The sequence below is a fragment of the Aulonocara stuartgranti genome (assembly GCF_965226115.1).
Source record: "Aulonocara stuartgranti genome assembly, chromosome: 16".
In the NCBI taxonomy this organism is placed as follows: Eukaryota; Metazoa; Chordata; class Actinopteri; order Cichliformes; family Cichlidae; genus Aulonocara; species Aulonocara stuartgranti.
The window spans coordinates 33,240,421-33,291,632 of NC_138952.1; the positions used below are offsets into that span (position 1 = coordinate 33,240,421).

A 51,212-nucleotide genomic window follows, 5' to 3' on the forward strand; every position below is an offset into this window, starting at 1 on the left:
TTTTTATTTATTATTTATTTATTTATTTATTTATTTATTTTTAATTTATTTATATTTATTTTATTTTATTTTATTTTTATTTACTATAAGCTGTTCCTGACAATAAGACCGCCCCTCCCTGAGCCTGGCACTGCCAGTGGTTTCGTCCTGTTAAAAGGGAGTTTTTCCTTCCCACTGTCACCAAGTGCTTGCTCAGAGGTCAGTCATTTGATTGTTGGGATGTTCTATTTATTATTGAGGGCTCTTACAGCGTAAAGCACCTCGAGTTACTGTTGTTGTTGGCGTTATATAAATAAAATTGACTTGAATTCGGAGTGGTCTTGTCACACTGTTATCACAGAAATAACTGGATGTCCTGTAATACAAAACCAATGTGTGCATTTTCCCCCTTTTCTTTTACATTCCTATGTACTGAATAATTTATGTAAGCTAAGATGTTATCAAGTTCCAATAAATGGATAGTTAGAAAAGCTTAGATGTCATTTCAACAAACCCAATGCTGAAGAGGAACAATAAGCTGCTTTTTGAAGCCTCCTGAGTTACTGTGGATGTATGTTGAATCCTGTGATTGCTGTAGAAAGCTTACATGCTGTACTACAATGCGAGAAAGTTATGGCAACAGTAACTGAGGGTGACAATGGGGAATGCTTTTCATTCATTCTGTTCTCTCCCATGGATTTTTCTTATTTTTTTACACATCACTGGACTTAAATAAGCTTTTATATAATAAATGATGAGACACTTATACTGTGAAAGGGGCACAAAAGCTTCCACGCAGAAGGGAACAGCAGTCCGGTTAGTAAACATTAACAGCAAATTTGACAGGAGACAAAGTGGAAATTGAATGCATGGATACCCTCCATTGACTAAGGTCTCTTTGTGCTACTTTTCTCTCCTTCTCCTCCACGCCTTCAAAAGGTCACACAGTAGACTACAAAAAAAATCCCATTTGAACGTTTTGAACATGAGAAAGAGGAGTTTGTTACACCGATGCTCGTCCCACACAGGTTTCCCCTCGACACAAACTCACCACAGAGCATTTCAAACGAGCGAATGTCAGGCTGTGATTCAGGGATGTTGGACCGAGTCTACATAAGCCTGTTTGTGCGTCGCACAGACAGAGGAGCACAAACAGTAAAACCTCTGACAGTCTGCCACTGTCTGAACCTGTGATTCAGTTCAAAGAGCAGAGAGAGGTGTGCTAGACATGGAGGAGGCACAGTCCCACATTTCACCTCTCAAGGTGACAGCGTTTTGAAAACACGTCGGGTCTGTCATGCTTTTTGATTACATGTGGCGTGTGAGGTATTGCTGAGTAGTGCTTTTGTCACTGTCTTGATCTGTGTTTGATGCAGTTTTCCAGGAATCACTCTTTAAATTTCCCCATATGTATATTTTTCCACCATTTTTAATAATGTTCATTATAAGGCACGACACCACTGGGGAATATCACAGATACAGACAGCACTTGTCATATTTGTGTCTACCGGAAAAAGACTCTGCAACGCTAGCTTTCACTTCTGTCACTTCAAAAAATGAAAGTTGTAGCCATTAAAATCTAACACGTAGCTGATGTATTCACATTGTCATCTGAATGCTCCGCATTTAGTATTATCCTAAGTAGCTCAGTGTGTTTATGGCGCCATGTCTGCACAGCCTCTGCGTGCTGAGTTTTCCACAGTGGCGTCCTCATTTGGCGACAGTCGATTTAAAAAAATATCATTTTTTGTCACCGAGGGAGTGTGAGACTGATGAATTTTAAAAAGGCACCTTAATCACGCTTCCAACAGCAAAATTGCTTCCATATTACTTCTCAGGCCATTTGCTTTCTAATTATCTGTCCAGCATGAGTCCCTGCTTTACTCTATTTTCAATCAACAGCATGTTTGGGTTATTGGGTTTTTTTTATATAAACCAACAAGGCATGCAGTAGAGCAAGGTCACAAAACCAGAGTACAAGACACGGCCTTTTGTGCTTTTATACAGTTACATTTTTAATAAGGAGAGCTTGTTGTTGATATAAACTCTGTATACCTGAAATTTAAATAAGATAGCTCTACACTGAACATGAAATGAATGCAGACTGATGTGTGTGTGCACCATCTGTGCTGCTGTTTCTCTGTTTTTACCCCCACCCCCTCAATTCAATCAGCAGTTCAAAGCCCTGAAAATACAGATGTAGTTATCCCCGTGAATATGAGTTTTCTAAATGTACCTGTTAGACAAATTCCCACTTTTTGCTCCAAGGTCTAACAAGGCAATACAAAGAGATTCATATCAGTGTAGAAAGATATCCGTATGCACGTGTTGTAGAGGATCACATGGCATAAACTGCACTTCTGTAAGTATCCCATTGTTGAGACATTCACAAGCAGCAGACGTCACCATGTTTAGCTAATTTAACTCTTTCTGAGAACTGCATCAGGGGTTTTACATAAGTCGCTCATTTAAATAAGGCTTACAGTTTGCATTATTGAGGGCTTGGCCGCTTTGACTGACAACCGAATGCTGCCACATGTGGTTGTAGTCAGCGTATGTCTGCTAGGCCTGTATTACGGGGATATACACCTCTTAAACGTTGTGCTGTTAGTGCCGTTTGGTTTTTTTTTTTAAATCCTGTCCCATCAGTCTTGTAAGTACAATGTCCCGCCGTGCAGGTAATTACAGATGCACTTTGCTAGCCAAACCCGCTAAAGTTAGCTGACAGCATAGTACATGGTAGCAGGCAAAAGGCTAGAAGAAGATTTTCAAGAGAAGATTTTCAAACTCGTATCATATCATATGTTGTATAATTTTTAAGAAAGATAAGAATGCAAGTTAAGATCTCCGCCACTGGTGAATAAGCAGAAAAGCAGCTGTGAGCGATCAACATATGGCACAAAACTAAATCAAGTGAGAGAAAGTACACCGACAACAGTACATGGTAAATGTGTGGAGACTTTTGTGAATATGAAACATGTCGCAGACACATCGTGACTCTTTGACCATTTCTTGTGGCAAGCTTTTTTTCTCTCTCATTTTTTTAATTACCCTCTGGGCATCCTGCTGTCTCCAAAGCCTTTGAAATAGGTTTTAGATTGGCATTCGATCCGCTGCTCTCCTTCACTTTAGACACGTCTTTCTTCTTCTTCATGTCTTTCATGCAGAGCACCTTGGCCGCTGAAAGGGAGCATTGGAGAGCTGCACGGTTATTCGATGTGAAGGCACATGACATAAAGTGAGAGGATAGGAGAGAAGATTTAAAGGAAAAAAGGAAAGGAAACAAGGATGTAAAGAGACAAGGAGAGAACAGGAGAGACCGAGAAATGAAACAGAGAGAAGATTAAAGTGGACAGGAAAGAAGATGAAAAGAGAGGGGGGAAAGGAGGGAAGAGGAAATTCAAAGAGGACAGAAGAGGGGAGGATGAGCAAAGAAGGGTGACAAAGGGATGAGTGTACATAAAAGAGAAGAAGAAGAGACGATTGAGGGTAAAAGAAAAGAAGAAAAAGTGTGGTAGAAGAGACAAGGAGAGAGAGAAGGAACTAAGGTTAAACGAGGGGAGGAGAGGAAATAAGGATAGGGAAGGAGACAGCATAAAAGACAAGAGGAAACACGAGGACACATGGTGTGGAAATGAAAAAGGGAGAACATAAAAAACAAGGTGAGTGGGTAAAAAGGAAAAAAAGGGGGGAGGTAAATGTAAGAGAGGAAAAGGGAGGCAAGAAGGAGAAAGAAGAGAAAGCAAAAAAGGAGGAGAAAGTGAAGGAGGTGTAAAAGAAACGACTCCGAGAAGAAAGAAGAAGAAAAAGAGAGGACAGGAGGAGGATGAGAAGCCAGTCGTTCTTTACCCAGGGGGAGGCGCGGCGGGGGGTGGGGGGCTCCTCATCCCTCTCTCCTCCAACTGATCCTCCTTCTTCAAGGTCAACCACACGCATGCATACACACTCATGTACACACAAAACAGACGCATATACACACACACACAGACAGGCGGTTGGCAGACACGGTACACACCAAAATACACACACACACACACAAATGCATTTAGTCGAGCTCAAGTAGAAAAGACGCCTTCTGCCCGCTTTTTTCTCTCTGACTCTGTGTACCAACCAGCCAAATCTCAGTCAACCATCTGGAGATAAAAACATTCTTCCCATACACACACACACACTCGCAGAGACACAAATGCACACGCACACTGTGTGTTTATGATAATAGACCAAATGCCTCTATTGATTCTTTCTCTGTCTGTCTCTCTCCCTCTGTGGTTGCATGTAAAATCAGTTTTATGTCTCGCTCCATTCTCCTTCTTTAAAATATCTATTCCTCTCTACTTAGACAAAAAAGAAGAAACAAACATATGACTTCTCCGTATTAATACATCACCTGCTCCTCATGATCATTACATTTTGACTCGCAGGGATCTAAAATGCCGTGGCCAAAAATAAAATGCCTCCGAACCAAGAATGCAAAGAAAAGAAAAGATCTTGCCCGAGAGGTGAAAGTGAAGGCACGAAGTGTCGCTGAAACTCCAGCTGCTGTGAACCAGATGGGGTTTGAATTCACATGAAACAGGATTAAATGTGCCTGCTTAAAAGCACAGAGTGCTGAAGGAAAATGTCAGACATGGACGTTTTACCAGTATTAGATCGGTAATGGAAGGCTCACATGATTGCTCTTGTATTAGCTCCCTGCTGCTACCTGAAAGCATTGTTGTGATGTATTTGCAGCTTGACAGCTGTTAGTGAAACATAAATATAGTTTGTAATTTTGTGTGTGTGTTCTGCTGTGCACATTGTCAGTCCTCATTTTACTACAATCTTGTTTCATCTGTTTGATATTTTTTCTGCTGTGTTTGGCTTGGCTTTGCATCCCTGAGTCATCTTCATTGGTGAGGGGTAATTCTGCTGAGCCACCTCTTAGCTTCTGGCTACTGACTAGAGAGATTTTAGTGAAACTGTTTTTCCAACACAAATGCAAACCTTTAATTGTGGGACTACGTTTTCTCAGCATTGGTTATGTAAGAAAATGTTTAGTCTTGTAGTGGTGACTCTTGACCTTCTGGAGTAAAGGAGGAAGAAGTGTGAAGTCAAGAGTGAAATCTCGAGGAAGGTAAAGAAGTGAGCACCAATAGGGACAAGATATCACACAGAAAAGCCCTATAGGTGTGGTCAACGAGTGGTAAATGGAAACCAGTGGATAACGGCTACATGTAGATATGAGTAAGACACTGCTTCACTGCTACTTAGGAGACATTCTCTATGCATGTTAAATATCTAGGATAATAACATCACCTACATGCAACTCTAGATGCATGTTTCAAAACGCAGTTCTGTATTAGAAGCTGTGATGGTGATGGAGGGTGTTGGACTGCTTGTACGTTTCCACTCGTTTAAATCTGATCCCTGTTAGATTCCAGGTTTTCCTCCTTTGTAGAGCTGCAGTGTCCCAACATTCAATGCCAGGATTTTACAAATATATGTTTCAAGTCTCGAAAACAACATTTATCTTTTAATTAAAAGGCTGTTTTGTACCTAATTTTTTTTCTGTTTTACAAGGTCTATTTGACAAAGTCAGTGTTGATTTTTTTGCCACGACGATCCAGCAAAAATGGTTAAAAATCAGCAGAGCTGAAACCTCTAATGAGACATGGAGAACAGGCTGTAAAATATTCCTCCTCTCCTCTTTGGGTTAACCCCCACCCCCACCTCAGCACCTCCTCACCTCTTGTTCTTTTTTCCACCTCTTTATTTTAATATATATAACTGGCTGCAAATTCACTGCTGTTCATTACCCAGGCAGGGTCAAATCCCCAAACAATGTGTTTGGTGCCACAATAAAAAGGGTGTTTTTTACGGCGTGTAGCAGTAAAATGCTATTAAACAGATAAAACACCGGCAACGAGCATCAGGAGGATTATAAAAAGAATTGCCTTGATAAACTCTGCATATCTGCGCGGCGACACACCAGCAGCTCTCGTCTCTCCAGTCCTGGGTAGGACGAGCCAGAGACCGAGGAGCACATGGTCTCAGAATTTTCGCAGCTTTACAGTGCCACCATGTGGTAAGGTCGAAATACCAATTTTTGGTTCCGGGGAAGAGGAAAAAGAATGAAGGGAAAAAGAAAGAACCTTGGACTGCATAACCATTTTCACAAATGCACAGCAGCCCTGAAGTTCTCCAGGCATTGCCCAGCAGAGCTGTGCATGAGAACAAAGCTCATGAGAACAGAGCTTCATATCCATCTATATTGGTGTGGTTGGAGAGGGTTTGAGCAGTGAAGTGTGTAAATTATTCTTTTTCTTCTACCACTTCTTCTTTCTTTGCATTTTTCTCAAAGATTGGCATTGTCATAATTTGTGTGGCATTTTTAATCCCTCGCTTCCTCTGAATCTTTGCACCATTCATCGTCTACTCTAAACATCCATCCATCAGATTTCTGAGCCTCATATCCACATCGGGGTGGGAAGAGAGCTGGAGCTTATCACTGCTATTATTAGGAAAGTGGGGGGTTACACCTTGAACAAATCACCAGTTCATTGCAAGGCTAATACAGGGAGGCAGCTGCTCACATCCACACCACGAGCCAACTTGAATTCATTCATTTCCCTAACAGTCTCCTGTGCTGGGAAGAAAATGGAGCAGGCACTGGTAGAAAATGCAAAGTCCATAACAAAGGCTGACGAGGAGGTTTGAACCTAGAACATTGCTGGTAAAACAAAGTTCTAGGTTCCACCCTGTTTTCTCCCAAAATGAGGTCTCAACAAAAATCGACGACAACAACTCACTGAATGCATCTGTACAGATTCAAATTAGACACTATATATATATCTATATATCGATAACTAAAATCTAGCAATGGTTAAATGGGGGAAGGTTGAGGGTGGTACAGCGCTGTCAAGAAGATCCTGCGTTCAAATTCAGCTCCTTCTGGCAGGGATAGCTCAGTAGGTAACGTGGTGGCCCCATGATCGGAAGGTTGGGGGTTCGATTCCCCTGAACAGCTACCCTGAGGTACCCCTGAGCAAGGTACCGTCCCTTCACACTGCTCCCTGGGTGCCCAATGGCTGCCCACTGCTTCACTGAGTGAATGGGTTAAGGGCAGAGAGGAATTTCCCCATGGGGATCAATAAACTACACTTTCTTTCAGTGTGCAGTGTGCAAGTTCTCCACAGGTCTGGACACCCTGGCCAAAGACATCCATATTAGGTTAATTGGTGATTCTAAATGTGAGCGTGACAGATTGTGTTGGCCCTGCGATAGACTGGCGACCTGTCTAAGTGTACCTGACAGCTGGGATAAGCTTCTGAATTGAATAAACAGAAGAAGATGGATGGATTATTAAATAATAATTAAAACTCAGTACATCTGTCCATCACACTGCCACCTGGTGTCAGTTCACAAATCTACACCTCTCTTTATGAGAGTATTTTTCATGTCGCAACATCACCAAAGAATTTGACATATTGTCAAATTCTTTGACAATCAAATCAAATTTTAAACGTACTTTGTGCATATTGCACAAAGTACGTTTAAAATTTGATTATTTCTGACTGTCATGAGCCTTTTAATGATGACAGCTTGGACACTGATCATATCCACTTTATTTCTTCTACATTGAACATCACAACAATCTGTTACATCTGATTATGTAATGTCTGATATAGCCATATTTGTTCATTTCTACATATAGAATGTTTTTTGTTGCAAGATTTAAAAATCTAGCTGATATATTTTTGCTCATTCTTGGATGTGTGATACAGAATATTTTTTATCAGGATTTAATTATGTATGTATGTATGTTAAATTCTAACCCAGTGATTAGGTAGTAAAACTGGATCTGTGTCCTCTTGAGTCCCAGGCTGGAGTTCAGTCTCCTCATTAGCATATAAACGCCTGAGAGAAAATCTGCAAGTACTTCACATTAAGTTTGCAAAGTTCTCTCTCTCTCTCTTGTTTGCCTTTGGCTGATCTCTTGAAAACTTCTCACTTGAGATGGCTTACGTTTTCTAGCAGATTGAATGTCTGCGAAATCTATTCGTGCACATGCTCAGCTGGTCTTATGCTGCCCTCTTGTGGTTAGATTCTGAATGGCTACAGCAAGTTGGTCTTTTTCACAGCAAAAAGTTGGGTTGTCATAATTTGAAAATCATTACGTGTGCTAAAAGCTTTAACTTTTTCTTCATTTCATCAGAGGCTCTCAGTAAACCATTACAATGTACTTATTTCTGATTAATGTGAAAATGATGTACACTGTATCTCTTGTAGTGTGGTTACAAAGAAAGTGAAAGGTGATAAAATGCAGGGCATCTTCACCATCACTGTGAGTCAGACTGTGCTTTGGTGTCAGTAAGGATAAGCTTAATACTGTTTCTGCTGTAAAGTTTTTGCAAGAATTGTACTGACACTGACTTTAATTCCAGCTGTGTGCAAGAAGCAGCATTCATCTTTTGAATAAATCTATTCATGAAGAGTTTTCCTCTGGGACCTGCCTGAAACTTACTGCAAGAAACACCAGAACAACTAATGGATCTAAGTGTAATCCTCATGCTAAAAGTAGAAGAAAATGGAAGATAGATATATAGATAGAATTTTAAGGGCTTAAGTTAAAACTGCATATTTTCATTTTAAATGTTTTTCCTAATTTGTAGATCCCCAACGAATGAACGAGTGTACAGGCGTAGTTCAGTACATCAGACAGGCTCTTTAAGACAAACAGACTATCACAATGAGATGTTACAAAGTTGTAACTGGAGGCAGTAACTAGATAACTTGAAGAAACAAGACTTAATGTGCCCCAGGAAATATTCAGTAACACATAATTATATTACCATGTGGTAGTAAAAGCACAGACCTGTTACAGTCGAGCAGAGGTTTCATTAGTTTGAAAAGCAAGTTAAAATCCTTTTTAAAAAAATCCCCCGTGAAGTTAGATATTTAACCTTGTTATAATACATTTCTAATAATACAAGTTGTGATCTATAATCGCAGTACTTGATAAAAATTAATAAATATTTTTTTAAAAACCCCGCAGCTCCACTAAACTAACAAATCAATACAACTAACTGGGGGCCACTGGGAGAGGCAATCAAGGCTGAGGAGCGCCCAATGATGTATAAGTTTCAGATAAAACCACGGGGCTTCCAAATTAATTAGTTAACTGGACTGTGTTTGTATTAATACCGTTGAAAATATATATATTTTAAAAAAAACATAGAAAAAAAATAGAAAGTAGCTTGTCTGTCACTAATATTTTACAGAATTTCTGTTTCCTGCTTTGTCATATGTCTAATCCGGCTTTAGATGAACGCAGCGACCCTCACGTTTACAACACGCTTTTATGACCACCAGCTTTAGCTGACAGATTTTTATTGCTTTTGTTGTGTAATTATTGAATTGCAAATAAACCGCGTATTGTTTTTTTAGTTATTTTGCCAGACGTTTCATGGGGCACGAGGGTGTCGTTGCTATCCGTTCATTCTCGGCATTTTCCGGCATTTTCCGTCTGCACTTCGTTTATTTCCGGTCAGCGTCGCCATCTGCTTTCTCGTCCTTCTCCAATCTCCGTGTTGTTGTTCCCGGTGACGCGGCGGAGGTGTAGCCTGACGCGGGCTCTTACGTGTCGGCCAGAATAAAAGTGGAGCTCCGGAGGCCTGGGAGTGACGAAGGGAGACTGTATCGGTAAGGACGAAGCGGTGTCCGGGGCTCACAGGGACGGGACACTGCCGTAGAAAGTGTCGGTCTGGTCGGGTTCGGCCCGAAGCAAACAAAGAGATCATGGCGCCGCGGTGTGTTTGTAGCAGGATGGAGGGAGGGGAGTCTGCGGCTGTTTGGGAGAAACGGAGCAGATGTGTGGCTTTGCTAGTGAACCAGGATGGGCAGAGTGTTAAGACACAACAAACGGCGGTCGGACTTTAGCTTTGTTAATACGCTCACATGTAAATGATGCTGTAGCTGACTGAGCTTTCTGCGCAAAGATTTGCGCTGTTTCCCTCCCGTTAAAGGCGCACTGAAAACACTAGCTACGATATTTGCGTTTTTCTCCGTCACTTGAGAGACTTGATTGTTATTCTTTTATATGTACATGAATATGTACATTTACATGTATGATTGCATACCCATTTGTATCGACGCTCTTTCGTGGTTAGTGATTTTGCTCCGAGTTTGCGTCGATGTGCACACAGAAATGTGACATCGTAGGCCTCAGCGTTTGGTCGCCCGTTAAAAACATAACCCACGGGCCTGTGGATTTAACGCACATCGTGTGTCTGCGGTCTCATTACTTTTTTAAAAAAATTGCGGCACATCTCCTGGGATGTGATCGGTGTGCGTTGAGGGGGCGTTACCCGGCCATGTGGCGCTGCTGTCACACACGGAGCATCCGAGTGATTTTTGAAAAGCAGAGGGAGAAATGTGTAAAGCCAATCATGCAGCGGGGAGAAGCTACGCACTGTGTGAGATCACGGAGCTCAAAGAACAACACGTCCCAGATCAACACTCGCTGCATCGCCTGAAGTCAGGCGGGGATCACCTCTCCAAAGCTCCTTTATTAGAATCATAGTTAATGTGGGGCCTTTGGGTTAGGAGCAGCTAAGTTGAGTTTGAAGTGTGACCTCCTGATAATTGATCAGGATTTGTTAGGGAAGCCCAAGATGCCCTTCATGATCATTAACCATTTTTATTTTATTAAAGAAAAAAGAAGTTCAATAATTTTCCTTTCCAAAATAAAAGCATTTTGTGTGTGTTTGTTATTGAAGATGACGTGGGGCACGCCCATGTGTCCCCTTGGAATTACCCTGGATCACCTTTGTATGTGTTAATGAGTAGATTTGCATCTTCACAAAATAATTTCTATCCCATTGTTTGGGACATTTTTTTCTTTCATAAACATTTGCCCATGCAGACAATGGTGAAAACACAATTCAGATGCACAATATAGTGTCTAGTGCAGGGATGTCAAACATAAGGCCCAGGTGCTCGAATTAGCACGGCAAAAACTCCAACCCAGCCCCCTTAACAGCTTTGGAAAATGTGAAGAAAAGCAATGATTTAATTTTAAATGTAAAAGTATTAATGGAATTAAAATAACATAAACCCTGAACATAAAGATGTCAGTTTTGATTCATCTTCAACTAACTGCTCGGCTCCAAACTCACCTTCCTGGACGTGAGGACAAGGTCGAATTTTTTTGCTGTTAGATCCTGATCAACCCTGTCTTTATTTGGGGCTGAATTTCTCATATATGAACAGTGAAGTTACTGCTCTTGGCGTGACTCCTTTATACATGCGCACAGTTGTCTCACTTTAAAAACAGAATTATTCTGATGCTTCACATATGTTATAAACAGCTGAAATAACTGTCTTAGTACTTAATAATTACTCATTTAAATAACAGTAATGTGAAAAAACAGGAAATTCCTTCTTTTTTTTATTTTATTACAGGACAGTCTTGTTTGTGAGCCCCCAGAACTTTTTCTGTAATTTTACAGAAATAATTTAAGCCCAAAAAGTTGTGCACTTCTTTCAGTTACTACAGCAGTAATTCTCTGTCTTGTAGAAAGACTGTTGAAAGTGCACTGCTTTCACTTATATTTGATATATAAAATGTGCAGTTAGACTTGTTTATGTTTAACTGCATTTTTTTGTCTTCCCCGCGCAATTGGTTAATATTGTTAACTCCCTGAAAATGGCTTCAGCAGCAAAATTAAGATGTTGATCAAGCTCTGATAATGTGGTCTGAATTACACAAAGAAAATGAAATTGTTGATAATCTCTAAGAACAACCTAACCTGTGATTTGGTTATTTTTTTAAGCCTCTGTCACAGAATATGTCACTAGGGTGACCAGATGTTTCTCTGTTTTTATTCCTTATCCCTCGACCCACATCTTGAGACAGTGTCCCACATTTTCTAAAGGCTGATTTTTACTCTGTGTATATGAAGGAATGGCTTTTTTAAATTACAGTTGGAAGGAGGACGTTGGCCTGTCTGATGTCATACTCATCAGGGAAAGTCACACGTCAGCAAAAAGTCACACTCTTTGCAGATTTTGTTGAATATGATGGAAGCTACCATGAAGAAAATCAAGCGGCAATATGTCCTTAAAAAGAGTTTTTGTCTTTCTTTGCTAGTTATTTTTCAATTTCACAGAGAGGCAAAATACGGTGTGAAGCGACGATACGCGTGTCATAATTGGATAGGGCATGTCAGTCTGTGGATGCATTCAAACTGAAACCGAAAAACTGTTCCCAAACAGAAGAGCAGATGAGATAACGTGGAATAAAAGAGAATACAGGAGTGTAGAGATGATTTTCAGCCTCTTTTATCTTATTGCTCCTCACGGTTTTATTCATTGAGATTCGTAAGGCTATTGTGAATACTTTACCGTTTGACGTATGTCAACAATCCTGGCTGTGCTGTGATTTCAGCTGCATTTACATAATAACAGTAAGTGAAGTGATCACAAGTTTTCATCTGACAGGGTGCTCTGCTCTCTGTCACACTGAAACCTCTGCTCACTCTGAACAGAGCAGAGATAAAGTGTCGTGCCTGCGTCGGGAGAGTAAGGCCTTGTTGTGAAGCAGTGTTGTCTGTGGGTGTTTTCAGAGTAATGACATGGTAAAAACAACCTTTCCAGGGGAATGAATATTCAGTTATTTCCCAATGCATCCAGGTCATGTTTGTTATATGAATGTGTGCCAAGTGTTGTAGCAGATATGCGGTGTTACTTTTAGTCACTGAAACTATTTTTCCTGCAGTTTTCAGTTTTATTCTGATGTTGTTTTTACTAAAGCCAAAAATGTGAGCAAATAACAGACACAGCATTGTTATTTGGCACAAACTGATTGAGTTGTGCAGTCGGCTGAGTGTTTGACTTTTCCTCCAGTCAAACACTCAGCCGACTGAGTGGGCAAAGTTACGTGACAACACAGTAGTATGTTTGAAAGGGGATAGTACATAAAAGTATTAATGGAATTAAAATAATAAAAACCCTGATCAGAGGTTCTGAATGTCAGTTTTGATTCATCTTCAACTAACTGCTCAGCTCCAAACTCACCTTCCTGGACGTGAGGACACAGTCGGATTTTTTTGCTGTTAGATCCTGATCAATCCTGTCTTTGTTTGGGGCTGAATTTCTCATATATGAACAGTGAAGTTACTGCTCTGGGTTTGTTGGTATGTTATAAACAGCTGAACTAACTCAAAAACCTTTTTAACATTTTACTGTAAAGTTATATTTTACAATATTTACATTTGTAGTAATGTGAATAAGTTGAATGACAGAAACCTGCAGGGGAACCACTTAAAATGTATTGTGCTTAAATTTTAGGGAGAAAAGTCTTTTTTTTTTTAGATTAGCTCGGGAAATGTGAGACTGTGAAACCGACTGAAAGCAGACGCTACACTGAAAGCATGAGAGCTGAAAACCCTGTTGGCCTTTTCTGTTCTTGCTGCTGTTACCCAAAGCAGTCGTCTTTTGCTGAGCTGACAAACTCGTAGAGAAGCAGAAGAGTAGTAGCTTTGTGACGCCATTCTCTCAGAGGTATGCTGTGTTCATGCAGAATTATTTTAAGGTCTGACCTAGTAAGTAATTGCAGTTCTGCCTTTACAGAAAAGTGACCAGGGTTTACATTCAGACATGATGACGACAAATGCCTTCAGCTTATTGTAAAGCAGTGCGGGCTTTAAATACCAGAACATTGCACAGGTATAGAAGAAGCTCCAGGAGATTTTATTATTGATGATTAGCATCATAAAAGCCATATTTTTTTAAGAGAATGATAGTATGTTAAACCTCTTTACTCAGATGGCCAGTGGTTGACAACTGTTGTTATGTTTACTGTTATTGACTCCTTGGTGACTCATTCTGAGTCATCTAGTTTGGTGTTTTTATTTAAGTGGAAGTTTAAATTCAAACATATTCTAAGCTTCAGTCAGCTTCTGACACCTGGCGAGTCGTTTGCTGCAGCTCCCCAAAAGCTTCGTTTTAACACGTTCATTCAAATCTGTACCCAGGTTACAACATCAGGTTAGCCAATGAAGATGGAGTCAGCAGCAGAGGTTCAGCAGGGGGCAGAGACTGCTGTGACTGAGACGGAGAACCAGCAGATCACCCCGGCACAGATTGCTACTTTGGCGCAGGTATCAATCACGTGATGAAGATGATGTTGACACAATTTCCCCTACTTTCAGTGCCTTCAGTGCCCATCTTGAAGTGTGTTAAAATGCATGTGATAGCTCAGTCATATCACCTCTGAATTTAGGTGTCCATGGCAGCAGGACATGCTTCAGCAACAGGTCCCACAGTAACACTGGTACAGCTGCCCAACGGACAGACGGTTCAGGTCCACGGTGTGATCCAGGCTGCGCAGCCATCTGTAATCCAGTCCCCACAGGTCCAAGCCGTACAGGTGAAGCTTGAGCAGTACTGTCTTTTTATTCAGCCTTAGCACAAGATCATTAGCCATGAAGTGTTGATTAATGTCTTGTTCTTTTGATTGATGCTCCAGATCTCCACCATAGCAGAAAGCGAGGATTCGCAGGAGTCTGTAGACAGTGTGACCGACTCTCAGAAGCGCAGAGAGATTCTGTCACGGCGCCCCTCATACAGGTAATTAAGACATTCAAGACAGTGGTGTTATGCCACAGACGAGTCTAAAGCTTTGGGGGAAAACTGTCAGATGGCCACTAAACCATTTTCATTTGGCTCTGTAAATTTCAGGAATCGAGAAGTAGTTCCCAAAAGTTAAATTTCTTCTTGCTTGATAAAATTGATAAAATTGTGCATATTGGTTGCAATACAATCTGCTAATTTTAGTTTGTGTGTGGGGGGGGGGGATATTGGTGTGCCTACAGCATGGATATGGGCATTTCTTTTATTTGTATTCCCCCAAAAACGAGTGCAAAGTGCAAACTGCATCCCGGACAGAAACAACTCCATTACAGTGATAAAACCAAGCTCCTTGCAAGCATCTACAGAGTCAGTGTGCTAACGTTAACCTAGCCTAGAACCCAAAATGATGTTAAAACTGAATGAATGCAGACCCCAGTCCAGCAGCCAGATCCTGAACTTGAAGAGCTAACAAAGGCAGTGATGAGCAGTCAGGCTGCAGCCTCATTTTCTATTTGTTTCTAAAGTAGACTCACTGTGATGCCTTAAAGTCTCTTTGTGCTGATTTTCACCTTTGCTTTGTGCTGATTGCTTTGTTTTTATACCTAAATTCTAAATAAAAGGTCATATGTGTGTCCACATTAGGATTTGTGTTGGTGTGTGGCCTCAGATTTATATTGTTAAAGGTTTATTATGAGACAAATAAGTTAAATCCAAATGTAATGTAACAAGTAGTAGTAGTATACCAAATTATGTTTTCATGGGAGCAATTGTAATAATGTAATATTACTGCATTAATATTTACAGGAAGGATACAAATAAGCAGTGAAAGATGCTTTATGGAACAGAACACTGTTTGATGTTTAAAGAGAGAGTTTGCTTTCACTTTGGTAGCTGATGTCTATTTTTAGATTTCACAGGGCACTGGCTGTCTCGCTTGCCCTGACTTAACGCTCATGCTAAGGCTGATACATTATTTTATATGGATAACTAGGATTGACAGTAAATCCACTTCTGCGTGTCCTAACAGGAAAATTCTGAACGACCTTTCGTCTGATGCACCTGCTGTCCCTCGTATCGAGGAAGAAAAGGCCGAAGAAGACTCATCTGCTGCTGCCGCCACACCTGCAATCACCACTGTTACTGTCCCGACACCCATCTACCAGACCAGCAGCGGCCAATACAGTAAGTGACATTTGGTTCAGTAATTAAATTATGTTAAGTTATTTTAGTAATTAAAAGAATATAATTAGGAATTAAAATATAAAATATTTATAATAAATAAAGCAATTTAACCATCAACCTCACTACTTCATGTGAAGTCTTAAATGATCTCCCCAGTAATACAAAAACCTTGATTACTTAATATAAATGTAAACATATTGAGGGAGATCACACTAGGATTAAAATATGTTATGTTTTCAGTGCAGTTTAAAGCATTTTTAAATGACTTAAACTGGGTTAAGAAAGTAAAGGGCAGTTAATATTCCACATATTCATCACATCGAGGAAGACAATGAGTCTGACCTGTTTAGCTAATTGTTTTGTTTGTGGGGCAGTCCAAGAAATGTTTAACAGTTTGTGCAAGTTCATCACAGAAATACAGTTTGATGCTTCATGTTTGATTAAGCGCAAGACTCTAAAAGAAACAATAACAACTTCACAGCACATTCATCACAATGTTTTCTTTATGGGAAGACTGGGGAGCGAAGAACGATAAGAATGAAACAAATTTATAATGTGTTTTCTGTCCTTTTATTTTTCTCCCCTTTCATTTGTCCCTCAAATAGTTGCAATCACACAGGGTGGAGCCATTCAGTTGGCCAATAATGGCACAGATGGAGTACAGGGCCTTCAGACTCTGACTATGACCAATGCAGCAGCAGCCCAGCCTGGTGCCACCATACTGCAGTATGCACAGACCAGTGACGGCCAGCAGATACTGGTTCCCAGCAACCAGGTGGTGGTCCAAGGTAAGAGTGGCAGTCTATTATCCATGAGCACAGCCATTCTTCAAAGCATTCTTTTGTCTTTGGCAGCAAAGACAAAAACATTTGGATGTTCATCGTTAGTAAACAAGATAGTTAAACAATGAACTCGGTTCATTAAGAGGCCAAATTAAACATCTGCTTTCTGTCAAATTTTCCTGTTAGCTGCCTCAGGTGACGTTCAGGCCTATCAGATCCGAGCAGCCCCTGCCAGCACCATTGCTCCCGGGGTAGTCATGGCCTCGTCCCCTGCTCTTCCGACCCAGGGTGCCACTGAGGAGGTCACCAGAAAACGCGAGGTCCGCCTCATGAAGAACAGGTATAAAAAAGGAGGACTGTGTGTTTTTGTGTTTGTTTGTTTTGTAATGTCTTTGCAGTTTCTTCAAATACATTTCTACGGCTGCAAGCACCAGGAATCGCAGGGTATTCATAGCAAGTTAGTAGTGATTCATAGTAGTGAGTATGTTTCAGCCCAGAGTTTGGTACATTTGAGAAGTGTTCACATTGCAGGTAATAGAAAGGAGGCTAATGAGTACCCATCAAATCCAACATGCAGAAGGAAACAAAAACCCAAATTGTGTCTTATCCTTCTACAGAGAGGCGGCCCGTGAATGTCGCAGGAAGAAGAAGGAATATGTTAAATGTCTGGAGAACCGAGTGGCCGTTCTGGAGAACCAAAACAAGACACTAATTGAAGAACTTAAAGCCCTTAAAGACCTTTACTGCCATAAATCAGAGTAGTTGCACTCCTGAACACCACACTGGGCCAAGTAGCATTTCAATACCTTTCAAATGCTTTGACTGTTTCTGTCCACCTGGCCTTCCGGTTTGCCCTTGCCTGGTCTTTATCCCCACCCCCACAAAATGGCTCAATCCAGAAGACTGTTATTACAATAAATTTAAAAAACAAAAGTTGTGTACTGTTATCAAGGTCTGATGAGAAAAACTGCAAAAGTGCTAACTGATACTTCATAGGCAATTACAATACAGATCGCAATGACAAGCATATGACAGTGGTTAACATGCTGCTTTGTGTACGAGCCTGAGTTTTATTGTCATAGTTTTGGCTGATGCCCAGATCATTTAGTCTAATGTTGCTTCACAGAAGAAGAAGAAATCCTGATATCTGCTTGTTTTGTTTTCTGTTTGTTTTTTCTTTGAGTAAATGGTTCAACTTCCAGACCAACTTGAAGATGCAAATCATTCATAATGGTTTACTGAGGTACTAACTTTTACTATCTCTCTTCCAAGTTCAAGTTTGTTTTTTTGTTTTTTTTACTTGAATCAAGGTTCAGTTGTTGAAAAACAGTTTATTTTCTGGCCTCACTGGACTCCCGTAGAGTCCTGCATTTACTATGTAAGCAATAATGCCATCTTTAAGTTGGCCTTGGAGTGTCACTGTTGTAGCTGTCGCTTGCTGTTTAATTTGCCCAGTGGTTTTGGTTTAATATCTAACTGTAAGGCAAGAACTATTTTCACTGTGTCCTAATATGTGAGTCAATAGAAACTTGCCAAAAAAGGTTTTGTTGCAGTGGCGCAAGATCACATTGAAGGCAGTCAGCTTTGAAAATGTTTACTCGCCAAAACTTTGACAAGAACACAAAGCTTGTTTTAAAAAGAAGGGGGGGGGGGCATTGGTTGATTTGTTTTTTTATTTTATTTATATACATATAAAATTATCTTGTCAATTGATATTTTTCCAGCTGTACTTTTTTTTTTTTTACTTTCTGGAAAATAGCCAATATGTTGCTGTACCAGGCAAACCCAGTCAGTTGCAGTTAAAGGCTTTGAATGAAACATGAATTTCTACTTGATCCACTCGTTTATGTGAACCACGTTGTAAAGGGGACTCTACAGCTAATTAGGCACAAACAATCCTTTTTTGTCTTCTAAATATTTGTAATGATGCTACCAACTGCCAAAAAGGAAGAAAGTGGAGCTACGTAGGTGCAAGCAGAAAGTTGATTGCCGCAGTCGTATGTGTTATATAATGAAATGGTAATATTACAATTTTCTATTCAATGCTTTTTTTTCTCATGACGATTGTCGCTACTCCCGAAAGATCATTAGCACTGTTTTAAAGGCAGATTATTTTTGTTACAATCTAGACTAAGTTTTTATAGTTTTAGTAAAGATTCCTAGTAATTCTGGGAACATTTTACTCATTAGCTTAAGGAAAATTTTCAATTTTAGACATTAGGTATATTCATGGTTTAAATTATTAAAGTGTTGCATTTGCCAATGCACGCTCTTAATTTGGTGCGTAAAATGCTCTCACAACAAAATTTTAGAGGATTAAAAGAAGAAGGAAGCAAACCCAAGTAACACAAGCGACAAACTTTTGTTTTGTTTTGTTCTTTAATCTTATTTCCATTTTGCAGTGTCTGTTAAATGATGGTAAAATCTGAATTGTGACACCACAAGATTGCGGGTCATTTCTGGATATGTAGCAGATTGGATCCTTGGTGAACTCTACAGAAGATAACGGCTACAGTAACATGAGTTTAACTCTAATAACCCGTGAAGATGTACACTCCATTGAGAGGAGATCACTTTGTGGGACTGTGTGTGGTTTTTGAACAGATATGTGTATGTATTTGTGTGTTTATTTTTTTATATTACTGTACATAGACTCTACAGCATGTGTAGAACTCATGTATTTCTGTTTGTTTGATATGGAAAAAAATGTTCTTATGGCTTGTATGAAAATCAACTTTGCATATTTGTAACATATATCAGTGTATAATTGAAAGAAATGTATGTGTGTATTCATGTTATCCACCGGGCCTACCACCGTCATGGCAGCTAGTGTATGAGAAAAGGCCTTCAATGGAGATGTTATATTTTGGAGTGTTCTTTAGGATCAGTAGTGTTTGTAGACAAAAACAAGTCTGTTGAGAAGCATTTGGGGTCCACAAGATATATCAGCTTCACAATTTTGTCATTGGAAAACTTTATTAGGTTTCCTAAACATATCTTTTGTCTATGCTCATGGAATTTGAGAATATCTTTCCCATTGTTTAGGGTGACTTTCAAAATAAAATGTATTTCATAAGAAAGCAATATTTGTTTTAACAGAACATAGTGGGGAGTTTTAGCAGTGATACGATATGTATATCAACTGTTTCTGTTCAAACAAATGTTATATTATATTGTTGTGACATAAATTTGTTATGAAAATCATTCTAAATGAGCAGAACCTCCAGCAGGTCTAAGTTAAGAAATTAAAGCACAGTTTTTATTTTTTCTTATGTCAATTCAATCTTTCATTCATTTCAACCAGAACATTACTGCAATCCTCTCTAATGAAAAGTTTGAGGCATTTTTAGTAGGAAAGATGCTGACATGAAAACTTCAAAAGCTAGAAAGGGAAATTTAAAAAATGTCCTTCAGCCCACGGTTGTGATCTTTATACTCATCAACAAGTCGTTTGGTCCACTTATTAGCATTTGGGAAGCATTTGAAAGCTTTGTTCAGAGCTTTCAAATGCTTCCCGCTCTTCATCTACACATTTGCACAACAGAGTGCGGACTTTGATTTAAAGCAATCTGTAGAATTCGTAAAGTCATAAATAATGTTCTTGTACTGCACTCCAGGGGATGATGATGATAAAGTCTGATGATCGAGAAAACCATAAATGGGCTAAAAATCTGTATTTAGTAATAAATGCATGGTGAGTGCCAGGGCTCTAACAGTGTGTTCAGGGATTGGTAGCAGTGACAACTTTTAGATACCAGTGCCATTATGATGCGACAGAGAGGAAATGCAAGAAAGTCAACCCCTTTGTAATTCAAACTTTCAGTGGTGCTTATATTAAAAAAAAAAAAATCTAGTAATAACTTTCTTTTCTGTTGATTTGATATGGTGAGCTCAACTTTGTGATGTGATTACACAATATCTTTTAAACGATAATTGTTTTGATTTCTGTTTGTGTGCCAGAATAATTTGTAACAACGGGCCTCGTTTGTGCATGTAACAGAACGATATCCATGTGTGTAAAGGTGTGTATATATAAACAGGATTTCTAGAACAGTAATAATGACATTTTTTCTAACTTTTAATGTGATGAGTTTGTATATTGCCACTTTTGCAAGTTATCAATTGAAAATGCCATGTATCATACGGTACCTTGTATAGACGGGGTTGCCAGATGAAGAATTCAATACTGTTTGTTTAAACATTGTCAAATTATAAAACTATACCAGCCCATTATTTCAAAGTGCTGTTACTCTGGCATTATGTCACTCTTTTGTAAACACTTGCTATGTCACAATAAACTGATACTGAAGATTATATATCCTATTGTTAATTGTATTAATTGTATTGTGTGTATTTTCAATCTGCTTGACTGCGTTGTGTTTAGTGTTCTATTTCTAATAAAATGGTAGCATGTCAGTTTAATAATCATGATTATCCAAGTTTCAACATGTACGAGGACATCGAGAAAGGGGTGAGGTGTGAGCGTTTCAGTGTGGCAGTGGTGTTACATCAGTGATCAGCTCTGAGCCTTGTTTGCAGTGGTGTTTGACGGGTTGACAGATGAGGTCAGGGAGGAATATGATGTTTGCAGACGATACTGTGATCTATAGTGAGGGTGAGGAGCAGTTCAAAGAGTGCCTGGAGAGATGAAGGTGGAGGTATGCACTGGAGAGAAGAGGAACAAACGTCAGTACAAACAAGCCGGAATACGTGTGTGAATAAGAGATGAAAATGGCAATGTAAGAAGCAAAAGCAGTAAAGACGAATGAGTTGAAACGCCTGGGATCAAGTATTCAAAGCAACAGAAAATGTAGGGGTGGGGTGGGTAGAAGTCTCAAATCTATTCTAACATGCATTTAAACCCATGATACGTGACCATGAACACTAGGTATGTGTAAGCCAGTTTAAACACTAAGCAAAAAAAAAAAAAAAAGAAGGTTGTTTGCTATAAATTTAAGCTGATGGGTTTGGGGTAACTGTGGCTCAGGTGGTGGAGCAGGTTGTCTTTGGGATGTCAGTGGTTTGATCTCCTGGCTTACCGTATCAAACACACTGTAACTTAAACAATGGAAGTGGTTAGGGGAGAAAATCATTTGATGAAACAGCTGCAGTAAACAACTAATAGTAGCTAATTATCTATAGTCATGTGATCAGAACGCACATTGCCTGCATATTTTTCTCCCTCACAACACCAATGATCCCACACTTCTTTTCAGCATGTCTCAGTCCTTTGCATGTTTTGGTATCTGTCACTTCTGAAGCTGTTCCATCACGTTTTTGTCACTGCGAAACACTTCCATTGTTTTTCATGTGCTTTTGCAGTATTTTCTATTTGCATGTGCTTTCTTGATGTTCATTATGATTTTATTTATATAATCGCCTCAAGGCGCTTTATTTTGTAAGGTAACACCCTTTTAACAGGAAGAAACCTCTAGCAGAACCAGGCTCAGGGAGGGGCAGTCATCTGCTGGGTTCAGGTTCGGGTGAGGGGAGGAAGACAGTGTGTAGTGTGTTTGACCTCTCTGGGTCACCGTACTGGCTCTTCCTGTCCATGCGTCCACCCCGAGTTGCCTGTGACATATCTTTAGGGAGTGTGAGTATGTGTGTGAATGTTAGGCAGTGTTGGTCAAGTTACTTGAAAAAAGTAATCAGTAACTAATTACTGATTACTTCCCCAAAAAAGTAATCCCGTTACTTTACTGATTACTTATTTTCAAAAGTAATTAATTACTTAGTTACTTAGTTACTTTTTAAAAACACGATTTACAACCTGAAGAGGTGATAAAGTGATAGATCTGTCAGCCCAATTCTACTTTTTCTACATAATCCATCATACAAAATGTAATCAAATGGAAAAATCTCTTTTTTTAACTTGTTTTATCAGTTTTAATCTTTTAACTTTATGCATCAAGCAAAAATGTAATTATAGGCTATGCAACATTCTCTGACTGGAAGAAATTAGTTTAACATTTAAACCTATTTTCTGCACATTCCAGCACATAAAATAAAATATTTTTTGTGTTTACACTCAGTCTTTCAAATAGATGCAAGTAAAACACAGCAGAACATAAATAAAGTCAAAGACTCAGCGGTCCTGTTGCTCTATCTTCACCTATTAAGCAGCACCGCGGTAGGCGGAGGTTTACCCTGGTGCAGGTGTGCCACAGCGGTCAGTTGAAGAATCCGGGACTTTCTCTGTGAGTTTCCCATTACGTCGTTGCGCACTCGGTACTTGCTTGGAAGTTTAGGGGGTTTTTTTCGCTGTAAAAAGAAGTTTTCTTCCCACGCACGATGGACGCTAATGTTTTTGTCACTTTTTATGGAATCAAACTCAAAGTAAGGTCAGTACTTCCACGCTTTAAACGCTGCACGCTCATACTCTCTCCCACAATCGATATATGATCCATTGTTGATCCGCACACAGCTGTTGTCACTAACGGTGCACTCGCTTACGTCACTGTCGTGAGACATTCTCGCAAAAAATCACGGTTTTAGTAACGCAGTGTTCCTACGGGAAAGTAATGGTAATCTAATTACCGTTTTTGCAATAGTAATCCCTTACTTTACTTTAAAGTTACAAGTAACGCGTTACTGCCCATCTCTGGATATAAGTGCTTAAGTATAGATTTGGGAAAAGAAATACTGTATAACTGTGTGTAATTGGGTGAATGAGAATGAAAGGGTTTTGAGCACTTAAAACTGAGGAGAAAGATGCTTATAGGTACCAGTCCATTTCCCATTTATAAGTAAATTCAAGTATATTGGGTATTTACTTAAAAAGTAGTTGAAGTCTGCTGAAGTATGTTTTTTAGTCTCCAGCATGAACTTGCAAAAATAGGGTTGGATGACTGACATGGCTTTCTTTGTTTGTACTTAGAATTTCATGTTTACACATTAAAATATTCAACATACACACACATACTGCTGGCAGATTGACACTAGTGTATGATTTATGTCATTTGCTTATTTAATCATTGAGCAAAATTTTAATACAATCTGTGATTTCCCTGCTTCATCACATACAGCCAAGAGTGAGAAGGAAGAGGAGTCAGGAATCCTGTTTCTGAAACCAGAGAATGTGAATTTAAGTTCTGTCTGAGCTGCCACATTTTAATAAAAACTGTCTGACACTGGTTTTCAGTGGCCTGTAAGGAAATCTATCATCAGCTCACGGATTCATCTTTAAATATTTGTCAGGGCTTTGTGGGTTTTTTTTATCCCTAATTAATAATAATAATAATAATACATTTTATTTGAAAGCGCCTTTCAAAACACTCAAGGTCGCTGTACACAGTAGTAGTAGTAGTAGTAGTAGTAGTAGTAGTAGTAGTAAATCTTCCTCTCACTCTTAGGCTTCACATTTAATTAAACAGCCATTCTTATTTGTTTAATGAATTAAGATTTAACAAATGTAGCATGTTAAAAAAAATATACCACCTGACTTACAGTCCCTGCTTGCCTATCCAAATTTATTGCGTTGTTTGAATAACAAAAGATGCACTGAGTGACAGGTAGTGCAATAGAGGATGGGCTTCGGTTTTCACTGTCAAAAAAGGGTGTGGATCAGTGAAATAGGAGCGTTGTAATTACATTTCATGAGTTTAAATCTTCTTTGATAGACAGCCTTCACAACCAATTAGCAGGGTTTAAATGCTCGCCCATTGATTTATTAGCCAATAGTAATGCATGGAATTCCGAGGTGGGCGGGCTTACCACGTTCAGTGCCAAGGCTTGTCCGTTTGGGAGCTCCGGCAACAGATGGTGGCAGTGGCGTCTACCTACGGCACAAATCTGACAGGGAGGAGACTCAAATGGGGGTGTCCGGAATTGTGAATAGAGTTGGTTGTCTAACGATGGACCGGAAGAAGACTTTGTCAGTGCAACTCCATTGATAATTTCTTGGCTAGTCTTTTAGAATTTTATCCTTTTTTTCTTTGTTTTCCAAAGAAGGCCGCAAAAGCCTCGAACTGGATTTGTCGACACACTGGGCTCAGTTGCAAGAGGGCATCTCTGGGATTGCTCGGAAAGTCTCGTAAAATATGTCTGCTGGAATGTGACATTTTGAAGACGTAACACGGTCATTTTGAAGAGACTGTTTTATTTACTTGGTACCACAAAGTTGAATTGATGAGGAGCAGAGAAAAGTTAACGAACCGAGCTAACTAGTTAGCTAACATGCTATAATGCTAGTTGGCTACTTAGCATCGAAACTTTGGCATGTTGAATGAATGAATGGACCAGCTGCTTTAAACTAAGAGCGGCTTTTGTTAGGACGAGAATATATCGACTGTTACATACGCCCAGTCTGACTTTCCACTAAAAGGCAAAGCTTTTGGCTGTTTGGTCTCCGGCTGCTGCTCTACTTAGCCACAAATGGACAGGAATGCAGTTCCTGGGAATTGGTGGAGAGCAAAGATAATGTGCTTGTACTGAGTGCAGCCTGGTAATGTTTATGAGGCCGAGGGAGGCTAACCTCAGCTAGCTATATATATTTGCACTACTTGGATTTGGCTGCTATCGTGTGAAGCTTCCGCTCAGTTTGGAATGGGGAATACGGTGTCATGCTGCGTGTCTCCGGAGTCGAGCCCCAAACTGCCATCGAGACTGCCGGCAGAGCGGCTGGAGGAGTTCCAGACCAGCACCGAAGTGAGCGACGACACTGTGCCCTACCTGCAGCACATAAGCGACAGAGAGGTCCCTGATGGTAAGAGCCTGCCAGACATCCAGCACTTAACGATTCCTTTATAGCTTTAACCCCCGTTTCACTTTTCAGTATCTGGGCCTGTGAAACACTACACCCATATGTGTTTGTTTACAGGGAGGCTCATCCTAATCCACCCACTGGCACAGAGCAGAATGATCTTTGTGTGACTCCCAAGCACACACGCAAACTTTGATGACTGTATACAGGCTACATCATGTATGCACAAACTTCTGTTAATATTGACCCACGGGATGAATCGAAAGCGAAAGATCATCCAAGAACTAAGTAATAATAGTGTTTCACAACATGCACACACCACACCCACTTTGGTTATTGCCTAGTTACACCTTCTTTGTATTTATTACCATGCCAGTGGTAAAACTGGCCTTTTTAATTAGGACATTCTTGGCACCATTTATCCACTGCATTATATTGATCAAATTGGCATTACATACAAAAGTTAGACATCAAATGTGAAAACAAGCTTTTTGATATCTTGGTTACTTAGAATCAATTTCTGCAATCTACTGTGTGGGGAAACTTGAAAAGGTAAAAATAAAGAAACTGAGACACACACACACACACACAAAAACAAACCCAAATGGCAACTGTGTTTAGTATTTTCTTTTTTTGCATGACATTTTTATGTTCACGCATAAAATTTACATATTCCTTAGGAAATAACTTCATCTTAATGTGTCTTTAAGCAGGTAGTGGTTGAACACAATGTTACAGAATAAAAAGTACATATTAAGTGTTGTACCCCTCTTAGTTTTGATGCCCACACTGTAATTTCATGCTGTGGTACAGACCCCGATCAGGAAAGTATCTCAGATATTTCTGTGTGATGTAGAGCCAAGCTCAGTCCTTATGTCGCCACTCTTTATTGATTCCCCAGCTTGCACAGTTTATTCCATTTATGAGGTTATGGACAGTTGTGAGTGCAGTTTGTGAAACCAGCTGTTGGCAGGGTGAAAGTGGGAGGGGGGAAACAGGCCAGCAATCTGTCGTGCATTCCTTATGGTACTCCCTTAACAAATGCTTCTATCACCTAATCCCTTGTATTTTATGTAATGTGCCGTCTGCATGAATTTGGAGAAAATGGATTTCTAAGTTGTGGACGTCTATGAACCAGTGCCAGCAAATCAAACTAATGACACTTGTGCTCTGTTTAATGTCTAAGTTGTTTTGAAAACCAGAGGTTTTGTTTTAAATGTAGTGAAAAGTTTTAACATAGTGCTTGTGTCCTTGATAGTCTCTGTATTTGCACAGTAAATTGAAAAAGTAATTGGACAGTAATGCCGTTGCATTTGCTAATAGTACTCGGGCAAATTGGATTTAAGGAGTAAAGGTCATTGTAATTGTAATGCTTTAATTGAAATTTTGCACACAATCCACCTGTCAGGCAACACGATTACATTTAGTTCTTCTAAGTCAGATGTGTTGGAGGCTTTAAACCTCCAACACATAAGCACAAACAGGTTCCCAGTCTCTCTAATCTGTTCTGAGCTTCATGTCTTGTTTGTCTTTAAACAATTAAAAGACTGTCTTTATTACATTATTCTCCACTATTTATGATGATGATTTACATAAATACACTGTGTGATCTTATAAGTGTTTGATGGTTTTGTTAGCTCACAACTTTATGGTTTTTCTTTTCTTTCTTTATTAATGCAGAAACAGGAGCTAAATGCTTCACACCAGCCACTAATAATGAACATTTAAATGCTTTTCTTCCTTTTGTTGTATCAGAGCTGGCCTTGGAGTCTAATCCATCGGACCACGCCCGAGCAAGCACCATCTTCCTTAGCAAGTCCCAGACAGACGGTGAGCAATCATAACATGACACTCACACAGCAGTGATTCACACAAACTGTCTTCATCTAAATCCCAGTTAACAGAAAACATGCACACATCTTTTCACTTGAGCAAATGTTTGAAATTCAGTGGTCTTTAACCTGCCAGCTCCCCTAGTTGTGAGATGATCGGCTACACCCTCAGAGAACAGCACCGGTAACTGTTGGGTGAAATTACAACACTCTATCCTGGCTGAGACCTTAGTTATAGATCCTATTGTTATAGCTGCTGCTCTGCAGATACATAAGTGTCTTTTAAAAATTCATCACTTTCTTACTGTAGAGTTTAAGACTAAGATGTATCATTTAAAAAACCAAGTTGGCGATTACCGTATTTCCCGGACTACAAAGCGCACCTGAATATTAGCCGCACAAGCTGGCGGTGTCCTCCTCTCCATCATGCAGCAGTCCAGCCCTTCAAAATCCGTTGGTGATCGTGGATGTTTTCGCACTTTTCCACGCTGTCAGAATCCACCGGTGGAGTTGGGCATAACTTGCTTTTCGCAAGTTTATCGCCGCTCGTCATCCACGCCTCCCGCTGAATGCGTAGCGCTACTTTGAAGTTTGTTTTTCGCGCTACTTCGTACGGCACTACGTTGCCTGGCGGACGGACATGTGACTAACATACCACTCTTGAACCTCGATCCTTCCGCCAGGCAACGTAGTGCCGTACAACAGCGGAACAAACAAAACAAATCGTCTTACGATATCACAAAAATCATGGAAAATCCATAGAAAAGCCGCACCTGACTAAAAGCCACAGGGTTCAAAGCTTGTGCAAAAAGTAGCGGCTTATAGCCCGACAATTACGGTACTTGAAAGGGTCTCAGAAGATTTTTAGAATTTTATAAGGAAAATACAAAATAAATCACTTTTAATGGTTTGCTAACCTATGCATTATGAGTTATGTGTCCAAGACATAGTTGAATAAGTATATATGGTATTATATTTACAGAAAAATATCTAAACAAATGTAAATAAACTCTTCTAACTATAATTTATTTTACATGATTCTTGAGTGTGAAAAGGCTGTTAAGTGCTGTGGTATTACAATTAGTCTTCTGTGATTGATGCTGCTTTTAGTCTTTGTTGAACATTTTAATTCTTTTGCAGTACGAGACAAGAGGAAAAGCAACCACATAAACCATGTCAGTCATGTAAGTGTTTTGAAAATTTACATTAAATTTTTGCTTTTAATATTTAAAAAAAAAATCAATCACACTAAGCTTGGTTTTTAATATCCTAATGGTGACTTTAATATAACTAATTAAATGGAACTTATGAACTTAATTTATGGGCTATTAGCTTGTACATTTCATATTGTAGAGGGCTTCATTTGCGTTTATTGCCAGTGAATGAATCACTTTCAGCGAGGAAAACATTTAAACAAAGATGATCCACAAATATTGTTAAAACAAAACAATTATAACACAGAACTTTCAAAAAATTGGAAATGTAGGAAGCATGCGTGACCGTCTGTCCCCTGAACACCAGTTAATTGTGTGTTGTATTTTTTTGTTTTTTTAAATGTGTGAAGGTGTCCCCTGGTCCACTCTCAAAGAAATACAGCTCCTGTTCAACCATCTTCATAGACGACAGCACCGTCAGCCAGCCAAACCTCAAAAGCACAATCAAATGGTGAGAATGTCTCTCAGAAACACAAACACACAGGGCTGTGTTGTCCAAAGGTCCCTCCCTCAAAACAAAGTCCTGTTACATCAGAGCATAGTAATCCTGGAGTGTTAGAAAACAGATGCGTGACTAAAGCTCATGTTGTTTCCCCTCGTTTAGGACAATAATCTGTAGTGACATTAGTCCAGTGAATGTGGATCATTATATCAGGATTATCTGAGTGTGATTAAATGAAGCCTTCTCGCTGAATGTGTCAGATATTTTGTCACACTATAAGCTCTAATACACATGCACACACGATGCTAGTGTCACACTGAGGTTGTAGCTATTAAACTAATCGGGGGTTTTTCTTTCTCTTTCAGTGTCACTTTAGCAATATACTACCACATCAAAAACAGGTATGTGTAAATGTTGGATTTGATTACTATCGTGTAACTTTTGGCAGATTATTTTATTAAAACTAGTGTGCCTGTGAAGTATATTGACTGATGTATTGCTTGTGCTGTAGGGACTCGGACAGGTCACTGGACATCTTTGATGAGAAGTTGCACCCCTTGTCGGTGAGCATGTTAATGAAATTAACCAGCTCTCCAGCTCAATAATGGTGGTAGACTCACATCGTTCATGTTGATGTGAGTCAGTATGAAGACCCATCACATTTACATGTGTAGGCACTCTGCCCACCGGTCTTCTTTGGGCCACGTTTTTCTAGAAACTTCACAAGTTATTAAGAGTTGTGATGCATCACAAAAGGGATGTGAATCACTGTTTTAAAAAGAACCCATAATGAGGAAGAAAAACATCCTCTCTTGCGGTCTGCATTAATGACTTCCATTCAGTTGTAGATTTGCGATAAAGATGCAGAAGTGGTTTCTTTTCACTGCCTTACAGCGTGCTTTTGGCAGAGCTGAAGTTATCGTAGTGGAAAATAAAGAAATTTCACTGTTAAACTTATTCTACAGTTTCCATTAATAATGGATTTCAGCAGCTAAATGGTACAGCTTCTTTTTCACCAATCAATTTTCTATACTTAAGAATGTAATCATTGCATCATGCCTGACACATCCAGCTTTTTGTGGTGCGTTTCCACACAGCTTTTGGCTCCAGACTTTCAGATGAATTACTGAGCTACAAAAAAATAACCCCAAACAAACAAATGTGACCTGATTGTTGTTAGACCTTTGTTGCTTCTGTCAGACAAGTGTGTATTTTTCACCTCATGCAGAGAGAGCCGGTGCCTGATGACTACGCATATGTAGACCCAGAACACAAACTGATCTACCGCTTCGTCAGGACACTGTTCAGTGCTGCACAGCTGACTGCAGAATGTGCCATTGTCACTCTTGTAAGTGGTGTCTTGATTTATTTATCACATTTACAACAGTAATTGCATTGCACACTGCATATTTGATTTCACCCAGTGTGTTTATAATGTTTTAATTCTTTTTCCTTTTTTTATATTGTTTTTGATTTCTGTCTGGGTTTGTTTTTTGTTTTGTTTTGTTTTGTTTTTTTGGATGGAGCTCATGCCATGGTGTACTTCTACAGTATCAGAATTTAATCAAACACACAAAGATCACCAAGTGGATATTAATTCAAGTTGTGCTCAGCATCGTGTTTGTCTGTACTGAAGATAACCTGAGTGACATGAACACAGCTGTGGAGGTTTTTGTTGTTGAGTACTTTGATGTTGTATTAAATGGCCACCAGATGGCAGTGAACGCCTGCATTTATGCTGTTTTCCCAAATAGCAGAAATGACAGTTGATCGTCAGTATGAAGACAAAAGACACTCTTAAGTCAGAGCTGTCAGAGTAGGATTCTCGAATTTTTCTAGCTCAATCCCTATATTTACTTTCAGTTTATATCATCCTACAGGCTGGGTATTTTGGAAAGTAGTGTTTTGCTTATTTATTATTTTCAGCTGTTGCAAAAATGAAAACTCAGTATTCTGTTTTCAAAATGGCAAAAAAACAACAACACATCTTTGTAGTTTTGCAGTGGTGCTGTTGTGGCTGTTGGCTTGTCTCATAATCATTGTTATTAGAACAGAAATACAGTGTGGTTACATACTGTAAAAGTAGTCTGGAAGGTGCATATAGGGATTTTGCTCAGTACAGATACACACACAACCAGACTATTGTTCCTGACTAATTGTAGTGAACTAGCAAAGGAATTATTAAAACCTCTGAAGCTTTTAACATTCTTCGTCCTCAAGGTGTACCTGGAGCGCCTGCTGACCTACGCTGAGCTTGATATCTGCCCCGCCAACTGGAAGCGTATTGTCCTGGGAGCCATCTTACTGGCTTCTAAAGTCTGGGATGACCAAGCTGTGTGGAATGTCGACTACTGCCAGATCCTAAAAGACATCACTGTGGAGGACATGTAAGTTGTACAAGTGATCTGAAAAATGAGAACATGGTGACTGTAAAAGAACCACTGGATTTAGTAACCTGTTTCCTGTTAATATAGTCACATCCTTGGTGAAGTCTAATTTCTGTAGAGAAGATCAATCAACTTGTTCAGAAAATACATGTTAAAATAGTAATGTCAAATATTACCAAGAATGTAAAGCAGATTTAGTGCTTTAAGTACACATATCAAGGCAAATCTTACTCAAGGGTTTAGAATAACAACAATTCAAATGGAGTGAATTTATCAAGGAAATCCTTGTTTTGCTGGTGCTGACTGATCAAACAGCATACCGACTGTGGAACCAAACAGTCTTTTCATTCTGCTGTACTGGTATCTTGCAGGCCCGTGTGAAGCACCACGATCAGAGTGCATTCAGTCAAAACTAGTTTGCTAGCAGACATGCTAGAAATGAAATGTGGTAATAGCTGTTTCAAGCACTTGTAAGTGGAATGAAAAGCCAGAGAAGATGTGGGTAGAAGCTTGAATATGATGCACAATTTCAGAACATCGCTTCTGAAACATAATTGTGACATTTCACTTAAATTTGAAAGAAAGTGTTTGATAAATTCAGCTAGGAAGAAGAGCACCGTCCCCATTTAGCACCTCCTAAGGCCGTGGCACTCAGCCTGTGTACAAAGCTGATTTCCCCCTTTGGGTTTGGAAAGAGATGCCGCTGTCACTGAATCAACATTGTTCCAGATATCCTCAGGTCTGTTTGAGAGGTTGAGAGAACATACAAGTACCCAAAATCTTTATTGGGTACTTGTTTGGGTTTGTTCTTGGTGAACTCTGGGGTGCCAAAATGTGGGTTGTTGGCATGTTCAGGTGGGGAAAGCTCCAGGAAACGCACATGCAATGAGAAAATGAAGAAATGTGTTGATTTAATAATTTATTTATTTGTTTTTTGCTGTCCAGCTAGGAAAATTGTTTGTTAATAATGCTCAATCCGCCCCACTACCATCATCACCAATAAATAAATAAATAAATAAAAGGAATACATCAACAAGGATGCACTTAAAGCAGACAGATGAAATACGGGGATGGAGAGAAGCCACAGCAATCTGTGCTGTCTGTCAGGCTATAAGAGTCGAGAGGCTGCACTTGGAAGACCCAGGCTTTATTTCCTACAATTGCTTTTCGTGTGTGTGCGCGCTCATATGCGTGTGTTTGTGAAAGAGGTCGAAAGTGCCTCCTTGTTTTTTTGTGATTTGGAAAGATGCGTGTGCGCTCTCTCTGCGAGCCCCCATCCCTCTCATACGTCTGACCTACCCTGTCTGTGCCCTGTTTTCATTGCTTCCTCTGAAGTGTCTTTGTGATCCCGGCCCGGTCTGGATGGAGGGATGGGAAGAGGAGTAGAGGGAGAGAGAGAAACAGAGACGGAGAGAAGTGGAGAGGAGGGTCTCAAGTGCTCTCACTGCTTCTACATAATGGTCCTGGCTCTCGCCCGCTCCATTAGTTGCCCCGGGAGACCAGACATCACACACACACTCACACACTCGCTCTCACCACCTTTGCTGACCAACAAAGCATCCTGGATGCTGTCTCCTTGGCGACCACCTCCCTTAGATTTTACTCGTGACTGTGATGATGAGGAAGGATGATGGAGGTTGTAGTCTTGAAAAGGATGAGCTGCGATACTCCAGCTAAGTGCCTGGATGTCTGATTACCCACGTGTGAGTGTGAGCCCTTTATAAAGATATATCAGATTCCATCTTCTGAGAGATGAGTTTTAAAGCTGAAAGCGACTGAATATAAAAGTTTGTGTAGAGAGAGGTTTGTCCTGTCTGCTTTTGTTTCTTCAAATCGTGTCGTCTTCACTGCTGCTTGCTAAACGAGCAGAACTCATCAAAATGTCTTGTTGAGAAGTTGTTTCTTACCTGTCAGTTGGACCCTGGTCCCCTTTTCTGTGAACAAGTACAAAAAGGAACTTTTGCAGTGGTTGTTTTGGGGGATTAGTTTACAGTGGCTTTTCACTAAAAAGATATTGTATACTAGGAACTTTCATATGTTGTGCTTGCAGGAGAAATTGTCTAAGCTAAATATTCCCTTAATGCACAACTGTAGTTGACTATTTACTTCAAAATATTACTCATCCACCTGCTACTAATCAAGGCTGTCGCAACAACTAGTGCTGTGTGATACTGCAAATTTTAATATTGATCCGATACCATCTAAATACAGGGCCAGTACCATCCATCCATCCGCTTCCACTTATCCTTTTCAGGGTCGCGGGGGGCGCTGGAGCCTATCCCAGCTGTCATAGGGCGAGAGGCAGGGTACACCCTGGACAGGCTGCCAGTCTGCCGCAGGGCTAACACATATAGACACAGACAACCATTCGCACTCACATTCACACCTATGGGCAATGTGGATTAATCAATTAACCCATCCCCATAAGCTGCATGTCTTTGGATGGTGGGAGGAAGCCGGAGTACCCGGGGAGAACATGCAAACTCCACACAGAAAGACCCCGGCATGATGGTGGAATTGAACTCACTTCATGCTGTGCGGCAACAGTGCTAACCACCGTGCTACCATGCTGCAATAATACAATAAAGGCAGCTTATGTAATGAAGAGACCGTGTCATGAGTTCTGGGATGAATCATCATTTTTGTGAATTCTCAACATAATTGTAATGATCACTAAATAACAGATTTTCAGTTTTCACAATAATTTAAAAAATCAAAACAACAACACACTGAAGTTTTTCATGAATTTTAAATGTGTCTGTCTTTAAAGCACCTCTGTCAGCTTCTGCTGTTTAGATGTGCTATAGTCTACAAATAACATAAACATGATAGTCCACACAAAAAATAGACATTTGTCATGGTTAATAAGTTGTGATTTTGTTTTTCTTTATTATATTACAATAAAAAAAAATAAATAAAAAAAAACTCAATTCAGTTGATACATACTGAACTTAAGCGACACAAAGTATCTATTCAATACCAAAACCACCAGCAATAGCAACAGTACTATTAATATTTGAATCGGTACGCCCACCTCTATCCATAACCAGCCGCTTGAAGTTTCAAAAAGCAGGCTGCAAAAACAAGTGTGATTCTGATAAATCTTTTCAAATGTCTCCTACTGTGTCACAAATTATGTAAAATGCAATTATTTTTTTAACTTTGAGACTGGGTGACTAGGCTGTTCTTTCCTAGGTAAAAAATGGGCTCTATTTTTTACACACACTCATACCTTACAGTCCAAATTACGTCCCAGGTTTTGACTGTTGGGAATAACCCTAAGGTGTCTTCCTGATCTCTAGGAATGAGATGGAGCGCCACTTCCTGGAACTTCTGCAATTTAACATCAATGTGCCGGCCAGCGTCTACGCCAAGTACTACTTTGACCTGCGACAGCTGGCCGATGACAACAACCTCAGTTTCCCTCTGGAACCCCTCAACAACCAGCGTGCCCAGAAACTAGAGGTAAGCTTCCTTCCAGAGACTACAGAACATCCGTCTGTAATACTCATCTACCGCTGCCTCGGATTAGGAGTTGCTGGTAGATACTCTGTATTCTCAAGTTAAAGGCTGTTTATTTTGGCAACTGTTTCTATGGCATTTACAAGCAGGATTTAATTGAACTAATAAAAGTGTTAGTGATTAGTACAGTAGGAAGAACCACCCTCTGAAAACAGTCTGAGAAATTTCTTATGTAGCTTTTTTGCTCATGACCTGGATTTTTAAAGTGCAACAAAGGCTGTTTTATCATTTACTAATCATTAGATACCTTTAATTCAAACCACCTGGTTAAATCAAAATGATCTAGTCCATCTGTGTGTGACTTTTGAGTAATTGTGCTTTGATAATGCTCCTCCAGGCCATTTCAAGACTATGTGAAGACAAGTACAAGGACCTCAGTCGATCCGCAATGAGGCGATCTCTCAGCGCAGACAACCTGATAGGTATACGACGCTCCAATGCTGTGCTCTCATAGACTGCTGCCCTCTGACCTCCAAAGTTCAGCTAACCCACAGCCAGCCCCAGAAAGCATTACCCACAGAGTTATCAGGCAAGGACAAAATGCCACTGTATGACCTGTCCACACGGTAATTTACATTACAGCTGTAGACGTGCGTGATTGTTAAATTAAAGGTGTTTACCTTATCTGAAGCATTATCATTTGACTGTTGTTTTTACAAGTCCTTTATTTATTTGTTATGTCTGTCACTTCTGAGAGAACACATTGAACATGAATGATTGAGTTCATCATCTGTCTGAAATACACTTTAGTTTCTATTTTTTTCTTTTCTACAAAAGTGTTTGAATTACTTCATGCAGCCTTAAAGGATGAAGAGAGTGGTGAGTTATATTTGTTGTTACTGTCACCGTATTCCACGAAAGACCAAAACCAGCAAATGTTAATTGTTCAGATGTGGCGAATTGTTTTTTTTGGTTTTTTTTGTTGTTGTTAATGAAGATTGAAATCATGCTTGAGTGCTATAGCAAGTTAATGTTGGTTGGTCATTTCCTGGGATTCCTTAACAGTATATAAATATAAACTTTCACCAAATGTATCTTTTTTTTCCTTTAGCCACAAAAAAAATGCAAAATGATCTTTGTTGTAAATTAGATTTAATACCAGAAGTTACTGTGGCGACTGTAACTCAGACATGTTTACTGTCGATATGTTTCGAGTACATTTTTCTGTCCATCAGGATTGAACATCCACCATGTCTCATATTACAAGACACTGAGCTGTTATCACTGTGTGGGAGCTGGCTGACGTCTTCTCAGTCAGCTGTTTTGTGACAGGAAAATCAGGAGTGCCATTTGCAATTTGGTGTTAAGTTGTGTATACCACGGGTGATCAAACAAGGCTGTTTACTGACTCTGGATCAGTATTTGAAAATTAATGGCTCCATATGGAAGTTGGGTATATGCAGGTCAGCCTCAGTATTAAGTTCCTTAGATCCTCATTCCCACCGCCCCACCCCCCGCCCCCCATCAGATCACCAGTGTTGTTCTTGTCCAAGCACCCATCCAGCCTAAGGTTTGGAACACACTACACAGATACTGAGGGGGAAAACAAACTGATGGATGCTCCCCTTCTCTTTTGCTTACTATGTAGGCTTCTAGCTGTGAAGTTTGTCTTGTTTTTAATTGAAAAAAAAAAACATTTGCAGATGGAGTATTTTAAATAAACACTAATCATGTAACAAATGTGGTTTATTGTCTTTTATATTGTGTCTTTATGATCAGCTAAGTTCTAAACATTGTTGAGAATATTGAGCCTGACTTCCCAGAGTTCAGTTTAAACACTGTGTTATAGCCGAATATTAGAAAAACACAACATGCGCCATTCATTAACCTTAGCTGGCATTATGATATCTAAATCAAAAACAGCCCACAGTTGTGAGGGAATCAGAGAATCGCTCCTATTGTAATTCCTTGGTTTTTACAGACATGCAGCTGCACGTCTCTTAACAGGTACTAGAAGCTATGAACACATCACTCCAATTTTAGCCAACTTACATTGGCTCCCTGTTAAATATGTAGATTTTAAAATTCTTTTGTTCACTTTTAAAATTATAAATAATTTGGTGCCCAGCTATCTTTCCGAACTCCTCCATTTGTACAATCCCAATAGAGCACTTAAGATCATCCAATCAGATGCTCCTAGCACAACCTAGGTGTGACCGAGCCTTTGCAACGGTAGCACCCAGACTCTGGAATAACCTCCCTGTTCATATTCGTACTGCTGAGTCTATCCAGTCTTTTAAATCATGTCTTAAAACATATCTTTGTACTTTGGTTTTTGATTCTAACTAGTTGGCTGTTATCTGGCTTGTTCTGCTGTCACCTATGGTTTCCTGCCCTGTTTTCTTATTGTTTTGTTTTAATTGTCTCATGCTTTCACTGACTGTGAAGCACTATGGTCAACTTTGTTGTTTTTAATATGTGCTATATAAATACATTTTGATTTGATTCTAACCGTTACACAGAACGCAAGCAGTCCAAAGTAGAGCTGATACTTCGCACTAGGAGTACACTGAGAAACAGGTGTGGCTACATGGTTGAATTGTAAACCAGTTTAAGCAGTTTATCTACTTTTTTTTTTAAGGAAGCAGTTCAAATTGTAAACATATATATGAGGCTCTTTTTGTCAGTGGTGAAATTGAAACAAGTTTTTCTTGAGTTAGATAAATCATTCTGATTGCATAAATATCTAAAGATCATATGAAAGCACTTGTTTTCTGCAAATTTCTGTTAACTGTACTGCAAGTATAGGCAAAAGTTTGTTAAATGCATCTTTTGAATCTATCCTTTGTTGCTTTCAGTGGCATAACAATATACACTCACTTGACACTAAAGTACTACTACCAGGTTGGACCCTTTTGTCTTTAGAACTGTCTGAATTCCACATAGCAAAGATTCAACAAGGTGCTGGAAACATTCTTCAGAAATTTTGGTCCATGTTGACATGACAGCATCACAGGGTTGCTGTAGATGTCAGCTGAACATCCATGATGTGAATCTCCTGTACCACCGCATCCCAAAGGTGCTCTGTTGGACTGACATCCAGTGACTGTGGAGGCCATTTGATTACCGTGATGTGATGTTCAACAAACCAGTTCTGAGATTTGATTTTTGTGATGTGGTGTGGGATAAGATGGATTTGCTCATCAGCAATACTCAGATAGGCTGCAGCATTTAAACAATGCTCAGTTGACAGTAAAGGACCCAAAGTGTGCCAAGAAAATACATTTCTCACACTATTACACCACCAGCAGCCTGAACCTCTTATACAAGGCAGCACTGATCCATGCTTTCATGTTTATGTTCTGACCCTACTATCCTAATTTTGCAATTGTCCAATTTTGGTAATCCATATAAATCATAACCTCAGTTTCCTGTTCTTAGCTGACAGCAGTGATACCTGGTGTGGTCTTCTGCCAGTGTAGCCCATCTCCTACAAGGTTGAAAGCTGCTCTTCTGCACACCTTGGCTGTAATGAGCAGTTATGGAAGTTACTGTTGCTTTAAACTGTAGGTGGTCTTGACCATGTCTACATGCCTAAATGCTTTCAGTGTGTGTAACAGGACTGTGTGCATATTGAAAGTGAACAGATAGAATTCATACAATAGTAGATTTATTTATACAATAGCAAGTATCTTGCTTTTAGTCAGCTGATAGCTTCCTGGATTATTTAAAGACAGACATTCCCGTCAACTGTATTGTCTCTAAAGTTATTTTCACCCCCCAAAAAGTACCTGATTATACGTTGAATACTGTTGTAACACTGTATCTAAGCCACATCAAACCACACATGGTTTACTTCCAACACATTGGACTTCATTATTTTTCTGTTAAATTCTAATGTCCCTCAGGTCAAGTGCTGCATTTTCAGCTTGCTATCAGTAACAATTACTCACATACATCTGATATTTACATATGTCTGGCTGAAGGAATGAATGAAGAATGAATAGGTGTCTTGTTGTGACGTTTAACGATGTAGGGTGGTGCTACAATGTGACAACACATTCCAAGAGATCAGCAATCTATTCAAGGAAACCCTCTTGCAAGAAGTAGGTGAGACTTCGTAGAATAGTTGTGTATTTCCACAAATTTGTCATAAACAGGGCAGCAAATGGTTACACATCCACTATACTGCCATTATTAGTGAATGCAAGAACTTCCAAATCAGGTTACTGAACAACTAATTTCTTCCTAGTTGAACTTTGCGCTCTCGTGCGCACTCTTCAGCAGTCAGTTAATGTTTTAGGGCTTCATACACAGTCAAAAAGCAGTGCACAACGTTCAAGATCCAACACTTTTAATTCCACAACATGAATCAAAATCTACAGTATTTTATCAACGTCCTTTGAGGAGGTCTGTCAATGTAAAAACTGAAAAAACCCAACATGTACTCTTTAATCTACACATCAGTTTTAGGAGCATTTCTTTTTTTTGGCATTCATCATCACTCATACAATCATTTCCTTCACACACATCAGACTAATAAATTAGAGCTATCTAGCATGTGGGACACACGGTAATCTAAACAACACAAATGACCATCAGCAATGAATGGAAATATTACAGAACGTCACAGGTCCAGTCAGTTCTGCATTAGCGCTGCAGCACTCTGCACTGAGACGGATTTCATGTTGTACTCGTCCACCGTCATTCATTTTGTTGTCTTTAGCACTCTCTGTCTCTCTTTCCCATCCCCACCCTCCACACACGCACACTTTTCTGGGTAAACTGTACACCGTGCAGTGAGTGTGACAGTTTTTATCAAGTTGTCAAACAGATAACTTACATTAGACCACAGATCCATTCAACATAGGAGGGTTTGGTTCTTACTTACATGAGAAAAACTCAAAATACAGGCACATTCTAAGTTCCTCAGTTAATTAACTATTAAGCAAAAGAGCTTTTAAATTGTGACATTGTTCAAAAAGAAGATTTTTCAAAGTGCTTGTTTTCTTCATCCAGCAGTCCAAATCCCAAACAGAACAAGATAAATAACAACCTGGGAAAATTTAAATTGTTACTTTTTACTTCTATAGATTTAAACTATGTCTTGGTTATTTGTTAAACGTGGCTAGTTCAGTTTTCCAGAGTCTAAGGTGACCTTTACTGTACAGAGTCTAACCCTAACATCTGTTTGTTCTGGCAAAATACTGCTATAAAAATCACTTTGTGGTTCTCAAAGTGAGGTCCAAGGACCTCTAGAGGTCACTGAGCTGAGGTCAGGGCACCACAGAATAATCATTAATTGGTCATTTATGCTATTAATGTTTTTCAACAGCTACGAACAAAATTCAGATGGGTCTGTGGTCTAATGTTCATCTGTTGGGGGTGATGTGGGGGGTGAGCAGGTCCCCTTTGAACCAGCAGATGGGGCTGAAGTTTCATCCTGTATCTTTAACATAAACATTGTGCATTGGTTCACAATACATGAACAAAACTAGATTCCCCCCCACAGAAACTTTAGTGATTTAACGAGACAGTTAAAATGAGAAAAAGACTTTCAAAGAATTTCATCTCTGGTTTTGGGAAAAAGCAACATAATAAGGACCTTTTCCCACCTTCAGTTTGTAACCATACAAAACAATTCACTCAGACACTGACATACTACAGCACATTTATACACGAGTGTATACAGCTCAAATCTGATTTGTTTTTCTGGCGTCTTACACTTACGATTGTGGCAGTGGCATCAGCTGGTTAGAAACTAAATATATGGCATGTTATCTTTTTTTTTTAAACACCAAATATTTGTACAATATATACATAAATAAATATGTGTTTTTTTCTCTCTCTCTGTCAGTGCTCAGGATGAGGAGAAGCATGTGGGACTCCATTATGGATCCATTTAACTCAAAGGTTAGTTCCTCAGTGACAGTCAAGTTCAGTCAAAGGTTTGAGCTCTACGTCCAAGGAAAGCAGTTCTAGCTCACAGTTCTGATATATGTCCACAATCCCAGTCTGTGTTTGGATACTGGGAGATGTGGCTGTACACGAGTCCTCTTAAAAGCTCATATATGAGGCGGAACAGCTTTATGGTAGATCCCTGATGTCAGCCCAGTTCCAGTATGTCCAGTTAAAGCAGTACTGGCCTCACTGTACATGGAGGGTGGAGCGGTGGCTTTCTGTGGCCAACAGGGACAGCATCGAGCCACAAACCTCCTCCAGGACTCTAAAGTTTTTCCCGACCAAATCCAGACTCCTGAGGTGATGCCCACCACTAAGCACATGAAATATTTGAGCATGAAGACGGCGTAGTCCGGGCCTAGTCCCAAGCGCTGGCGTTCGGACGGGCAGAGGCAGGCCAAAGCTCGCTCCCAGCCAGGCCGGTAGTGCTGCTCATACACCAGGCAGGCCACCACAATAGTGGCGGGGACAGTGTACAGCACCGTAAAGAGCCCGATGCGAATCATCAGCCGCTCCAGTTTGTCCGTCTTGGTGCCACCTTGCTTGATGATGCTCCTGATGCGGAACAGAGAAACAAAGCCGGCGAGTAAGAAAAGCGATCCGGTGAAGAGGTAAACCACAAGAGGTGCGAGCACAAATCCCCTCAGATTCTCCAGACTCTGGTTCCCCACATAGCAGATTCCAGCCACAGGGTCCCCGTCCACAGAGCTGAGAGCCAGCACCACGATGGTCTTGACGCTGGGGATGAGCCAAGCGGCGAGGTGGAAATACTGTGAGTATCCCGCGATGGCCTCGCTGCCCCACTTCATCCCTGCGGCCAGAAACCAGGTGAAGGACAGCACCACCCACCAGATGGAGCTGGCCATGCCGAAGAAGTACACCAGCAAGAAGACGAGGGTGCAGAGAGCGGGGCCGTTGGTGTCATAGAGGATGTGCAGGTGGTCGCCGCTGGCGCCACACGCCACTCGCTCGTGACCTGCCACCAGCCGGATGATGTAACCCAAGGAGACAAAGAGGTAGCAGGCAGCCAGGAAGATGATGGGCCTCTCTGGGTACTTGAAGCGTTCCATGTCAATGAGAAAGGTGGCAACGGTTGTCAAGGTGGAGATGAAGCACAGCACCGACCACAGTCCCACCCAGAAGCTAGTAAAGGCGTGCTCATCTGGCGAGAAGAAAGGCAGGTGGCAGGGCTGGGCGCAGTTGAGCTGTGGGCCAGTCTGGACCCGGCCATACAGGCTGTGAGACTCCCTCATGATGGGGATCAGCGGCTCTCTGCAGCGGCACTCCCTGTCGCACTGCGGGGGGCTCGGCGGTCTAGTCCTGCCCTTAGGGGTGGGCTTGGGGAACGGGGGAGCCAGGGTGGTGGTCTCGCTGCTGTTCTGGTCCATGCACAGGGTCTCGTCCCCTAGCTGTGGCAGCTGCTCACAGCTCATCCTCTCGGGCCACTCAAAGCCATACTGACTCATGAGAGGCGAGCAGCCCCGTTTGGCTCGTTCACACACCGAGCGGCAGGGTGGGAGCGGCTTGCGGTAGTCTGGCAGGCAGATTGGTGTGTACATGCTGCATAGGAAGAAGAGTAAGTCCGGGGAGCAGCGGATCCGGACCAGGGGCCAGAACTGGTGGACCTCCAGGCCCACCTCTTCCTGGGTGTCGTGGTTAAACTGATTGGGCATGTGGGTCAGGTTGTAACCAATGCCCCGACACATGGGCACAGTTATGGGCTCACACACCAGATCCTTAGAAGCACCTAATGTGAAGCCAGGGGAGTGGAGGAGCAGCAGCAGCAGCATTATGAGGGGCCACGGCATGTGTCTCACTGTAGATGCCATAAATAAATATTAAAATTCACAACGATTCATTTGGAGTCATTTAACGAAGAAATCTAATACAAGAGTCCTTTTACTGCATGGTCATCTCAGAAACCTGACTGAGAACTTTCTTCTTCTGGTGAATAAATCTGGACATAAACAGCCTCTTAATGGTTAAAGCATAAGCTGAAGTCTGACGGTAAATCCAGTTGATCCTGCGAGCAGCTGTCAATCATTCACCAGAGCTCCTGCAATCATTACGGAGAAAGTTCATCTCCGGCTGTCACGTTCCACTAAATTTAACATTTTGTTGTTGTTGTCGTTGTTGTTTTTTTGTTTTTGTTTTTACACCGTTTCCTTCCGATAATTCACAGACGCCAGAAAAAGTGGCATCATGAAGTAGAAAATGTCCGTGACAACGTGAACAAACACAGAGCAAAGAGCGGTTCTCCGGTGTACGACAAACGTGTGGCTGTCTCCAGCGCACGAAGCTCGGTGCGTAAAATCCACTTGTCGTGTCCTCTCGGGCTGGTTTATTCCGTCAGCAGCATTATTTTCAAACTTTTAAAAGTGTCCCCTCTGCCGCACCTGTTGCACTTCTCTAGGAGGGAAAACGAAATAAAACACGAGAATAATCCGCAAATGTTCTTCAGGGTAAAAACTTATCAGCCTCGCGCACTGAGCCCGAGGACGGAATAAAGTCCGTTTGAAACTGCAGCACCTCCTCACCGCGCCGAGGGTCTGCTGCATTCAAGGCTGTCGGAAATGTCACAATTTCTCCTTGAACACACCTTTCGAGTTTCTTCTTACTTGAAATGAAACAAAATCGGGTATTTCTGCCAAGCAAAGTCAGTACGGTGTCCGATTTTTATTACAGAAATGTGTTTTCAATTTTTAGACATTTTTATGTGTATAAAGTACTCCATTTAATAAAAACAAATACAAAATGAAAGAAGAAAAATAAAATTAGGTTACAAGGTTACAATTTTTGTGAAGTAGCTGCTACACACTGATTCTCGATATTGAATGGACTATTTTTAAGGGTATTTTTGTCGCCTGTCTATTATTATGCAGTTAAAAAACGTTCTTCTTGGCCAGGTTTTTCTAATGAGGCAAAAACCTGTATTTCAGTGCTTTGTTTGGTCTCTAGTAAAACCCTAAAAGCACTCAGTTTTTCTTTTACAAATGAAAACGTTCTTTATATAAAGAAAACGCACACGTTGGCTTTATTTACGTATTTATTTATTAGTAAAATGTGAACTCCTTTATTTGTGTTTCCTTTTGTAGCGCAGCTCAACAAAGCGCCTGTGCGGTTAGAGCGCATGTTTGGGATTGTCCCCAGTATCGAGCAGCACATGAACGCATCAGTGAGTCATATTTATGACTTCCTGCATTAGGGGCTGGAGTTTACCGGGAGAGCTTGAAGGTATCAGATGATGGATAAGGTCTCTCCACCCACTCACACCTCCACCACAGGACCACACACACACACGCACTAAACGGACTTCTCCATTCATTTTCAGTGAAGCAGACACGTGCATTATAATCCACGAGGTTCATGCTTTATTATTATTATTATTATTATTATTACTATTATTATTATTATTGAATGCTCCTCCGTTTTGTTGACTTTGTTGTCATTCATTGCTTGTTTTTTCCTGACAAAACTGTAATTCTTGATATGTTTTTAATAAATATAAGTAAACTTTATATTTATTGTTGCTGTCAGTCACTTCTGTTTAGTCATTCTGTTTCCATTTATCAGAACTCACAGTTACACATATAATGTATTTAATATCATATGGCAATAAGAAAAACAAAACAGACACCAGGTTATAGTCAATAAATGATGAAATTCTCATTAATAGTTTGGCTTTTTGATGGTTTAGCATCCATTAAACTGTTTACACATTTAACTGTTATTGTTTGGAGTTGAGCATGTCATTTTTTTATTTTCATTTTTTGTCTTGTCCTTTGTTACATATAATTATTTTTTGTTGTTCAGGTGTAATAACAGGTCTTTTGTTTACGGCCTGTTGTTCACTCCTTGCTTGGTCTACTTATGCTGAACATGCCATTAACTGTAAATGATGCACCGAAACAAGAACAACAAGAATTTACTGATCATTATTATTATTCATTTATTTTACCATGTTACAATGGACCCATATTTACCTTCCTCCCTGCCGCCATACTAAGGTGAAATTTACCCTAAAAGGACTTTTCAGTCTGCACAGCTTACAATACCCGGCAACAGTGTTTAGTGTAGCAGTGTGTTTCAGTATTTCTTCATTTCTTTCCATTAATCAAAGAACAAAAATCAGTGTATGAGACAGTTTTCAAGGTGTATCTAGGGATGGATGCTTTAATTGCCTCCATACAAAGCTAAAGAAGGTTAGGAGAGTGGAGGTGTCCTCTGCCGTGTGAGTTAAACAAAGTCTGCTTTATTTGGAGTTAATGAAATTAGAAGCCTTTTCTTGTCAAATAGACCAAATTGAATCACTGACCTGTTTAAACTCCAACGCCGACTGATGTTCAGGTCTCCTCACATGGCAGCACTGGGCCTTGATTAGATCTCAGAAATCATGTTGACGGAGATTTGCATGAACCTTGCATCCACGATGCACTGATCAGAGCAGACACATGAAGAATGATGTAAATGGTGCAAGTATAAAGGACACTGTTTGGAAGGAAGAAAAAATAAACACTATTAAAGTTTTTTTTTAAGCTGTTATATTGTTACAGAGTTGTTACAGTATGTTTGGATCTTTTTCAGTCTTTTAATATAAATAACAATTTAATCTATATTTGCTTTATTAAATTAAATATCCTTTTTTAAATTGCCATCAGTTTCACACATGATGCAGTGTATCCACATCATCGCCTCAAGGTCACAATAGTAACATAAAAAATAATAATAATTTTTTTAGTGAACCTATTGAAAGAATTTTTGTTCATTCTGCCGCGAAGTAAAATCAGTTCCTCATATTTGAAAGTTAAAACAAAGCAGAGCAGTTTTACTGAAGCTGATAGCAACAATGTAAGTTCTACTTTAAAAGGGGAAAACTCTGTGTGCCTGCTTAAGCAAGATAGTAATTCTAAACTGGGATCGTGGAGTACTGGACAGTTTTTTTGAAACCTGGAGTTATGGACAGGTTTCCTTGGTTATCAGAGCAGCATGCACGTGGGTGTGTAAGGGAGTGTAGGTTGCCAGCTAAGGTCTGAGAAATGCTCGCAATGAACGCACTGATATCTAAATGAAGTGGTAAAAAAAATCAGTTGTGCTCGATAGCAGATCTCCTAACGCTGCTCTCTCTCTGTAGCCACACTGTACAAAGGTCACAGCTCTGGCTGGGGGACAAAGGTTTCCAAAGGTGCGTTTGTGTGTTTTTGTGTGTGTGTGTGTGTGTGTGTGTGTGTGTGTGTGTGTGTGTGTGTGTGTGTGTGTGTGTGTGTGTGTTCAGCATATCAGCTGAGACGAGTCTTTCTGATTTACCCCTCCTCGGCTCACACTGATAGATTAAAGCAAACAATGAGGAGTTCATATGTAAAGCTGGCAAGGCATCAATCTGTCACGTATACCAAAGCACACACACAGACACACAAACATATGCATGTGATTACTTGTGCCAGTTGTGTTTGCCTAAGATTTAAGGGAGAACACACGGAGACGTGACCTGCATCACTAGATGTTCAGGTAACCACAACACACACACATCTGTACTTGTTTCACCCGCGAGGACTCTCAGTGCTTCCCACAGCCTGCTGAAGAATTTCTGTCCACAAGACAAAATTAATGTCTATTTAAGTGACTGCAATGAGGATCTCTAAGGTTGCTGTTCGATGCCATGCATCCAAAGCAGTACTTCATATGTTGCTTAGCTTGGCTTTGTATTCCTTAACCACAGTTTTCAAAGTAACCAGTGTTTTCCAAAAACATATCTGTATGATGAACAGCTAAAGTGAGGGAAACAATTCTTTGATCATCTGCTTAAAGTTTGCTCCCTTATAAAGAAATTCTCTAACAATCCTCTAATAATAAGTATTTGATTGGCTATGTGCACATGTGGCACACAGATTACAATCAGTCAGTCAGTTGATCAATTGCACATACTCCAGATCAAAATTCTTTTGTGTATAAAACACACCTGTCCACAGAGCCAACTTCTTCCACTGAAGAATCTCTCCACCACCATTGGCAAGATCAGAGAGCTCTCAAAGGATGTCGGGGACAAGATCGTAGACCTGTACAAGGCTGGCATGAGCTACGAGACCATCAGCAAGAAGCTTGATGAGAAAGTGACAACTGTCAGTGGGATTATCGGAAATGGAAGAAATGTAAAATGACCATCAATGCAAGATCTTGGCCCATGGGGTGAGGATGATCATGAGAAAGGTGGTGGTACCACAGTCACCAAGAACACCACCGGTAACACTCTCATTAATGGCACCATCAACTACTAAGTCATGTTTTGCTTGGGAATCAAGCAAACATGTAAATCAATTTATATTTTTTATGTAATGAGTTCTTTATGGATGTTTGGTTGATGTTCTCCATTAAAATGAAACAAGCATAAAAACAGGGGGTTCATTTCTTTCTAAGTGTACAAACTTCAGCAGGGGATCAAATGATGATTTTCCCAACTGTATGGTGCAGGGATCGGTCCCAGGAAATCAGGTCCCAGGAAATGTGTAATGACAGTGGGTGGGTTAGTGGATGCGAGGTGTGTTCAAGGAAGTATAAAAGGTGTTAAAGCCTTTACACATGTTCTCACTTTCTTCGTCTTCTTTTGTTTAACAACAACTGGATCAGCTGATCATCGCTTGATGTCAACTTTTTTTCTCAATGTGATTTTTCTGAAAACTATCGTTTTTTGTTGCATAAATGCAATGCTTTTGATATATATATATATATATATATATATATATATATATGTGTGTGTGTGTGTGTGTGTGTGTGTGTGTGTGTGTGTGTGTGTGTGTGTGTGTGTGTGTGTAGATATAGATATATGACAAGTTTCCATCAGAAAAATATGGAATTTCGTGACATTTTTTTTGTAAAGGCCTTTAAGCTAAAAACCTATGATAGCTAATCTGTTTTGTTTTTTTTGCTAATTCTTGTCTACAAATGTCACTTGCCAAGGACTGTAGCCATTGTGCATTTAATGATTAATTGTCTGTCTGCCTGTCCATGAATATAACCAACAATCAGTCCAATGTTTTTGTATGAACAGCAACAAGAACAAAATAACACAATCACCAGATTCATGGCGAGCCAGCAAGCAAACTGCTGTTATGTCTCTGTTACACAAGACGCAGATGCATTTTTGACATAATCTTTAATATGTCGACCGTTAATTTGGTTTATATTTGGTTTATTATCTTTAAAGAAAGACAGTCTATTGTTCTGTAAAATCTGCAAGGAGCTTGCACTTCATACCTCATAGACACAATTTTTAAGCTATTTTATCCAACTCGTTGTTTCCCCAAATCTTTAGAATTAGTTGGAAATTGCAAAGCTAGCGAATAATCCACATAACAGACCTTATAGAATAAGTTGCAATCAGCTGGAATTGTCTTTCAAAACCAATTCCCCAACAGTTTGGCAGCTCATGAAACCTCTTCTGCCTGGCTTGTCACTGGTTTGTTGAAGGCGTTCAATAAAAAAAACAACAACAAAAAAACATCTCATTAAGGATTTAAGTAGAAAACAGTGGATCTACCCTTTAACCTTGGTAAAAGCACACTGACAATCAGAGGCCTGCTGAAAGCGTCGATGTGGCCAAACGAGCGTCTGAACAACCAGGTCACTGGGAACACTGGGGCCCTGCCAGCTTTTGTGTAGCGGCTCGATAAATGTCGAGAGGGGGTACTGTGTATGTGTGCGTGTCAAAGCCATGCACTCTCCACTCATGTTGGGAGAGCAGAGGCCCGGTCCTTCCTCCTCTGTGACCGTTGTCCACATTCCCCCTCCTCCTCCTCTCTTTTTCTTTCCTCGTCCTCTTTTCCTCCTTAAACTGTCTTTTGTTTTCATTTTCGTTGGCATTTCTGCTCCGTCGTTGTTCAGTCCACTAAATGAGTCTTGACTGGCTCGCAGGCCACTGGAGAAGCACAAAGGACTTCGTTCTACTCGCTACAGTTGATCCATTGTGGGCGTCCTACAATGCACTAATTGGCGATGACAATTAAGCACGGTCGACACTCAGCTTCAATTTGCCCACTGCTCGACATACATCAGAGGCAAATGAGTCAGCCTCTGAGCTCCCAGCTCTCTCACACAATATCCATGTTCACTCTAGCAGGTTTACATGCACCTTTATTCACATGGATCTTGTTTTCTCTCAGCTCAGCTTGAGGCTGAGCTCATAATCTGATCATCGGCTGCAAACTGACACGTTATCGTTTTTCACCTCAGCAAACTGTGAATTAATTTGGAAATTGTTCACGTCACACGGCGCTTTTCGGCACATGGAGATGATCCACGTGTCACAATCTGTGAATCTTGTGCTCTCATTAAACTATTGCTCTGTAAAAGGAGTTTTATCTCCTGAGACTTTGGATGAAATACTCAAATGTGGTACTAAACTCAGCTGCCAATGCAGTGCGCAGTGTGAGAATACAGGCATCTAACATCTGGTTTAAGTTAAAGTTCAACAAATTAAATAATCCCAGTTTTAGGTTGCATTGTTTTCTACCTTATATGGAGTACAATAAGTCAGCTCAGTGAATCCTCCCTTAGTTATGCTGCAATAGACGTAGGCTGCCGGGGATTCCCATGATGCATTGAGTTTTTCCTTTCCAGTCACCTTTCTCACTCACTATGTATTAACAGACCTCTCTGCATTGAATCATATCTGTTATTAACCTCTGTCTCTCTTCCACAGCACGTCTTTTATCCTGTCTTCCTTCTCTCACCCCAATCGGTCGCAGCAGATGGCCCCGCCCCTCCCTGAGCCTGGTTCTGCCGGAGGTTTCTTCCTGTTAAAAGGGAGTTTTTCCTTCCCACTGTCGCCGAAGTGCTTGCTCATAGGGGGTCATATGATTGTTGGGTTTTTCCTCTGTATCTATGAAGCGCCTTGGGGCGACTTTTGTTGTGATTTGGCGCTATATAAATAAAATTGAAATAAATTGAATTGAATTTCCAGTTTAAATGTTCTGCCCCACAAGATCTCTTTTCCACAAAGTACTGGTTTCCAATCTCTATCCCATCATGTTACCCCTCACACACCCCACACAAAAACAGATTATTGCAGGTTCGCAAAAGCTTTCAGTATCATGGCACCAGAAAAAATTCCTGGCCCAAATTTGGAATCATTCGTCGACAGGGTCTACTGCATGAAATTTGCAATTTCACAGGGAAAAATGTGCAATTATTTCATGATTTTCATTCCGGTAGAAGTTATCCTAACATCTCCTGTGTAACATTTTGTTGTGGGGTATTTCTGAGAAGACAGAACGTAGTCAAGGACTACGTTGGTGCAAAAGACATAGGATAGTCACAAGGTTAATTTGAAGGGTCGTGAGATGGTTATGATATAGAAGTTATGCTATAGACATTCACAGGTCACTTCATCAGTTAGACCCTACTAGTACTGGGTAGGACCAGTTTTACTTTCAAAGCAGTCTTAATTCTTTGTTGCATAAATTCAAAATGCTGGGAAGGTTCCTCTGAGAATTTCTGTCCATGTTGACATGATGATATCACACAGTTGCTGCAGATCTATGATGTAAATCTCCTGTTCGACCACAGTGAAGTCACTGTCATTCTCAAACTGTGACATAGTCATGTCATGTATTTACTCCAAAGTTCATTTTCACTGAAGATATACTAATGCACAGCTTCATTATCCATGGATGTATCTTAACACATTCTGAGAACAACCATATCTTTGTAAAAAATACTGTTAGCAGTTATCTTCAAGTATGACCCTTGAAGCCACACATTGATATTAAAGCCATATTAATGTCTACTGGAGGCAGGTGATGACAGGCATGACTTATGAACACGTGATTTCAATCTTGCTGCATAAATACTTAAGGCATATTTGCATTTCATGTAATTTACATATTAGCAAATGTGTTCAGCATGTTTGCACACTGTATATTTATTCAGATGACTAGTAGGATACCTCTCTTTGTTTTAACAAAAAGTGTTTGCCCTCGAATTGTTTCAAGTTCCACTTTTTGTCAGTTTCCAATATTAACATCTTCTCAGACTTGTCTTTCTCCTTTCTAAAGAAAAAAAAAATCAGATTGATGTCAGTAAATCAAAACTTTGCCTTCTTGCAATGAGATGACTGATTAATAAATTACCAAGTAAAAAATCAAGTCTAATGCTGCATATACACATATCTTTCACTTGAATCAGTTGCAGTACGCATGCATCTGACAGGGCAGATATGTTGACATGACAGCATCACACAGCTGCTGCAGATTTGTCAGCTGCACATTCATGATGCGAATCACCTGTTCCAGAAGGTTCTCTTATTGGATTGAAATCTGGAGAGTGTGGAGGCCATTTGAGTGCAGTGAACTCATTGTCGTGTTCAAGAATCCAGTTTATATGATCTGAGCTTTCTGATGTGGCATGTTATCATATGAGGGTACAATGTGGTCATAAAGAGATGGACATGAGCAACATCATGCAGGCTGTGACATTTAAATTGTTCTCAGTTGATAATGAGGTGGCCAAAGTGCCTCAAGAAAATATCCCCTACACCAACAGTGTCAGCAGCATCAGTCTGAACTGTTGATACAAAGCAGGATTGATCCACGCGATCATGCTGTTTATGCTAAATTCTGACTTTACCGTCTGAATGCTTCAACAGAAATCAAGACTTGTCAGACAA

At 40.2% G+C, this 51,212-nt stretch overlaps 3 protein-coding genes across 3 annotated transcripts; 2 read left to right on the forward strand and 1 right to left on the reverse strand.

Moving 5' to 3' along the window:
• Positions 1-9,503: 9,503 nt before the first annotated feature.
• Positions 9,504-20,870, forward strand: creb1b (cAMP responsive element binding protein 1b). The gene is made up of 8 exons (XM_082508565.1): positions 9,504-9,660; positions 13,995-14,120; positions 14,243-14,389; positions 14,489-14,589; positions 15,620-15,774; positions 16,380-16,562; positions 16,743-16,896; positions 17,174-20,870. The coding sequence occupies exons 2-8, from the start codon at positions 14,016-14,018 to the stop codon at positions 17,316-17,318; spliced, it is 990 nt and encodes a 329-aa protein (XP_082364691.1). The 5' UTR covers positions 9,504-9,660; positions 13,995-14,015; the 3' UTR covers positions 17,319-20,870.
• Positions 20,871-22,760: 1,890 nt separating this feature from the next.
• ccnyl1 (cyclin Y-like 1) lies at positions 22,761-36,334 on the forward strand. Its single transcript, XM_082509110.1, has 10 exons — positions 22,761-25,260; positions 27,013-27,087; positions 28,230-28,273; positions 28,654-28,754; positions 29,111-29,146; positions 29,257-29,308; positions 29,974-30,093; positions 30,966-31,132; positions 34,435-34,597; positions 34,992-36,334. Exons 1-10 carry the CDS (start codon positions 25,101-25,103, stop codon positions 35,106-35,108), a joined length of 1,035 nt encoding a protein of 344 aa, XP_082365236.1. The 5' UTR covers positions 22,761-25,100; the 3' UTR covers positions 35,109-36,334.
• A 2,597-nt stretch (positions 36,335-38,931) lies between these two features.
• Positions 38,932-43,167, reverse strand: fzd5 (frizzled class receptor 5). The gene has a single exon (XM_082509094.1). It carries the CDS (start codon positions 42,382-42,384, stop codon positions 40,660-40,662), a length of 1,725 nt encoding a protein of 574 aa, XP_082365220.1. The 5' UTR covers positions 42,385-43,167; the 3' UTR covers positions 38,932-40,659.
• Between the last annotated feature and the right edge of the window lie 8,045 nt (positions 43,168-51,212).

What these genes read in the sequence shown, in the direction of transcription:
- creb1b (XM_082508565.1), top strand. Translation starts at nt 14,016, where the DNA reads ATGAAGATGGAGTCAGCAGCAGAGGTTCAGCAGGGGGCAGAGACTGCT. An exon ending in GACCAGCAGCGGCCAATACA is followed by an intron (nt 15,775 to 16,379) that starts GTAAGTGACATT and finishes TCCCTCAAATAG; the next exon opens with TTGCAATCACACAGGGTGGA. An exon ending in CAACCAGGTGGTGGTCCAAG is followed by an intron (nt 16,563 to 16,742) that starts GTAAGAGTGGCA and finishes TTTTCCTGTTAG; the next exon opens with CTGCCTCAGGTGACGTTCAG.
- fzd5 (XM_082509094.1), bottom strand. Translation starts at nt 42,384, where the DNA reads ATGGCATCTACAGTGAGACACATGCCGTGGCCCCTCATAATGCTGCTG.
- ccnyl1 (XM_082509110.1), top strand. Translation starts at nt 25,101, where the DNA reads ATGGGGAATACGGTGTCATGCTGCGTGTCTCCGGAGTCGAGCCCCAAA. An exon ending in CGACAGAGAGGTCCCTGATG is followed by an intron (nt 25,261 to 27,012) that starts GTAAGAGCCTGC and finishes TTGTTGTATCAG; the next exon opens with AGCTGGCCTTGGAGTCTAAT. An exon ending in CTCAAAAGCACAATCAAATG is followed by an intron (nt 28,755 to 29,110) that starts GTGAGAATGTCT and finishes TTTCTCTTTCAG; the next exon opens with TGTCACTTTAGCAATATACT.